The 60,948-nt window shown below is 42.2% G+C and overlaps 3 protein-coding genes across 4 annotated transcripts in view; 2 read left to right on the top strand and 1 right to left on the bottom strand.

Moving 5' to 3' along the window:
* Window positions 1-388: 388 nt before the first annotated feature.
* LOC308489968 (uncharacterized protein C19orf18) lies at window positions 389-16,798 on the top strand (the record flags this gene model as incomplete). Its single annotated transcript, XM_081031576.1, has 6 exons — window positions 389-470; window positions 586-693; window positions 11,906-11,997; window positions 12,166-12,229; window positions 12,427-12,529; window positions 15,320-16,798. 6 exons carry the CDS (start codon window positions 389-391, stop codon window positions 15,582-15,584), a joined length of 714 nt encoding a protein of 237 aa, XP_080887702.1. The 3' UTR covers window positions 15,585-16,798.
* Window positions 16,799-38,384: 21,586 nt separating this feature from the next.
* On the bottom strand, window positions 38,385-39,659 carry LOC308489966 (endogenous retrovirus group K member 7 Gag polyprotein-like; the record flags this gene model as incomplete). The annotated part of the gene is made up of 1 exon (XM_081031574.1): window positions 38,385-39,659. The coding sequence occupies one exon, from the start codon at window positions 39,657-39,659 to the stop codon at window positions 38,385-38,387; it is 1,275 nt and encodes a 424-aa protein (XP_080887700.1).
* A 13,060-nt stretch (window positions 39,660-52,719) lies between these two features.
* Window positions 52,720-60,948, top strand: part of LOC308490602 (zinc finger protein 552-like) — a 13,529-nt gene continuing 5,300 nt past the window's right edge. The window contains exons 1-3 of one of the 2 annotated variants that reach the window (XM_081033097.1): window positions 52,720-52,957; window positions 56,170-56,296; window positions 57,712-60,948. The exon at window positions 57,712-60,948 is cut by the window's right edge and continues 5,300 nt beyond it. In XM_081033097.1, the coding sequence (XP_080889223.1) occupies window positions 52,925-52,957; window positions 56,170-56,296; window positions 57,712-59,015 (1,464 nt within the window). In that variant the 5' untranslated portion in view covers window positions 52,720-52,924 and the 3' untranslated portion in view covers window positions 59,016-60,948. The remainder of the gene's footprint in view (window positions 52,958-56,169; window positions 56,297-57,711) is intronic. The other variant, XM_081033098.1, reaches the window with a different exon arrangement.

Raw genomic sequence — 60,948 nt, 5'->3', positions numbered from 1 at the left:
AGAGGGCCAAGGCCTGGGACCAAAAACAGGCGGAAGAGGAAATACATGGGGCAGGGAGAGGGAGACAAAGGAGCAAGCTCTCCTTTCCCATTGATCTGGATGCTCCCTGAGGACAGGGCCCTCGTCTTTGTACCTATACCCGCCAGCTTCACCTCACTAGGCACGCCCCACATTCTGTTAGTCTCCCCATTGGCTGACTTGTTTCTATGAAGGAACTCCGCGAGGCAGCCTGAGCTGATCTCACATTGGTGACTTCAAGTCAGGACCTAAACATTCTACAGGGAGTGGAGTTTCTTCGTTCCCTCGGATAAATATATAGGGCCAGTGCTGGGTTCTAGCTGAGTATTTTCTTTCATCCATAGGATAAAAGACTAACAATTTTGGAGTGATGGATAAGGTTCAAAGTTCTTTCACCTTTTTGTTTTTGTTTTTTGTGGAATGTCCACTTTGTTTATGCTTGCCTTATGCAGGTGAGTTCAAACCCACTTGGACAAAAAGCAGACTTAATGGGTAGTGTCAACCATTGTTTTTGTTTTAGAAGAAGTAAAGAGGGGTAGTAACATTTTACTGCTATAAGTTTTCAAGGCTATAAGCAGTCACAGGAATCCACAAATGTCACCAAGCAGCTCAAAGTGTCCTCTAAAAAAACTCAATTATCTCAGATTCAAGAAGAGGCTTCCCGGGGCCAGCCTGGTGGCTCAGGCGGTTAGAGCTCCATGCTCCTAACTTCGAAGGCTGCCGGTTCGATTCCCACATGGGCCAGTGGGCTCTCAACCACAAGGTTGCCAGTTCAGTTCCTCGAGTCCCGCAAGGAATGGTGGCAGCACCCCCTGCAACTAAGATTAAACACGGCACCTTGAGCTGAGCTGCCGCTGGGCTCCCGGATGGCTCAGTTGGTTGGAGTGCGTCCTCTCAACCACAAGGTTGCTGGTTCGACTCCCACCAGGGATGGTGGGCTGTGCCCCCTGCAACTAGCAATAGCAACTGGACCTGGAGCTGAGGCGCGCCCTCCACAACTAAGATTGAAAGGACAACAACTTGACTTGGAAAAAAAAAAGTCCTGGAAGTACACACTGTTCCCCAATAAAGTCTTGTTCCCCTTCCCCAATAAAATATTAAAAAAAAAAAAGAAGAAGAAGAGGCTTCCCCAAGACCCAGGTATAAGTCCTCCTGCTGTTCATTCAGTGAAATGTGTCCTCTCATCTGCTATATGAATGTCTTTTCTTGTGTATTTGTTAGTAGCCTGGCCCGTAAAATAATATTAGATAAGCACTGCTTGGAAATTAAATCCTATGTTCTTCACTCTCTGTAAATTGTGCTCTTTTTAGGCATTGCTGCTTCTCGTTTGTCTCACTTGAGTGCACTCAGAAACCTGGCCCACTGGGTCCTATGAGCTTGTCTGTGTGACTTCAATTGTGATTTGATATACTTGTTTTTGTGGTCGAGTGGAGGTGTCTAGACACAGATGCTCTACAACTGTGAAACGTTCTTTACAATCCTTTCTCTTCTACGCTTTGCATTTTGAACTCCATTTATCTCAAAACGGAGGAACTGACCCTTACAATCTATAAAGTCAGGCAGTAACTCTTTGTGCAGATATGCTCTGCTTATAAACAGTCTCGGTTCTGTACAAGGGAAATGCCATCTGCACACGATAATAGCATATGATTTGTGTCGGAGGAAAGACAATTGCTGTTGGGCTCTTGCTGGCATTGGTTCTCTGGCCTTGTGATGAAAGCACAGTCCTCTTGAAGTCTGCACTGCATCATTCCAGAGCCTCAATCAGCTTGTGTGACTGCAAAAGCAGTCAAGAAAACAAATGTGCTATGTTCTTTATGGTCCATGTTCACGAAAGGAAACACTGGATGCAAATAAAACATGCTTTTGGCAAACTAAGCCACATATTTCTACTAAGTATTGGAATAAATTTATTAACCACATTTATCATCTTAATTATTTGGAAACTACATATTAGTCCCCCTCGTCTAATACCAAGTTATTTCCTAGTTTTCCTAAATCTATCTTAAATCTGTTTCTTCTCTTTGATCCCCTTCAAAGGCCTTCTAGCTGTGAGACCTCCACAATTCTCAAGGCATAATGGTAAGTCAAGGGATCTGGGAGGGTGGATGGGACCCCTGTGCATTCCCAAAGCTGCTGTGGTGTGTGGCTCCAGAGGGCGCCCACTGTAGTAACCTCTGCAGTCCCTTTGTGCATGTTAGAAAAAGGGGCCCTCTCTGGATAGTTGTATTAACAGTGATGGTCAGAAAAGACAGAAAACAAAAATACATGATTAATACACGCATCCATCCCAAACATATTAATCTTCCTAAAACTCAATCATGAGTAGTTCATTTGCAGGTTCACCCCCTTACCACAAAAGCCCAGAGACTGAGTTCTGGCCATGGTATCAAAGGGCCTGGATTCTGGTCCTTACTTTGACACCTACTTGTTTTGTGAGCTTGCACTAGAGCTTCATTTAGACCTCCTCCTTGCCCAAGCTTTGGGTCTCAAGTGTAGGTTCTGATATGGAGATAGAGGAAAGAATTGCCTGATCAGATCACTGGAAGACTCCAATTTTCACATGTAACCCTTAGCTCTTGGTTATATGGAAAGATACCTAACTCATAATAAGGGAAATACACATTGAAAATGCACCATATTTCCAGGTTTTAGCTATCATGTTGAAAGTGGGCAAAATGGTTCATAATGAACTATTGGCAAAGGAGTAGGGAAGTACAATCTCTCATCTTGCTTGTAGGTTAGAAATGATTGCAACTTCTATAGTGGGCAGTTGAAAATTCTTATAAAAAGGATGTGTTTATATTTTGACCCAGAGTGTTGAAATATACATGGGATTTGTTTTACTCAGGTATGGTAAGACACGCAGACATGGAAATGATTGTTATGAAGGAAAAGGTTTATATACACAGATTCCTAGAAACAGGCATGCAGGGCCATGTAAGGAAGGACCAGAGTTAGGAGGCAGGAGGAAGATGGGAGAGCATGGCCCAGAGCCTTTATTGGGGTTTACACGGGAAGGAATGGGTGAAGTGAGGTAGGTACATGGAGTAAGCTTAGGGTTGGATAGCTTAAATAATTTCAGCAGGTTCTGGGCTATAAGAATGGTTCCTAGTTGTCCAGTACCTAGCCCTGGGGTGATTGAGGGCAGACAGAATTGGCCTGTAATGGCATAGAATTACCCCTGGTCATTCGCAGAATATGGAAGAACTCTGTCCTGTGGGAGAGCCATTTGTCATGCGGGGCAGCCTGCGGGGTCTCAGCTCCCACTCCCCGCCCAAGAACGCAGGACATGGTAAGGCCAAAAAGGAACACCCACGGAGCCATAGATAGGGGAGTCAAACCAATATATTCTCGCTGGCGGCTGGGCTGGAGACACAGGAAGCAGGATCTACATAATCAGCCTAACAGCAGTCCGCGCTTGCCAGCCACCATCTTCTTGCTAGCCCCCATTCCTTTTCCTGCTAGCGTAGCCACAGCCGTTATATTAGTGGCCAATGGCTTACGGGTTACAGCTGACGGCCAACTAGCCACAGCTGCTGGCATCTGATCACAGTTGATGGCCATTTACTACCCGAGCCAGCACCTTTCTATGTGAGGCCGAGAGCCTGGAAACTGTTTTTTGGGGCTTTGTCCCCACACTCCACCCCTACAGGGTCTCGCCTCACAATCTACGCGACAAGTGTCTTCTGCGAGGGTCCCTGTGCGAGGAGCCTGGAGGTGAATGCAATATCCTGGACACAGCCAGGCTCTCTGAGCACAGCCAGGGTTTCTCAGGGCACCACCACAGCACTTCTGGGCACAGCCAGACTTCCTGGGCTTCTTAGGGTACCACCTGTTTCCCTGGGCACAGCCAGGTTTTCTCAGGGCACCACCACAGTACTTCTGGGCACAGCCAGACTTCCTGGGCTTCTTAGGGTACCACCTGTCTCCCCGGGCACAGCCAGAGTTTCTCAGGGCACTGCCACTCTCTCTGGACACAGCCAGACTTCCTGGACTCAGCCAGGGCCTCTCAGGGCATTGCCACTCTCTCTGGACACAGCCAGACTTCCTGGACTCAGCCAGGGCCTCTCAGGGCATTGCCACTCTCTCTGGACACAGCCAGACTTCCTGGACACAGCCAGGGCTCTCAGGGCACTGCCACTCTCTCTGGGCACAGCCAGACTTCCTGGACACAGCCAGGGCCTCTCAGGGCACTGCCACTCTCTCTCTGGGCCTCTCGGGGTACTGTGCTGGAACAACAGCGGCTCACATCAAGATGCTTACATATTATCAATGGCGGCCAGTCAAGACACAAAACCAAATATCAAACCAGTCCCACTACATGGTGGTATGTTCCCAAACAGTCAAGCGTCCATTAAATCAGGGATAGAAGGCAATTCCTCATAGTCCATAGTCATTCTCCAGGGCTGTCCTGAGGGTGAGGGATGACCTTGACTTCACCCTCATCTCCCACGGAGGACTCAGCAAGCGTTTCCTCCTGGGACTAAAAGTCCTGCATCCGGGCTGCCTCAGCAAGCAGTTCACAGCCCACAGGGCGGCAACAACCTTCGCTTTCTCTGCTTTCTCCGGCCTCTGCTGGTTGGGGAACCATCCGCATCTTTCCACCCCTCCACGGGAATCGAGCTCTCCGGCAGCTGCTCCTCCTGGTCTTCCTCACACTGAGCTTTCTTACGCACAAACTGCTCCACTGCCCTTCGGAAAGCTTTGGCCAGCACCGTATCCTGCCGACTACACCATGTGTCACGCAGGGGACCCTGCTCGCTGCGCCATTTGTCGTGCAGGGTCTCAGCTTCCACTCCCCGCCCAAGAATGCAGGACACGGTAAGGCCAAAAAGGAACACCCACGGAGCCATAGATAGGGGAGTCAAACCAATATATTCTCGCTGGCGTCTGGGCTGGAGACACAGGAAGCAGGATCTACATAATCTGCCTAACAGCAGTCCGCGCTTGCCAGCCACCACCTTCTTGCTAGCCCCCATTCCTTTTCCTGCTAGCGTAGCCACAGCCGTTATATTAGTGGCCAATGGCTTACGGGTTACAGCTGACGGCCAACTAGCCACAGCTGATGGCCATCTGATCACAGTTGATAGCCATTTACTACCTGAGCCAGCACCTTTCTATGTGAGGCCGAGAGCCTGGAAACTGTTTTTTGGGGCTTTGTCCCCACAGTGGTGCAACTGGGCTTTGGAAAATCTGGGCAGTTTCATCTGAGGACTTGACCAAGCTGGAGGCTTCAGGCCGGGAGTTGGAGCTCTGATCTATGGGGCTGAGGGCGGTTTCAGAGTTACTTGTGGGGATGGGCTGGAAGCCCTGCATGAGAACCATCTGTAACTTAAGAGACAAATTTAACCAGAAAGTTAAAGAGGTATGGTCTAAATAGAAGTAAACCAAACATAATAAGGAAGGGAACCAATAAAGGTGAGAGACTAGGATCCCCAAGAGTGGAAAGGGGATCCCAGGTGGAGTGCGAGCAAAGAGGAAAACAAGAAGTCTTAAGAGAAAAGTAATAAAGAGAGCTCCAGGAGTCTGCGGTAAATTATTAGTACTTATCAGTTTTGGGAGATTGACTTGTGTGGGGACAAAGCCCCAAAAAACAGTTTCCAGTCTCTTGGCCTCACATAGAAAGGTGCTGGCTCGGGTAGTAAATGGCCATCAACTGTGATCAGATGGCCAGCAGCTGTGGCTAGTTGGCCGTCAGCTGTAACCCGTAAGCCATTGGCCACTAATATAACGGCTGTCGCTACGCTAGCAGAAAGGAATGGGGGCTAGCAAGAAGGTGGTGGCTGGCAAGCGCGGACTGCTGTTAGGCAGATTATGTAGATCCTGCTTCCTGTGTCTCCAGCCCAGCCGCCAGTGAGAATATATTCGTTTGACTCCCCTACTTATGGCTCCATGGGTGTTCCTTTTTGGCCTTACCGTGTCCTGCGTTCTTATGTGGGGAGCGGGAGCGGAGACCCTGCACGACAAATGGCGCAGCGAGCAGGGTCCCCTGCGTGACAACTTGCTTGTTTAAAGAGGAGCTTAAGATCTTTAATTTGATTGGAGGAAAGAGGACCCAGCTACTGAGTCTCTGCAGCCTGATGGCAGTTGGGATGCTCAGGAGAACTGTAAAAAGATCCCTTCCATTTAGGAGTTAACTTGTTTGTTGGGGATCCCTCTTTTCTAGGCTTGTAATAATTCTTTTTTTTTTTAAGATTTTGTTGGGGGAAGGGGAACAGGACTTTATTGGGGAATACTGTGTACTTTCAGAACTTTTTCCAAGTCAAGTTGTTGTCCTTTCAATCTTTAGTTATGGGGGGTGCAGCTCAGCTCCGTATCCAGTTGCTGTTATTAGTTGCAGGGAGCACAGCCCACCATCCCTTGTGGGAGTCGAGGAGTCAAACCAGCAGCCTTATGGTTGAGAGCCCACTGGCCCATGTGGGAATCGAACCGGCAGCCTTCAGCGTTAGGAGCACGGAGCTCCAACCACCTGAGCCACTGGACCAGCCCTTATAATAATTCTTGGTCTCTTGGCTTTACAGGGCTATAGAGAGAGCAGAAGGGACGGCCAGTGGAAGGTGCAGTCTCTATATTTCTTCAGTGTCTGTTGAACCTCTCCTAAGTTAATAATATAGGAAATAACAGAATTGAGGTTAGAATCTAAAGTAATGGGCAGCAATTAGAGCCAGGACTTAGAGAACTCCTGACAATTTTTGCTAGAGTCCTTTTGAAACACCAAGGTACAGGCCACTGACAAGAAATAGACTGAGTATGAGCCTAAATCTAGGTGCTCTATTTTCAGTACAACCGAGCAGGTTTCAAAGAAAACAGTTCCAGAGTAAGTAAAGACAAAGTAAGTGGCTCCTGTATCAATCAAGAAATTAACAGGCTTACCTTCCATTTCAAGGGTCACCCACAGGTCTACCCCTGTGAAGATGACAGCCTCTTTCTTTCTTTTTTTTTTTTTAAAGATTTTATTGGGGAAAGGGAGCAGTACTTTATTGGGGAACAGTGTGTACTTCCAGGACTTTTTTTTTTCTGCAAGTCAAGTTGTTGTCCTTTCAGTCTTAGTTTTGGAGGGTGCAGCTCAGCTCCAGGTCCAGTTGCTGTTGCTAGTTGCAGGGGGCACAGCCCACCATGCCTTGTGGGAGTCAAAACCAGCAACCTTGTGGTTGAGAGGACGCGCTCCAACCAACTGAGCCATCTGGGAGCCATTCTGAGGTTGTCAGGGTGGCCATGAGGTGGCTTTGGCCTTGGGCTGTCTATAACTGCAGGCAAAAGGCTGGACTGTCTCTGGTCTTGTTGTTTATTCTTTCCTTGTTTACCTGTCTCGGTTGTAAAAGACATTGTAACAAATTCCCTAGCCTTCTTTTAGGATCTGAGCCTCTTTATCAAGGATGCAACAGCGAGTCAGAACTGTTACGACAGCCTACAAGATTAGGAAAAGTATCAAGCTAAGCTTCCTTATATCGGCCCACATCTGATGCCAAGAACGGCACATGAAGCCTACCAGTAGCAAGACTTAGTTCTTACATTTAGTTTTCTTGAGTAACCAAAGACCTAATTGAGATCATACAAAACAAATTATTCTGATAACATATATAATGTTTGCTTTTCAGGAAGAAAACTTTTTCTTAATATCAGTAGCTGACCAATAGTCTAACAAACTTTGTCGTACTTAGCAGAGAGAGAACGTAACTCTAATTTTGTAATAACTTACTTTTGATATTCAAATTTGTTTACTTAATGTATAATCTTTAGAACCTTAATTTTTATGATAGCTGAAAGCAAGTACTTATCATTTTCACTGGCAACATATTCAGCAACATATTTTGCAACCTTCAAAAGCATAAGTTTTTGTAATAAAATACAAGACATATAATTTTGTTTGTTTGTTTTTAAACTTGTATTTATTTTAAGTGTGTGTTTCCAGGACCCATCAGCTCCAAGTCAAGTAGTTGTTTCAATCTAGTCGTGGAGGGCGCAGCTCACTGACCCATGCGGGGATGGAATTGGTAACCCTGGTGTTACAAGCATCACGCTCTAACCAACTGAGCATCGTGCTCTAACTAATTGAGCTAACTGGACGCCCACAAGATATATTTATTAATAGATCTTAATTTATTTTTATAACCTTCCTGTGATAAGAAGCCACAAACAGATGAACCCAGACCTATCTAATAATTAATATTTCAGCATTTTATTATTTTGAAATACCTAGATATCTAATAATTTTTATTATTTAACACAACTTAGCAAAACTAAAATTTTAAGTTACTAGCAGATGTTGAAAAACCATGTCCAAGCATCTATATTGTATAACTATTGCTGAAAAGTTTCATCTAAAACTGTATTTTATATACTTCTTATTAACTTTTAACTTTATGAGATTTTAATTATTACCCAAGCTATTTTCTTGACAAATTTTTAACAGAGATAACACAAATTTATTTTTGCAACTTAGATAAAACAAAAGGTATTATATTTAATGTTAATAACCTTAAAAGACATGTCTATTTAACCAAAAGTTATACCAGCCTTAGTATCAAATATTTTCTTAGATCACATGATCCTGAAAAGTATTTGGGTCAGTTTTTATTATATAAGCACTTAAAATTTCATTTCAAGCCAATTAAACATTATAAACTGGTAATACTATCCAGAGGCAAAAATGCTACATGTAAAATACGACAAGCACAGATTATACACAAAAACAGAACCTCCAACAATTGCAAAGAGGACCTAAGATCTTTAATTGCGCCAATAGAACAGTTTCAAAGAGGCTGTAATAAAAGGGTGGAGGTTTGGCTTGAGAGATTAACCGCTTCTGTTTCTTCTTAAAAGTGCCTCTTTTTTTCTTTTTTTTTTCAGTTACCTCAGCCTCAGGCAGTGGTAGTGGCTATGTTTACACTTCAGGCTATCTACTAGATCTTGAAAGTAACTGAGAGTTGGAAAAAGCTTTCTTTTTGAGAGGAGAGAGATGAAATTTGGTCAAATTTTTGAAAAAAACAGCCAAGAGGGGAGTCGAGAGGGACAGAGGAGGAGCTGTCCATGGTGCTAGGGACAGTGGCCTTGTGATTGCCAGACTAAGAATTCCAGGGGAGTCCTCCAAAGATCCTCTGGAGTCTCTGATTCAGGAGTTACTGAATTAGCACACTTGTTACCGCGTACTCCAGAGAAAGAGAGGAAATAAATGACCATTAGTTGTGAGGGCGTCCCCACCTAAGATCAAGGTGAGCGTTGTGGACCTGGCCTGTGGAATTCCTTTTGCCCCACAGACATCTCCAGGCATATCTCTTACCAACCAAAGACCTGTTGACCCGTGGAGGCAGCGACAGAGGTCCAGAGAAAGCGAAAGAAGAATTTAGATGGGCAGCAAGTCACTGCAAAGAGCTATGGGGAGTGGCCAGTGGGGAGGGAGACTGTGTATCTGACTTGTGTGCCTGTATGATGAGTGGGTCTTTGACTTGCACCCGTTGGGACCTAGTCCTAGAGTCCTGGACTGCTACCAGATTATTCTATCACAGGAGACTTCTTTAAAGTGGCGGATGCTTTGGAGGCTTCTACATGTCCATGCCATGCCCACTAAGAGTGCAGCCAAGATGAGTCACCTGTCCCCTAAGAAAAAGAAAGGAGCCCCACACCACGTCTGGCAATGGGATTCCCCAACCAACAGAGAAGTTGGGCTTTCAATTGCACTGGAGAGTAGCCCCAGTCAGAAAACATCAATTTCCAACACTCAAGAGAAGGGATCCAGGAGAGGCTCTGGCGAGTCACCGGGGTAAATCCCCAGCAGGGGAGAGAAAGAGGTAGAGTCAAACTCTGGAGTTTCAGCACCAAAATGTATTGTCATGCAGGGTGTCATGCGGGGTCTCTGGTACTGCTCCCCATATAAGAACACAGCATATAGTGAGGCCAAAAAGGAACACCCATGGAGCCATAGATAGGAGAGTCATACCACTATATTCTTGCTGGTGTCTGGGTTGGAGACACAGGAAGCAGGAGCCACACGATCTGCAACCTGCCGTCTACTTCTCTCTGCCAACCAACCTCACTTGCTAACTGCAATCCGCCATACTAACTGCAATCTGCTCTTGTTGGCTCAGCCACTACCTTCTTACTAGCCCCCATTTGCTGCTAGCGTAGCCACGGCAGCTATATTAGTGGCCAGTGGCTCACTGATTACAGCTGACGGCCAACTAGCCACAGCTGATGGCCATCCAATCACAGTTGATGGCCTTTTACTACCTGAGCCAGCACCTTTCCATGTGAGGGTGAGAGCCTGGAAACCGCACTCCTTGCTCTGTCCTCACACATATAATTATTCCTGGTCATTTACAGAATGTGAAAGAATTCACAAGACTTAGAAAAGTAGGAAAACAAGGAAAGTTTTATTAAACGTCAGGCAGAGAGAATGACCATGGCAGTGTCTAAAGAAGATGGCTGTCACACATAGTAAGGAGAGAAACACCAGCAGAGGGATTGCCAGGGGCAGGGTCTTAGAGTAGATAGCTGCAGCAGGTTGCTGTTTAGCTGGGGTTTTATATTTTTCTATGCAGGATGCAGGAGGCTAGTCATCTTGTAGTTGTTTACCATTGTGGCTGGCCTCTTCTGAGAACTGTTGTTGCAGGTGGCTTCCTCTAAAAATTGTCCTGGTGTTTGTCAGCCTGCAAGTGTAGTGCTAACCAGGGGACTCAGAGCTAAGTGGTTAATCTTTGAATCTATTCCTCTTAGCTCCCAGACTCATTCTTATTAACTCTTTTTGACTCATCAGTTAATTGTTAGACTTATTCCTGTTAGCTCCCAGACTCCTTCCTATTAACTATTTTTGTTTCATCAGCTTGGATGTGAATGTTTGACAAAGGAAGTGTTATATGACGTCATATACAAATCCATATATGAATCCATATATGGGGGTGTGGGCTCTGAATTGGTTGGTTTGTATATCAAAAGATGCTCACAGGGGAGTCCTTTGCTCTAGGAAATACTAGCCTCAGGGGCTGGGAGCAGGAGTTTCTCCAGGAACAAAGCCTCAAATGCCAGAGCATCAAGAATACAGAAAATAAGAAAATACAGACACTATAAACAGCAATTCCATTTCTAGGAAGTTTTATAAAAAATACGCTACTCCATTTCATTAGTCCACTTGCTCTCCCATTCTGCTTGGTGACTTCCTGTTGTATCACAACTTAAAATATCAGTCCCATTCTCATACAAACATGCTGTCAATTTCCCCATCTTAAACAAAATACGTCTCTTGATTGCTCAGCCCCTTTCAGGAGCTGCCTCCATTTCTCTCCCCACCTTTACAGCAGAGCTCTTCAAGAGTTTCCAAAATTCACAGTCTTTAATTCCTTTCCTCCCATTCTCTCTTGAACCTGTTTCAGTCAACATTGCATCCCCACTATGTTGCTAACACCACCTTTCTCTAGGTCCCGGATGCCCTTCGCATTGGCAGACTAAACAGCCAATTTTCAGTACTCATTGTATTGAAACCATCTGTAACCCATATTCTCATTTTCTCCCCCAGTATTTCATTATTAAAATCTGAAAACTTACAGAAAAGTTGAAAGAACTGTAGAGTGCCATTCATAAACCCTACACCTACAGCTACAATTAAGCATTTTGCACTGCTAACATTTTCATAGTCCAGCTTCTTTTCATCATGCCAGGCTGACTTTTCACTGAGATATGAACATCAAGGCATTTTTCAGCCCAGTCACTGAACTCCTCAGCCTGTACCAGTGAAGAGACAGAAAGTGAGGGAAGGCCAAATGAGGGATATGGAGTAGTCACTTCAATTTGTTAGAATTTACAAGTGGCTGAGTAATGTACTTACTTTCCAATTGTACTTTTGTTCAATTTGTACAAACAGTAAATCTCTAGTTTTCCTTTTTTATTTCAGATGATGGGAAGGCTGATACACCTGAGCCCATAAAAAATGACCAGAGTTCTATACTACATTCGATAGCTCCAAACACAATTCCTGGGATTCTGGTTTGTGGAGTTGTACCGAGTTGCTCTGTAATATTCTTTCATTATAGCACTGCACACCCTGAGACCATCAAAGCAACACTCGAGTTGTAACACTAAGGCTACTCTCCTGCCAGCTGCATACATGGCAGATGCTGCTGTACTGAGTCAAGGACCCCCATGTCTCTATAGAGCAAAAGAGAGGGCTTCAACCAAGAACAGGAGGCAGATGAAAAAGGGGAGTCAGTGATTACATGTGAATTCAAATTATATTTGATTACAGAAGCAATCTCATCTCTGCATTTTTAAAAATTAAAAATGCTCTTTTTAAATGGTATTTCTCATTTTCTGTCACATTTCCCTTTGGAATAACAATATGATTAACAAATATATTAACTGCCAGGCATAGCTGAGATGAAATTCTGTGCGAACTCCTTTTCTTTCCATTTTTAGCACTGATTTTGCATGGACCTGCTCTTCTTCAAGTCGTTACAATTGCATGTATAGCCTTAAGCATTGCCCTGATTTGTGGGATCACTTTTTCCTATATGCTATAGTAAGTATATGCTAAGTAACATTACCATTCTTAAGCAAGATATAAAGTAACTAAATTATTATTTACTGATGATAATAATGATGATAATTTTTATAATCACTAAATTTTTATAATCACTATAAATTTCCAGACCAGTGTTTTTCAGAATATGAACTGTACTCATATTGGGTCATAATGTAAATTTAAAAGAAGAAAATAAAAAGAAACAGAACAGAATACAATTTAGAAGAATAGAACATATTAGAAAGTATTACACGTATTAAAGTAACTTGTCAGACAGACAGATACATGGTTGTGAAGTAAAACTTTTCTTACTGTGGTTCATGGTCAAAAATGTTTGAAAGCCACTGTCTGAGATGCCAGTTATCCTCCCAAAATGTGGTATTCTCAAGTGAACTTGCTATCTGGAAGGAATCTTAATACAAAGCAAAAAAGAGTGACCACTCTCTTTTTCACTAGAAACTTGTTATTGTCAAAGTAGTCTGGGATAATGGTAGCATTTTGGGAAGATACTTCATCTTGTTAGCACAGATAAAGCTTGTGATCAAGCTCTTTCAAGTGATGTGATCATTTTGAATTAGGATCGGACAGAAGTGAACTGCACTAGGACATCATACCACTCTGACCAGAACATACCGATTCCTGCTCTAGGATTCAGTTCTAGGGTCCCATTATATCCCATCAGAAACAGCTTGAAGGTGTACTGAATTATTTGCTTGATTAGAATTCAGTATGAACATAAGGACTATAGCACCATGTATGGGATATTTTTTATTCCCCTTCTTCCACCTCCCCCCCCTCACACTCAGGTTCAAGCCATTGTTTCTTAGTCTAGTTGTGTAGGACACAGTTCCCTGGCCCATGCTGGTATTATGAGCCTTGCACTCCGGCCTCCCCCCCCCCCGCCCCTTGAGGCAGTTGGTCGCTGGTCATTGGTTGGCTGCTCATAGCAGCTCACAGCAGCTCTTGCCAACCTCCAGCTAGAGCAGCCCAGAGCCAAGGAAAGCTGTTGTTCACAATCTTAGCTATAGAGGGTGCAGCTCACTGGCCCGTGTGGGAATTGATCCAGGGACCTTGGCATTAGGACCACGGCGCTCCAACCACCTGAGCCACTGGGCCAGGCCCAGATGTTTTTTAAGGGAGCCATTTTAGGACCACCTTGAAGTATATCAAATGAAGGCAAAATGAGATTGAAGGTAAAATTGAAGATATTTTGCTAACAAGAGTGTGTAACCAGCATTTTTGGTTCTGTGTTATCTAATGTGGTGATCTCCTTTGATCAATTTCTGCAACAGCTATTTTGGTTTATTTCATTAGTATAGACAAAGATGTTAACAGATATAAAGTTTTCTAAAATAACTCACTAAAATGTACCCTCTTGGACTTTTCAATGTCCAATTAAATTGCTGAGTTAATGTCTACTCTTACAGCTTTTACATTTGTGTCACACCCAGGGTCACACCAAGCTATTATAGAGCCTGAGGCAAAAGGAAAACACATGCCTCAAAGTATATGTTTTCATGTAATTTTTAGTGGTTAATTTTTCCCAGATGTAGATTTTTAAAATACTATTGATAAGTTTGTTTTCATTTAAACCAAGGAAGTAAAATTACAATAAATTGTTTCTTGTGTAGATAAAATATTTAAACTTAAATAATGTTGTGAGTTTTGATGACCACTTTACAATTTTTTAATATATTGTCAACTTTAATGTTTTGGAAAAGAATAACCATTTAAAAATACACAAAAACATGCATACATGTAGGGACTCACCTTTTTCCTTTTGACTCAGGCTCCCATATGGTTTGTCACAGCACTATTGGATGTGTCTTTATTTAAAATTTCGATATTTGGTTTATTATGGATTTTCTCCATTCACTTCATTTTAAAAGAAATACTGAATTAAAATATTTATCATCGTTACTGAGGTTTTTGGCACCTCCTTCAATTTTGCACCTGAAGGGAGCACCTCACTCTCCTTACCTAAATCCTGGCCCTTTTCCAACTTCTTGATTATCTTTAACGATGTTTATGATCAGGCCTGTTCTTCCTGCTGCACAGCTTGTCTCTGGATGCTCCTCCTATACCCTCTCCTACATCACAGCCCCATAGAACACAAATAAGCCAATCGTAAAATTATTTTTTATTACATCAGTCAAATAGAATTAAGAAGGCAAGTATGTTAGGAAAAACTAACACACTCTATTACCCATTTCCATGTTAAACATTTAAGGTTGGACCTATGGTGAAGTGAACAAGGCACTCACCTTAGGTGCAAAATTTAAAGGGGTGCCGAAAAACTCCTTAATCAATATAAATAATATTTTAATGCAACATTTTTTAAAAATCTAAATGCCCCACAAAATCCACAAGGAACAAAATATCTACATTTTAAAATACAGGATCAGTAATGGTGTTGGGACAAGCTGTATTGGAGACTGAGCAAAAGGGAAAATCTGTAATAGCTATACTGTCTTTATTGAAATGTTGATATTTTGTTCATCATGGAGTTCTTGGCGTTAATTTTTCTTTTGTAAATTATTGCATTAAGATATTATTTATCTTACGAAGTTTTGTACCTAATGTGAGTGCCTCATTCACCTCACCCTACTTCTTCTCTGATCCACATTGGCATTATCTGTTACTCCTCTTATACCTGTTAGCACAAATTTACGATCTTTGATTACTTTGGTTTAACAGTCTATTTCTGCTTCCGTCACCTACCTACCACCATGTATTGGTGACTCTTTTTCAGTCAAAAAGTCACGTGGTTAAGACATGATGATGTGTTGTGAAAATTGTGCTCCTAAATTCATCTGTATTATTCTCCAGTCGATTGGTACAGGCTGAGGAAAGACAACAACTTGCATTGCTTTATAAAAATGTTAGGATACCATTATTAGGAGATGAAGAGGAGGGCTCCGAGGATGAGCGCCAAGACAAGTCCTTTTACCTACTTCCAGAAAATGAGAAGGAACTGGAAAAGTTTATTCACTCAGGTAGAGAATCAACCAGTTTATCTGTCTCGTCATATCCAAAGTCACATGAAAGCTGAGCTGGCAATGATGGTTTGGTTTTGAAATGCAAAGCTAAGTGGGAGTTAATGGAATTTGAGGTAAGAAAGATTAATATTTACAGCCACACCTACATAAATGAACTGTTCTCATCAAATTATACAGTGGCTAACAACTGTGTGGTTGCTTGGTTCCTTTTGCAGGGAAATTCCAAGGATTGAAAAAAGAGTTCAGGAAACAAACCTTTTCCCAGGCAAGACATTTCCCTTAAGCATAGTTATTAATGTGGCATTATTCTCAAGTTTAGAACACAAACAAGTGGATGTCCTGTCTGCACCGTGTGCCTCAATGTGATGTGGAAATGGGATCCAGGCCCACAAAACAGAGGTTACTATCCCCAGGTCAAAGACACCTGTCTGAGAGATGTTCACCATACCTGCAAATCCTTCTGAGGAGAGAGCAACATATATGCTCATATAAACCTGATTTTGTAGAAGTTCTGATGTTGGAATTTTAAAAATTCTACAGCAGAAATATGGAGAGAGTGCAGTGTCTGATTTAATCCTATTAATCCTCCCCTGCATGGATATCCTCTCTAATAACACCAGACATAGACGGTAGGAAAGAGGCTGGAAGGCTATGAGGAGAAGAGATGAGTGATGCTTACTAAGGCAGACAGCTCTTCCTTACCCTTAGAAAAGATTTTTTTCAATGTCTTTTCATGACATTGGATTATAACTTTTCTACATTTACTTTTTTACTGTGCATTTATAAAGCTTGAATACAGAAAGTGGGAAAATAATTTTAAAATTTAATTTTCACCATCCTTATCAGACAAATAACAGTTATTATGTACTGAAAATCCACTGTTTGCACCCTTATTTTTCGCTCCATTTTTCCTCACCTCTTTTGTCTCCATTTCTATTCCTCATTTATTTGTCTTTCAATAACATTATGTCTATATTTTAGTTATTAGATCAAAAAGAAGAAAACATATTGAAAAGATGAAATTGAAGGATAAGCAAAAGTTTGTAAAGAAAACGAAAACACAGAATGCTGTGCACATTGCAAAAATGGGAACTCTGTGAAAGCAAATAAAAGAGCTGCAGCACATGCCACCCAGTGTAAACAATGGCAGGGATGACAGACTGAGGACATGAGCAGAACTCACTCCCTGAGAACCCTGTACAACAGCTTTTTAAGGAAAGAAAACTAGAAGTGTGTAACATAAAATAAATACGTGCAGTTCTTCTTCACTCTCATAGTTCGTGAATAATTATAACTTAATTGGAAAGGAAAAAAAAAATCCAGCTTCGCAAGTGTGAAAGAGAAATTGTCAGGATTTTCTTTTCTTGATCCTAACCAGAAATACAAGTCATTTCTTTGAGCAGTCTCCCAGACCATGCTAAGGAGCCACTTTCATTAAATGGAACTTTCCCGGTGATATTACCTATCAATACCAGTAGCTTGTCTCCATTTACACACAAGGAGACTGAGAACATCAACTTGGTACTAGAGGAAGGAGGGGGAAAATCTATTCCATTGCCAATAATTCTCAGAGTGATTATATCCCAGGGTTCCAAATCAGGTAAGAGCCCAGAAAGTAGGGAAGCCACGCTCCAGTACACCTTGTGCCTCTGGAATCCATCAAGGTCTGTGTCTAGGCCATCTGGTCATTGGAGGGCAGCATGGTACATACTATAGTGTTGGTTCTGCTGGACTACATACCATATATATGGATGCCAGCATGAAGAGGCTAGACTGATTTTTAATCAAGTCAACAAGGAAGGGAAGAGCATGAATCTTCATGGGCACATGTTTCTTAGCAAAACTACTGTGGTAAGCAAAATTCCAAAATGGTCCCCAAGATTCCCTTCTCCTGGTATACACAGCTGTATAATTCCCTCCCCTTGAGTGTGGGCCTGCAGCTATGATGGATATCACTCCCTTGATTAGTCAAAGGTGATAGTATAGTTGCTCTCTTGTTACTAAAATTATGTCTTAGCAAACCAGAGAGCTATCTTTCCTAGTGTTTAGAGCCTGGCTCCATGCAGGGAAAAGCCATCATTAAGCAACCCAGCATGAAGCCTTCAGGCCTTCTCAGATATTTTCTGAGACTGCATTGTGTGTGTGTTTCTCAATTCTGCATTTTACACAAAATGACTAATACATTGTGCTAAGTAGCTTGATTTTACTGAGGGGGTACAAAATAGTAGTTATAAGTATAAAATGGCAAAAAAAAACCACTTTAAAAACTTGCCAATCAAGAATCTCCAAATTGGGAACGGCCCGGTGGCTCAGGCGGTTGGAGCTCCGTGCTCCTAATGCTGAAGGCTGCCAGTTGAATTCCCACATGGGCCAGTGGGCTCTCAACCACTAGGTTGCCAGTTGGACTCCTTGACTCCGACGGGATGGTGGGCAGCGCCCCCTGCAACTAACAATGGCGACTGGACCTGGAGCTGAGCTGCATCCTCCACAACTAAGACTGAAAGGACAACAACTTGAAGCTGAATGGCACCCTCCACAACTAAGATTGAAACGACAACAACTTGACTTGGAAAAAGTCCTGGAAGTACATACTCTTCCCCAGTAAAATCTTAAAAAAGAAAAAAAAAGAATCTCCAAATCATCCTTGGTACACCAAGGATTTTTCTTTTCAAAATGTACATGTTGAGACTTCATAGGAATGGCGGCAGCGGGGCGCACTTTCTGAGTTCTCCTCCGGATCTTATTACAAATGGGACATATAACCCATCAAAGAGCTCTTTGCTCATCACGCAGAACAGCTAAGAGACTCATGGAAGGATTAGTTGAAGGTGTGCAAATTGGGCAAGCAGGGGAAGAAGGAAGGGAGCGGAGTGGAAACGCGCGGTCCCGCGGTGGAATTGCGGTCGGTGGCGGCGGTGGCAGCGGCTGCGGCGGTGCGGTAACGCGGCCAGCACCTGCAGCTCCAGAGAAGCACGAGACCCCAGGTCGGAACAGAGAACACAAAAGTCAGGAGGTGGGCTCTTTCCCTGTGTCCCACAGCTGATCGCTCCTGCCAGGGGGAGGCAGCTTGGTGGGCCCTAGGGCAGACAAAGAACACAGACTCCATACCTGGGCCCTCCCCCCGCTCTTCCAATCCTACCCCTGCCCTTCCAGAGACTTAAACTGGCCCCTGAACTGAGGAGTAGTGTCAGATTACAGAGGGGCCATAGTGCTCAGGCACTGGGAAGACTGATAGGCAGCTCTGACCCAGGGAAGAGGCTGGGAAGAGTGTGATTTTGGCTGGGCTAGGAGAGAAGGGACTCCTCCACCCCCAGTCACCACCCTTTCTGGCCTGCAGGAAGAGTGTGAAGCAGCTGGGCTGGGAGAGAGAAGACCCCTCCATCCCCAGCCCCCACCCTTTCTGGCCTGCCTAGGGGCAAGTGCAACTGTGGAGGCAGTAAGTGGCAGACGCAGCTCCCAGCTTTCAGCAGTTTAGAAATCTCCCGCCCGCCCTCCCCCCACACAAACGGAAGAAGTGCCCTAAGACTCAGGTGTACTGGACACAGTGCTGGTATTGCTATTCTCAGTGTGCATATGTGTAGGCAAGGGCAGAAACTGCACTGACTTTGTAAAAACTATCATCCAGACCCCCAAGCCCCACGCATTTAAATCTACAGTCCCAAAGTCACTCTGGGCACCAGGTGACCGGTTCTGCCTGCGTAATAGGCAGGGGACTCTGTGATACAGCAGAGGACAACCTGGAGATTACTTGGAGAGCTTAAGCCAAGACTGGCGCTGCTTTTTGTTTTGCTTTGTTTTATTTTATTTTGTTTTGTCTTTATATCTTTGATATCTTTGCCTGTGTTGAGTGGAGGTTATCGGGTGTTTATACATGTGAATGTATTTGATTTTTTTTCTTTGTTGTTGTTGTTTTTGTTGTGCTTGGTGATTTGCTTTGTTCTGAAATTGTTCTACCAGGGCTCAGCTTAAGAGGCACAAGATTCAACATATCCAGAGGCCAACTCCAGACCAAACCAGAGGACTACCGTGTTTGACCTACAAGTCACACACCCAGAGGGAATTCTCTGAAGGCACAAGAGCCCATAGAGGCCAAACCTCATGTGGCCAATCCTCACGCAGCAGAACACCCTGCGGTGGGCAGAGCCAAGTCTCACAACTAGTCAGCATAGGAGTTAACCCCACCTACTCAGAAGCAAAAAGCAATTAAAGATCTTCTTTAACAGGACAATTTACACAACACAAGAGTCACCTTTGGACCACACGCAGAGGAGAAGAACGAAGTAGTGCAAGTCAAATATAAAGGACACATACTACATAAGATAACCCAGCAAGAACTAAGAACTCTAGGGGATCTACCTAATACATCAAAGCAAACACAGAGAGTCAGCCAGAATGGGGAAACAAAGAAAAATGTCCCAAATAAAAGAACAGAAGAAACCTCCACAACTGGAACCAAATGACGCAGAGGCAACCAACCTATCAGAGACAGAGTTCAGAACACTGGTGATAAGAATGTTTAAGGAGCTTAGAGAAGACATAAAGAAGGATGTAGAAATCATAACGAACAACCAGTTAGAACTAAAGAACACAATTACTGAAATTAAGAACTCACTTGAAGGAATTACCAGCAGGTTATATGAAGCAGAGGATCGAATCAGTGACTTAGAAGACAAGTTAGCAGAGATCACCCAAACAGAATAACAGAAAGAAAAAACAATAAAAAACAATGAAGATGGTTTAAGAGACCTCTGGGATAACATCAAGTGCAACAACATGCGCATCATCGGAATATCAGAAGGTGAAGAGAATAAGCAAGGGATTGAGAACATATTTGAAGTAATAATGTCTGAAAACTTCCCTAACCTGATGAAGGAAACCAATATACAAGCCCAGGAAGTGCAGAGAGTTCCAACCAGGATAAACCCAAACAGGCCCACACCAAGACACATTATAGTTAAAATGGCAAAGCTTAAAGACAAAGAGAGAATCCTAAAAGCAGCAAGAGAAAGACAGAGGATTACATACAAGGGAACTCCCATAAGACTATCAAATGACTTTTCTACAGAAACATTGAAGGCCAGGAGGGAGTGGCAGGAGATACTCAAAGTGATGGAAAACAAAGGCCCACAACCCAGATTGCTTTATCCAACAAGGCTATCATTTAAAGTTGATGGAGAGATAAAGAGCTTCCCAGAAAAGAATAAGCTAAAGGAATTTATTATCACCATGCCAGCATTGCAAGAAATACTAAAAGGACTTCTGTAAATAGAAGAAAGATGAAAACAATCTAACTACAAATTTAAAAATGGCAAAAACTATGTACCTATCAATAATCATTTTAAATGTAAATGAATTAAATGCTCCAATCAAGAGACATAGGGTGGCTGAGTGGATAAGAAAGAAAGACCCTTGTATATGCTATATACAAGAGAATCACTTCAGATCAAAAGACACACACAGGCTGAAACTGAAGGGTTGGAATAAGATATTTCATGCAAATGGAAATGAGAAAAAAGCTGGAGTTGCAATACTTATATATGACAAAACAGACTTTAAAATGAAGAACATATTAAAAGATAAAGATGGGCATTATATAATAATAAAGGGATCAATCTGACAAGAGGACGTAACCTTAGTAAACATCTGTGCATTCAACATAGGAGCACCTAAATATATAAAACAGGTACTGACTGACAAAAAACAGAGATCAACAGTAACACTATCATAGTAGGGGACTTCAACACACCTCTGATAACAAGGGACAGGTCTTCCAGACAGAAAATCAATATGGAAACAACAGCCTTAAATGATACATTGGGCCACTTGGATTTAATCGATATTTTCAGAGCATTTTACCCCAATGCTGCAAAATACACGTTTTTCTCAAGCGCATATGGAACATTTTCCAAGATAGACTATATGTTAGGCCACAAAACAAGTCTTGATAAATTTAAGAAAATTGAAATCATACCAATTTTCTCCTCTGATCACAGTGCTATGAAATTAGAAATGAACTACAGGAAAAGACTGGAAGACACACCAATTCATGGAGGCTGAATAACTTATTACTAAATAATGAATGGGTCAAGCAGATGAAGGAAGAAATCAAAAGATATCTCAAGATAAATGAAAATGAAAACACGATGACCCAAAATCTATGGGATGCCGCAAAAGCAGTCCTAAGAGGGAAATTCATAGCATTGCAGGCCTACCTAAAGAAACAAGAAACATCACTAATCAACAATTTATCTTCACACTTAAGGGATCTGGAAAAAGAACAGCAAAATAAGCCCAAAGGGAGCACAAGGAAGGAGATAATAATGACCAGAGCAGAAATAAATTAAATAGAAACCAGAAAAACAATACAAAAGATTAATGAATACAAGAGTTGGTTCTTAGAGAAGAGAAACAAAATTGACAAACCTTTAGCCAGACTCATTAAAAAAAAGAGAGGACCCAAATTAATAAAATCAGAAATTAAAGAGGAGAAGTGACAACAGACACCGGAGAAATACAAAAAATTTAAAGAAATTACTATGAGCAACTATATGCCAACAAATTTGACAATCTGGAAGAAATGGACAATTTTCTAGAGGTGTACAACCTTCCAAGGCTATCTCAAGAAGAAACAGAAAACCTTAATAGACTGATTACCATCAGGGAAATTGAATCAGTAATCAACAATCTCCCAACAAACAAAAGCCCTGGACCAGATGGCTTTAAAGGTGAATTTTACAAAACGTTCAAAAAAGAATTATCACCTATTCTCCTCAAGCTCTTTCAAAAAATCCAGAAGGAGGGAAGACTCCCAAACACCTTTTACGAAGCCACTATCACCCTGATCCCAAAATCAGACAAAGGCACCACAAAAAAAGAAAACTACAGGCAGATATCGCTAATGAACATAGATGCAAAAATCCTCAACAAAATATTAGCGAACAGAATTCAGCAATACATTAAAAAGATCATACACCATGATCAAGTGGGATTCTTCCCTGGTATGCAAGAGTGGTACAACATCCGCAAATCAATTAATGTGATACACCACATTAACAAAATGAAAAATAAAAATCACATGATCATATCAATAGATGCAGAAAAAGCATTTGATAAAATACAGCAACCTTTTATGATAAAAACCCTTAAGAAAGTGGGAATAGAGGGATCATATCTTAACATAATAAAGGCCATATATGATAAACCCACATCTAACATCATACTCAATGGGGAAAAGCTAAAACCATTTCCCCTAAGATCAGGAACAAAGCAAGGTTGCCCACTATCTCCACTTCTATTCAACATAGTGCTGGAAGTTCTAGCCACAGCAATCAGACAAAAAAAAGAAATAAAAGGCATCCAAATTGGTAAGGAGGAATGTCGCGTCCCGCGCAACAAGGGCAGTGAGAGTGCGAGAAGGGGCGGTTTGCGTTAAGTTTTAAAGAAACAAACAAACAGAGACTTAATGTAGTTAAATCTCTCAGAAGGCCAGGGGTCTCTCAATCTCAGAGGACTGGAGCCCAGAATAAGGCTGACTGAAGGTTTTTATTGATAGGTATACAAATACAAGAAAGTAACATTGTTTCCTACAAGGTCTGTGAGACTCATACATCATAGCAGAAAAATGTTTATTCCAATCACTCTTTGTCTGTAAAAAGCCGAAGCACAAGGTCCCATGATGTTTTACCTAAGGTATGTACCTTCCAAGGGTCAAGTCTCTCATATTGTAACAGCTCCGTTGAGATAAGTGGAGAGAACTGATCTTTGTTGTCCTCATGACTTCTCTCACAAACAGGTGCAAGGGAAAAGCCAGAGCCTGCAACAGATTTTCCCAGGCAGGCGCAAGGGGAGTCAAAGCCCTTTCCCACATTATTCTAAGGCAGCTCATTGGGGGTCCCCACTCAGTTCCACCTGGCTTAGGTTGTATCTCCCGTGAGATATCTTACCCATCTTTGGCTGCAAACCATCCTTTGGGGACCAGACAGAGAGACATAAGGTGTAAACACAAGGATGGAACAGAGTCCAAAAAAGGCACAGTCTCACAGACTCTTCTTTCCTTAAGGAAAGACATGGAGGGACAGTTGGCTATGCTGTTGTGCGACTACAGAGGAAGTAAAATTATCATTATATACAGATGGTATGATACTATATATAGAGAACCCTAAAGACTCCACCAAGAAACTATTAGAGCTAATAGATGAATTTAGTAAAGTAGCAGGATACAAAATTAATATTCAGAAATCAGTTGCATTTGTATATACCAATAATAAAACATCAGAAGGAGAAATTAAAAAAACAATCCCATTTACAATTGCTCCAAAGACTATAAAATACCTGGGAATAAATTTAACCAAAGAAGTAAAAGATCTGTACTCAGAAAATTATAAGACACTGAAGAAAGAAATGAAAGAAGATATAAATGGATGGAAACACATATCATGTTCATGGATAGGAAGAATTAATATAGTTAAAATGTCCATACTGCCTAAGGCAATATACATATTCAACGCAATTCCTGTCAAACTACCAACCACGTTTTTCACAGAAATAGAACATATAATCCTAAAATTTATATGGGACCATAAAAGACCCCAGATAGCCACAGTAATCTTGAGAAATAAGAACAAAGTGGGAGGTATAACAATACCTGACTTCAAATTATACTACAAGTCTACAGTAATCAAAACAGCATGGTACTGGCATAAAAACAGACACATAGATCAATGGAACAGAATAGAGAGTCCAGAAATAAATCCATGCCTATATGGCCATTTAATCTATGACAATGAAAGCAAGAATGTATGATGGGGTAAAGACAGTCTATTCAATAAATGGTGCTGGGAAACCTGGACAGACACATGCAAAAAGATGAAGCTGGACCACCTCCTTACACCATATACAAAAATAAATTCAAAATGGCTTAGAGAGTTAAATGTAAGATCTGAAACCATAAAATACCTGGAAGAAAATATAGGAAGCAACTTCACAGGCATTACCCAGAGTAGGATTTTTACTGATATATCCCCTTGCGCGAGGGAAGTAACAGAAAAAATAAACATGTGGGGTTACATCAAACTAAAAAGTTTTTTCACAGCAAAGGAAACTATCAATAAAACAAAAAGGGATCCTACTGAATGGGAAAAGATATTTGCCAATGATATATCTGATAAGGGGTTAATATCATGAATCTATAAAAAAACTCACTCAACTCAACTCCAAAAAAACAAGCAACCCAATTAAAAAATGGGCAGAGGACTTGAAGAGACATTTTTCTAAAAAAAAGACATACAGATGGCAAACAGACATATGAAGAAATGGTCAACCTCACTAACCATCAGAGAAATGCAAATAAAAACCACAATGAGATACCACCTCACCTCAGTCAAAATGGCTATCATCAATAAATCAACAAACAAGTGCTGGCGCGGATGTGGAGAAAAGGGAACGCTTGTGAACTGTTGCTGGGATTGCAGATTGGTGCAGCCACTATGGAAAACAATATGGAGGTATCTCAAAAATCTGAAAATGGAACTACCCTATGATCCAGTAATTCCACTCCTAGGTATCTATCTGGAGAAACCCAAAACTCCAATTCAAAAATCTGTATCACTCCTATGTTTATTGCAGCACTATACACAATAGCCAAGATATGGAAACAATAGAAATGCCCATCAGTTGATGACTGGATTGAGAAACTGTGGTACATTTATACAATGGAGTAGTATGCGGCCATAAAGAAGAAAGAAATCTTACCATTTGCAACAACATGGATGGACCTAGAGAACATTATGTTAAGTAAAATAAGTCAGACAGAGAAAGACAAGTACCATATGATTTCACTTATATGCAGAATCTAAAGAAGAGAATAACTGAATGAACTAATCAGAAACAGTTCTGGAGATAAAGAGGAAAAACTGAGGGTTGTTAGATGGGCCGGGGGTGGGGATAAGGGGGAAGGTGAGGGGATTAGAAAACAGTTGGTAACCACAAGATGGCCAGAAGGTTTTGAAAATTAATTTGGGGAACGTAATCAATAATGTTGTAAAGATTTTGTAGGGTATCCGATGGGCACCTGTCCCATTTGGGAGACCACCTCAGGGATGATGTGGATGCCTGATCACTGCACTGTACACCTGAAGCTGAACAATAATGAATGCCAACTATAATTATATATATATGTCGCGTCCAGCGCACCACGGGCAGTGAGGGTGCGAGAAGGGGCTGTTTGGGTTAAGTTTTTAAGAAAGAAACAGAGACTTAATGTAGTTAAATCTCTCAGAAGGCCAGGGGTCTCTCAGTCTCAGAGGACTGGAGTCCCAAACAAAGCTGACTGGAGGCTTTTATTGACCAGTATGTAAGGGAGTCACAGTGTTTTATGGCATGGTCTATGAGACTCATTTATCATATAAACATCCCAAGCCAATTTATCTTAGTCTTTAAACAGCCGAAGTACAAGGTCCCACTATATCTTATTTAAGGTAAATATCTTCTCAGTGTTAAGTCTCTCAGATATGAGAGATAACTGGTCTTCATTCTCCTCATTACTTTTCTAACTGACAGCTGTGAGGGAAAAGCCAGAGCCAGCAACAGACTTTCCCAAGAAGAGGGAAGGGAAGGCAAGGCCCTTTCCCATATTTGTTAAAGGTAGCTCATTGGGGGTCCCCACTCAGTTCCGCCTGGCTTAGGTTGTATCTCCTGTGAGATATCTTACCTGTCTTTGGCTGCAAACCATCTTTTGGGGATCAGACAGAGAGACATAAGGTGTAAACACAAGGATGGAACAGAGTCCCAGAAAGGCACAATCTCATAGACTCTTCTTTCCTTAAGGAAAGACATGGAGGGACAGTTGGCTAGGCTGTTGTGTGACTACATCTCCCCATTTTTTGTTTCTGAAGTATGAGAAACACAGACCGTGCAGTTTCTTCATTTATAGCCCATCTGAGGGCTATTTGTCTACATCTGAGGACTAAACAAAATGAATAAAGAATAATAAACAGAACAGCAATAACCCCAGCAAACCCTCCACCCAGAATTTTTATCCAATTAACAGGGTTTAAATTGGAAAGTCCTTCTGCAGCTGCAGAAAGTGTCTCTTCTCCAGGGATGAGCTGAAGCTTGGCGCTGGACATCTGATCAACTTCTTGTTGTAATTGTAAAATGTCCACAGTGAGATTAGGCATATGTCCCAGGAGATGGGCTCGCACCTTAGACCAAGGGGTACGAGTTTGATTATAAGAAAATGGGGTTACACAATAAGTGGATCCATTCCAATCACATTTTAAGGTAATCATAGCGTGAAGATTTTTTACTTGATCACTAAGAAATACAACAGTGGTTTCTAAATCTGCTAATCTAACATTAATTTCTTGATCTATCTCGATTTGTTGATTACAAGATTTACTAGCATTTTCATGCCATTTTTGTACAAATTCTGTAGTTTGAACAGTTTGATGTAGAGCAACACCAGGAACAGCAGCGACAGTGGTTATAGCAATAATACCCACAACAGCAGTAATCAGCAATCCTACAAATCTTTTAGTTCTATGTAAAATCTTATGAAGCAATTGAAGAACAATATGAACAGTGGGAGAGCCCTCCCACACTCGAGGGGCTTGGACAGGAATCCATAGACCCCGTCTTTTCCTCAAGATCATTATCTGATCTTGGGAGGAATTATAAATTGAAGAATCCATGCAAGTGAACAGACGACACTGATGGCATTCAGCTGTTTTTAAAGTTGAATCAATTGTGAACTTTCTCACCAGAAAAACAGAAGGAATTTAAGACATACTTGTAAATTAAACATCTGTGTTTTTTCAAACTTAAAGGTATATTGATTACCACTATCTTTAGTATAATTTCCATTCCAAATTTGATTTTCACCTAACCTAAAGCCGCTTTCCGCAGGGTCTTTTGCACAGGACCCCGAATAGGAGTAATCATTTTTAACTGAGGTGGTGCTAAAACCTTTTCTTTCCAAAAAATAGAAATATTATCCGATGATCTAATGATCTTTGGGAAATTAAGTTTTGACAGTTGATTTCTTAGGGATTGAGGTTCTTAGCATTGTATTCTGGAACATACATGCACAGCAATCCCATAAGGTCTCCAATAGGTAAAATTATCAGCATAAACACTCATTGGAAGCCAACTCACAATGAGAAGAATAGCCACCCTGGAAATCAACATGTTGGTATCTGTTTTGGGGAATACTTTTTTAAATTAAATTTTTATTAGTCTCTCGGGACAACTTTCCACGTTGTCTCCAAGTAAGGAGTGTGGTAGCACTCAGGTCAGGAGCCGTAGTTGAGGATGAAGCAGCAGGCACCAGAGCTGGATGGCTACAGGCATCGCGCTGTTTCATATCAGGTGATGGAAGTGGAGTCACCACAGGCGGCTGCTGACGGGGCTGGCGCGGCATCTCGGGAGCCGGTGGCTGATAACGAGGTCCCATGAAGTGATGAGGCCAGCAGTACAAGTTCCTCTGTAGACTCACACTGGTGGTCAGTGATGATTTTGTTTGGCGAGTGATTATCACTCTGAACTGGAGTGTGAGGTCCATAGTATGGCTTGATGCACCGACTAGGCACCCACAAAGGACATTGTTTTGGTCCTGGAGAGATACAGGCAAAACCTCGTCCCCATGTTAATAAAGTCCCTAACTGCCATTGATTAGTCTGAATGTCCTTCCACCAAATGATCACATCCTCCAAAGCCTTAGGACTATGGAGATTGTTAAAATGTCTTTCTGCAGCTGTGCGCCCAAGGTGTGGCTCTGTATTATTGCTAAAGCCAGAAGAATTCAAAAAATTTAAAGTAAACATGGCTTTGGCCAGTTGTACTTGTGAAGGATTGTCTCCCCCCTTTTGTTTTTGAAGTTGTTTTTTGAGAGTACAATTAGCACGTTCTACAATAGCTTGTCCTTGGGGATTATAAGGAATCCCAGTGGTATGATTAATTTTCCACTGTTCACAAAATTTTTTTAACTTGTTACTAGTGTAAGCTGGGCCATTGTCTGTTTTAATGGCTTGAGGGAGGCTCATGATGGAGAAGCAGATAAGTAAATGTCTGAAACAGTGGCTAGCATTTTCGCGCTTTGAGCGGTGGCCAAGATGAAACCAGAGGATGTATCCACCATGACATGAACAAAAGATAAACGTCCAAACGAAGGGACATGAGTTACATCCATTTGCCAGATAGCATTAGGAACTAGTCCTCGGGGATTAACCCCTTCAGGGCACTCTTGAGAAGCATTAACAATTTGGCAGGTTGGGCAAGTTTGAACTATATGTCTGACCTGTTTGTAAATAATAGGAAAACGAGCTCAAAGGCCAGCAGCATTTGTATGGGTTAAAGAATGAAACTCAGTTGCCTCAGTAATTAGAACATTAGCAATCAATGAATCAGCAACAGCATTACCACGTGTCAGTGGTCCCGGTAGGGAGGTGTGGGCGCGTATATGAATAATGAAAAATGGATGTTGTCGGTTTCTGACAACCTGTTGAAGCTGATTAAAAAGAAACTGGAGAGACGGGTTTGAGTTATTAGACAGTAACGCCGTCTCAATGTTTTTTTACTGTGTGAACTACATAAGCTGAATCAGAGACAATATTTAAAGGTTCAGTATAATCCTGTAAGGCAGTTAGCACAGCAACTAACTCTGCTCTCTGTGCAGAGGTACAATTAGTTTCTATGACTTGTTGATTTATTTCACTCACTTTCGCTGCCCTGCCATTACTAGACCCATCAGTAACAACTGTTACAGCTTTTGAAATTGGAGCTGGACTTAATCTCTTAGGAAGAATCCAACTGGTCTTTAGAAGGAATTGAAACAATTTATTTTTTGGATAGTGATTATCAATATTTCCAAAATATCCACAAATAGCAACTTACCAGATTTCAGAATGGGTATTTAAGTGTGTAATTTGTTGTTTTTTAAATGGGGCTACTATCTTATCAGCTTTGATTCTGTTTAAATGAAGAACTCTAGTACAAGCTCGTAAAACAAGCTCTGAAATTAATTCCAAATAAGTTGGGAGTGATTTGACAAAATTATTAGGTAGAAACAGCCACTCCACCAAGTCATTTTGTTGAATTATCACTGCTGTAGGTGAATGGGAAGTGGAGAAAATTAAAATTTGTAAAGGTTGAGATGGACTTATGCGCTGAATCTGAGCTTCTTGAATTTTTTGTTCAACTAATTGCAGCTCTTTATTGACCTAAGGAGTCAGGGTACAGGGACTATCTAATTGAGAAGGACCCCGTAAAAGGCCAAATAAATTACTGAGTGCATAGTGGGGATTCGCAGAGTGGGACGAAGCCAATTAATATCTCCTAACAATTTTTGTAAATCATTCAATGTAGAGATTTGGTCTCTTCTGATTTGTACCCTTTGAGGCCTAATTGTTTGTCTGTCAACAATAACTCCAAGATATTTTACAGGAGTCGTGATTTGAATCTTATCAGCAGCCATATGGAGACTTGCCAACTCAAGTTGTTCTTGAAGCAACTTAAAACAATCTGTTAAAGTCTCTGTAGTAGGAGACAGAAAAATAATGGTGGCATGAGGTGAGCCTCTGTAGCACTCCCCTGGAATTTACAACGAATCGGACAACAATAACTCCACAAAGGACTCCCTGCACAGCAGACAGGCAAGACGAAGTGGCCCACTACTGAATTCACCTCCAGGTGGGTGAATCGCGCGAGTAGGGGAGGAGGGAGAGTAGAAGTGCGGAGACGGAGACGCGTGGGCGCAGGACGCAGACCTAGCTCAGTGCTCAGAGCTCGCTGCTCCCGGAACTTCCGCAGCTGCGGGAGAGGGAAGGACTCGGACTGCTAGGGCTCCGCTTACGGCCCACAGGGCTGAGAGGGCAGCACATAACACGGCTGAACCCAACGCTCATGGCAGAGACCTCACGGAGCAAAGACTGAGGAAAGAGGGTTGAAATCGGTGGTTTAAGCCCTCACTGCCAAGCGGAGAATGGAAGCCTTAGGCACGGAGACTAGCCGCAGCCTCCCTACTCTCCCAGAGCTCGCCCCGTCCCCACCAGCCCGGTGTTAGAAGTGATAAAGTAGCAGTGTCAGATCAAAGGACAAAATATTTGCTGCTCTGAGAACTGTGGACCGCAGACACAGATTCGCAGCTCAACTAGTTCCGGCAAAGGGGAGGGAGCTGTGGAAGTAGGACTGGCTGTGGTGGTGGTCGCCACCATTGCTCTGGGCCACCTCTCACAACTCACCCCGCCCCTGGCGCCACCTATCTGGTCGGATCCCTGCAGGAGTAAACAGAACTGTTGAAACATACGGCTCTGAATCTGGTGCAGAAAGAGCTTTGGAACTTCAAAAGCTCTTCGCATACCTATCAACCTGTTGCAGAAGCCACTCCTGTAGATGTCTAGGAAGAGAAATAGTAATCAGTGATTGCCATGAATAACGAAGGCAACAAGATAGCGCAGAACGAAAGTGAAAAGTCTCCAGAAAAGGAACTTAGAGATATGGAAATATGTCATTTAAATGACAGAGAATTCAAGATTGTAATTCTGAAAAAACTGAACGAGATGCAGGAAAACACAGAAAGGCAGTTTAATGAACTCAGAAACACAATCAAAGAACACCACGAGCATTTTACAAAAGAGATTGAAATTTTGAAAAAGAACCAAATAGAATTTCTGGAGATTAAGAACTCAATAGAAGAAATTAACAATAAAATATCCAGCTTAGGTAGTAGAGTTGACCAGATGGAGGAAAGAATCAGTGACATCGAAGATAGGAACCTGGAATTTACACAGATGGAAGAAGAAAGAGACTTGAGACTTAAAAGAAATGAAAGAACTCTACAAGAACTCTCTGATTCCATCAGAAAGAGCAATATAAGAATAATGGGCGTACCAGAAGGAGAAGAAAGAGAAAAGGGAACAGAGAATATATTCAAACAAATCGTCGATGAGAACTTCCCAAACATGTGGAAAGAACTGGCTCCTCGAATCCAAGAAGCAAATAGAACACCTTATTATCTCAATCCCAACAGGCCATCACCAAGGCACATTGTATTGAAGCTGTCTAAAATCAATGACAAAGAAAGAATCCTCCAGGCAGCCAGGGAAAAGAAGACGGTAACTTACAAAGGAAAGCCCATTAGATTATCATCAGATTTTTCAGCAGAAACTCTACAAGCTAGGAGGGAATGGAACCAAATATTCAAACTATTGAAAGAAAGAAATTATGAGCCAAGAATAATATACCCAGCAAAGATCTCCTTTAGATATGAAGGAGGAATAAAGACCTTTCCAGACATCCAGAAGCTGAGGGAATTTTCTAATACACAACCTGCACTACAAGAAATACTAAAGGAGGCTATTTGACCACCATGAACAGGGACAACTTGTGGCAACCAAAACATAAAAAGGGGCAGAGTAAAGGCCTGAACTGGAATACGGGAACAGAGAAAGTAAGCGTGCTGAAGAAACTGGAAGACTCTAAATATCAAACTTTCTTTTACATAAACTTAAGGGTAACCACTCAAAAAACACCCAGATCTGAAATATATACTGTAATAAAAGAAGAAACAGAGAGAAACATTATAGAATACCACCACACAGAAATAATAGACAACAACAAAAAGGCAAAGAAACAATGGAGACACAGCCTTACCAGAAAACTAAAGATAGAATGACAGGAAATCCTCACATATCAATAATCACCCTAAATGTAAATGGACTGAACTCACCAATAAAGAGACACAGGGTAGCAGATTGGATCAAAAAACTAAACCCAACCATATGCTGTCTACAAGAGACACATCTCAGCTACAAGGACAAGCATAGACTCAAAGTGAAAGGGTGGAAATTGACACTCCAAGCAAATGGTACCCAGAGAAAATCAGGTATAGCCATAATGCTATCAGATGAAAGAGACTTCAGGGTGAAAAAGATAACAAGAGACAAAGATGGACATTTTATCATGGTAAAGGGGACTGTACAACAAGAAGACATAACAGTCATCAATATTTATGCCCCCAATCAAGGAGCACCAAAATATACCAAGCAACTATTAACAGAACTAAAGGGAGAAATTGACCAAAACACAATTATACTAGGGGACCTAAATACATCATTGACAACTATGGATAGGTCATCCAAACAGAAAATAAATAACGAAATAGCAGCCCTAAATGACACATTAGATGAAATGGACATAATTGACATATATAGAGCACTTCATCCTAAAACATCAGACTATGCATTCTTTTCTAGTGTACAAAGAACATTATCAAGGATAGACCATATATTGGGACACAAAATCAGCCTCAGCAAATTTAAGAAGATTGAAATCATACCAAGCATATTCTCTGATCACAAAGCTTTGAAATTGGATATCAACTGCAAAAAGAAAGCAGAAAAAACATAAATTCATGGAAATTAAACAACATACTTTTAAAGAACGACTGGGTCAAAGAAGAAATTAGAGGAGAGATCAAAAGATACATAGAAACAAATGACAATAAAAATACATCCTACCAAAATTTTTGGGATGCAGCGAAAGCAGTTTTAAGAGGGAAATTTATATCATTACAGGCCTATCTCAAGAAACAAGAAAAATCCCAAATAAATAACCTCATGTTACACCTTAAAGAACTAGAAAAAGAAGAACAAGCGAAACCCAAGGTCAGCAGAAGAAAGGAAATAACAAAAATCAGAGCAGAACTAAACGAAATAGAGAACAAAAAGACAATAGAAAAAATTAATGTGACAAAGAGCTGGTTCTTTGAAAAGATTAACAAAATTGACAAACCCTTGGCTAGACTCACTAAGATAAAAAGACAGAAGACACAATTAACAAAATCAGAAATGAAAAAGGGGAAGTTATCACAGAAATACAAAGGATCATCCAAGAATACTATGAAGGACTATATGCTACCAAATTTAATAACTTAGAAGAAATGGACAAGTTCTTAGAAACATAGCCTTCCAAGGCTGAATCACGAAGAACTGGAAAATCTAAACAGGCCGATCACCAGTAACGAAATTGAATCAGTCATCCAAAACCTTCCCAAAATCAAAAGTCCTGGACCAGATGGCTTCACCAGTGAATTCTACCAAACCTTCAAAGAGGATTCAATACCAATCCTGCTCAAACTCTTCCAAAAAATTGAAGAAGAGTCAGTACTCCATAACTCATTTTATGAGGCCAACATTACCCTGATACCAAAACCTGGTAAGGACAACACAAAAAAAGAAAACTACAGACCAATATCTCTGATGAATACAGATGCAAAAATCCTAAACAAAATTCTAGCAAATTGAATGCAACAATGCCTTAAAAAGATTATTCATCCCGACTAAGTAGGGTTCATCCCAGGGGCACAAGGATGGTTCAACATACACAAATCCATCAATGTGATACATCACATAAACAAAATAAAGGACAAAAATCATATGATTCTATCAATTGATGCAGAAAAAGCATTTGATAAGATACAACATCCATTTATGATTAAAACACTTAATAAAATTGGTATAGAAGGAAAATACCTCAACATAATAAAGGCCATATACGACAAGCCCTCTGCTAATCTCATAATTAATGGTGAAAAGCTGAAGCCCTTTGCTCTATGTTCAGGAACACTACAAGGTTGTCCCTTATCACCTCTGCTTTTCAACATAGTGTTGGAAGTCCTTGCCAGAGCAATCAGGCAAGAGAAAAAAATAAAAGGCATCCAAATTGAGAATGAAGAAGTTAAATTGTCACTCTTTGCAGATGACATGATGCTATATATAGAAAACCCTAAAGACTCCACCAAAAAGCTATTAGAAACAATCAATGAATACAGTAAAGTTGCTGGATACAAAATCAACGTACAAAAGTCCATTGCTTTCCTATATACCAACAATGAAATCTCAGAAAAAGAAATAGAAAAAACAATTCCTTTTGCAATTGCAGCAAAAAGAATAAAATACCTAGGAATAAACTTAACCAAGGATGTGAAGGATTTATATGCTGAAAACTATAAGACATTTTTGAAAGAAATTGAAGAAGACACAAAGAAATGGAAAGACATTCCGTGCTCATGGATTGGAAGAATCAACATAGTTAAAATGGCCATATTACCCAAAGCCATATACAGATTTAATGCAATCCCCATCAAAATCCCAATGGCATTTTTTTGAAGAAATAGAACAAAAAAATCATCAGATTTGTTTGGAACCACAAAAGACCCCGAATAGCCAAAGCAATATTAGAAAAAAAAAGAACAATACTGGAGGTATCACACTCCCTGATTTTTGCTTGTACTACAGGGCTACAATAATCAAAACAGCTTGGTATTGGCGGAAAAACAGACACATAGACCAATGCAATAGAATTGAGAACCCAGAAATAAAACCACATAAATATGGACAGATAATTTTTTTTTTTTTGGCAGGGGAAGTACTTTTATTTTTTTTATTTTTTTATTTTTTTATTTATTAGTTTCAGGTGTACAAGACAAGGTAATACTTAGACGTTCATCATTTATATCCCTCACACTGTGAACCCCCCTCCCCCCCATCCACTATCCCTCCGACCTCACACTGAACCATCACATTATATATATAAAATTATAGTTGGCATTCATTAATGTGGACAGATAATTTTTGACAAAGAAGCTAAAAACATACAATGGAGGAAAGACAGCCTCTCCAATAAATGGTGCTGGCAGAATTGGATAGCTACGTGCAAAAGAATGAAACTGGACTGCGATCTGTCACCATGTACCAAAATTAATTCAAAATGGATCTAAGACTTAAGCATAAGACCTGACACAATAAACTGCATTGAAGAAAACATAGGTACTAAACTTATGGAGCTTGGGTTCAAAGAGCATTTTATGAATTTGACTCCAAAGGCAATGGAAGTAAACACTAAAATAAACGAATGGGATTATATGAAACTGAAAAGCTTCTGCACAGCAAAAGAAACTATTGACAAAATAATGAGGCAACCAACTGAATGGGAGAAGATTTTTGCAAACAGTGCCTCTGATAAGGGGCTAATATCCAAAATATACAAGGAACTCATGAAACTCAACAACAAAAAAACAAACAACCCAATTAAAAAATGGACAGAGGATCTGAAGAGACATTTCTCCAAAAGGACATACAAATGGCAAATAGACATATGAAAAAATGCTCAACATCGCTAGTCATCAGATAAATGCAAATGAAAACCACAATGAGATATCGCCTCACCCCAGTCAGAATGGCTTTCATCAACAAGACAAATAGTAACAAGTGTTGGAGAGGCTGTGGAGAAAAAGGAACCCTCATACACTGTTGGTGGGAATGCAGACTGGTGCAGCCGCTATGGAAGGCAGTGTGGAGGTTCCTCAAGAAATTACGAATAGAATTACCATATGACCCAGCAATCGCTCTCCTGGGTATCTACCCAAAAAATCTGAAAACATTTCTCTATAGAGACACGTGTACTCCAGTGTCATTGCAGCTTTGTTTACAGTAGCCAAGACATGGAAACAACCAAAATGTTCTTCGATAGATGAATGGATAAAGAAGTTGTGGTATATATACACAATGGAATACTATTCGGCATTAAGGATAGATGATATAGGAGCATTTGTGACAACATGGATGGATCTTGAGAGTATAATGGTAAGTGAAATAATTCAGACAGAAAAAACAGAGAACCCTATGATTTCACTGATATGTGGTATATAAACCAAAAACAACAAAAGAACAAGACAAACAAATGAGAAAGGAAAACTCATAGACACAGACAATAATTTATTGATTACCAGAGGGTAAGGGGGTGGGGGGTGGGTGATGAGGGTAAGGGGGATCAAATATATGGTGATGGAAGGAGAACTGACTCTGGGTGGTGAACACACAATGGGATTTATAGACGATGTAATACAGATTGTACACCTGAAATCTATGTAAATTTACTAACAATTGTCACCCCAATAAATTTAATTAAAAAAAATCTATGAATTAAAAAAAAAGTCTCTGCAGTAGAAGCAGCACAGAGAATGTCATGCATATAATGAATGATGTAACAACCTGGAAATTTTTCTCTGACTGGTGAAATAGTTCTGGCTACAAAAAACTGACAAATTGTGGGATTATTAAGCATTCCCTGAGGAAGCACTTTCCATTGACATCTTTTATTAGGTTGTCTATTATTTAGAGAGGGCACTAAAATGCAAATCTAGGGCAGTCTTGAGGATGTAAAGGGATAGTATAAAAACAATCTTGCAAATCTATTGCTACCAAAGACCAATTTTGGGGAATCATGGATGGTTGGGGGAACCCAAGCTGTAGCGGACCCATAGGTTCAATCAAAGCATTAACTGTTCGTAAGTCAGTGAGCATTCTCCATTTTCCTGATCTCTTTTTTATGACAAAAACAGGAGAATTCCAAGGGCTAGTTGAAGGTTCTATATGATCTTGTTTTAATTGAATTTGTACTAACTCAGTGAAAGCCTCTAGTTTTTCTTTTGTAAGGGGCCACTGTTCAATCCAGTGAGGCTTATCACTATTCTACTTAAGAGCCAAGGGAGTTTTTAGCTCCGTGAAAGTGGCTCCTAACAAAAAGACTTATGATTTTGTGAATTAAATCCCAATCCTTTACGTCCAGTCTGAAATGTAGGCTGAATAGGCTGAGTGTTTCCCTGATTAAACTTTCCTAAGTTTTGTCCTGGTTGGAAACCCATCTGATTCATCATTTTTTTGGCTCTGAGAGCTATATTGTCCTGGGGGTATCCATATTTCTTCTCCCCATTGAAAAAGCAGATCTCTACCCCACAAACTGATTGGAATATCAGCAATATAAGGCTATAAAAATCCTTTCTGTCCTTCTGGCCCGAGGAAAGGAAGAATGCAGGTGCTTTGAAGCAGTCCTGAAGCCTCGCCTATCCCTACAACATTAATGTTAGATGGTTGTAGTTGCCAATTAGCCGGCCAATCTTGAGAATTTATTATAGAGATGTCCGCACCAGTGTCCATTAATCCTAAGAATTTTTTGTTATGAATCTTAATTTGACAGACTGGGCCGATGTCAGAAATGTTTTCTGCCAGAAAAGTACCTGCTGATCCGGTACTTCCAAATCCTCCAGTTTTTTTGGGGGTTCCCCTCCTTTTAGGGGGTCTATAAGGGATCAAAAGAAGCTGCGCAACTCGCTCTCCCTTTTTGGCAGACCAAGGGACTGAGGAAGACATAACTATTTGAATTTCTCCCTTGAAATCTGGATCTATTATTCCAGTGTGGACTCTAACTCCTTTTGATGCTAAGTTTGAGCGACCAAGGAGAAGTCCAGCTGTAGTTTGAGGGATTGGTCCAATTATTCCTGTGGGCACACGAAGGGGGGTTTCCCCTGGAAGTAGCAGTATATCTTGAGCTGTACAAACAGCTACTGCAGCACTTTCTTCAGTGGCAGGAGTTAATTGTTGAACAGATAATTTTGAGGAAGAGGCACCGTCTGGTAATTTTGAGGTGCCGCCTGACTCACAGATGCCCCGGTTATTGTCTGGGCCTGGGGCTGGCCCCGCTTCCCATTTCCCTGAAGGAGGGTCCCATCTTTATGATGTTTAGATTGGCATTCAGAGGCCCAATGGTTTCCTTTTTTACACCAAGGACAAATCCTGGGTTGTTTAAGACCTTGGGGAGGAGAAGGACTTTGCAGCCATGAGCCGCTTTTTTTCTTAATTCTGCAATTCTTTTTAGTATGTTCTGGCTTGCGCCAATTATGGCAAGTGCCATAAAACTTATCTTTTCTCTGAATTGCCCCTGTAATGGCATTAGCTTACATAGCAGCTTTATGGTCTTCTGTCCCCACTTCTTGACACAGCCTAAGATATCCCATAGCATCAGTTTTTCCCTTTTGTGCCAATGGCACGTTTACAATCTTTGTTTGCATTCTCAAAAGCCATAATTTGTAAGATGATATCTGCGGCAGCAGAGTTAGTGATTTGTTTATTAATGGCTTCTTGCAAATGTGCAAGGAAATCTGAATAAGGTTCCTGTGGACCTTGTAAAATCTTTTGAAAAGAGGAGGGAGTTTTGCCCTCTATCTCAATCTTTTCCCAAGCCATTAGACAAATTTGTTTTAATTGTCCGACAGTCAATTCTTCCATATCTAGCTGATCATGGGCCTCAGTCCAACGTCTCTTCCCTAACAGCTGGTCAGCGTGAATATTTATATTATAAACCCGATTTTGCCTCTCCTGTGTTTCTGCACCATCAATCCACCAAGTTTTAAATTGGAGGTATTGAGAAGGAGTTAGACAAGTTTTTGCTAAAACATGCCAATCAGAGGGAATCATTCGATTGCCATCAGCAATAATTTTAACAAGGCCGACGGTATAAGGAGAAGTGACTCCAAATTGCAAAACTGCTTGTTTTAATTCTTTCAGCAACTTAAAGGGGAAAGGCTCATAAATCGCCTCATGGATCCCTTCAGGATGGTCTGCATCAGGGGCTTCAGCCTGTCTAAAGATTACTGGAAAATTAAGGGCATCTATGTCTCCTTCAAGTGTAGCTTGATGTATGCCACGCTGTATAACTGATAATGAAGAGTGTATGCCCTCCTTAGTTGTCTGAGGGATACTTTTACTGAGAAAGGGATTATTGTTTTGTTTAGCTGCTTTGGAAAGCCTCCGCATTTGTCTTAAACAAGAAGGTGGCGGAGGTAGCCAATGAGATGGAGGAGGGGGACAATCGTCCTCAAAACCTTCCTCTGGATCTGGATACAGTTTTTTAGGAATGAGAGTGGATGCCCTCTCAGACCCCTCGTCATCATCTCGTCCTTCTTTTGTCTTTTTAAACTGGTCTATGCCATCTTTTTCTCTTTCTTCCTCTGAGTCTGTTTGGAGCGGTTCCAAAACTGAGTGGATTAGTTGGAACCTTTCCCAGATTGAACTGGGCAAGGAGACTCCGTTAGAATGTACTTCATGGAGATTTTGACCCACTTCTTCCCACTTATCTACATCAAGTGTCCCAAGGTGTGGAAACCCGGAACAGTGAATCTCAATTACTTTGAGGAGTTCCTCCAATCTTTTTTCTGGGATTTTATGCTTTCCCTTCTTAAGAAGCTGCTGAAGCAGGCAGATATAAGGTCTGTACTTGCTTTCTGCATTACCCATGTTAGTAATTAAACAGGAAAGGAAAGAGAAAGACTTTCACTCCAATTCCACTCTGATGCTTGGCCGGCCTTTCCCCTCGCAGGAACTTAGCACATGTCGTGGCAAAGGTGCAACTGTATAAACCCCAGTCCTGGTTCAGGGAAACCCCCAAGTCGCTGTTATGCCTTATGACGTGGTGACGGAACCGCAGTCATAGCAAACTCCGCCCAAGCAAACTCCGTAGTCCTAAAGGACGGTGGAGCTATAAGCCTTCACTTACACAATCACACTCTTTCACACGAAAGGAAAGTGTTAGTTGTTTCTTTTTAACTTCTTCGATACCCTGGTTAAATTCTCCAAGTCCATAGACTACCTCCTTACCCAGGTAGCTGCCGCGGCGGATTCTTGGAGTCCCTTCACCGTGTCTGCAGGTCCTTAAGACTCTTAGTCGTCCTTCCCTTCTCGTGCAGCCCCACGTTGGGCACCAGATGTCCCGTCCCGCACAACACGGGCAGTGAGGGTGCGAGAAGGGGCAGTTTGGGTTAAATTTTTAAGAAAGAAACAAACAGAGACTTAATGCTGTTAAATTTCTCAGAAGGCCAGGGGTCTCTCAGTCTCAGAAGACTGGAGCCACGAACAAAGCCAACTGGAGGCTTTTATTGACCAGTATGTAAGGGAGTCACAGTGTTTTATGGCACGGTCTGTGAGACTCATTTATCATATAAACATCCCAAGCCAATTTATCTTAGTCTTTAAACAGCCAAAGTACAAGGCCCCACTATATCTTATTTAAGGTAAATATCTTCTCAGTGTTAAGTCTCTCAGATATAAGAGATAACTGGTCTTCATTTTCCTCATTACTTTTCTAACTGACAGCTGTGAGGGAAAAGCCAGAGCCCGGCAACAGACTTTCCCAAGCAGGGGGAAGGGGAGGCAAGGCCCTTTCCCATATTTGTTAAAGGCAGCTCTTTGGGGGTCCCCACTCGGTTCCGCCTGGCTTAGGTTGTATCTCCCGTGAGATATCTTACCTGTCTTTTGCTGCAAACCATCTTTTGGGGATCAGACAGAGAGACATAAGGTGTAAACACAAGGATGGAACAGAGTCCCAGAAAGGCACAATCTCATAGACTCTTCTTTCCTTAAAGAAAGACATGGAGGGACAGTTGGCTAGGCTGTTGTGCGACTACATCTATATATGTATATGTGTATGTATATCTTTACAAGAGGTGGAGTACAGCATTGGGAGTAGAGACAGTAGAAATGTGATGGCTCAGTGCGATGTCAGAGAGATAGTGGATGGGGGGCAGGGGGTCCGCAGTGTGAGGGATATAAATGCTAAACGTCTAAATATTACTTTATCTTGTGCACCTGAAACTAATAAAACAAAACAAAACAAAAAAATCCTCATAGACACAGATAAATAGTTTAGTGGTTACCAGAGCGTAGGGGGGAGGGAGGTGGTAGATGAGGGTAAAGGGGATCAAATATATGGTGATGGAAAGAGAACTGACTCTGGGTGGTGAACACACAATGGGATTTATAGATGATGTAATTCAGAATTGTACATCTGAAATCCATGTAACTTTCTAATAATTGTCACCCCAATAAACTTTAATTTTAAAAAAATGTACATGTTATGTGATTGTGTATGTCTTCTCATGGATGTCACTACTAAAACTTCTAAAAGTGAGATCTTCACTTCTTTTCACCATCCAGTGATACTTCCACAGGACAATTCTTCCACCATCTTTGAATCACTACAGAGCCATTATTAATAGCTTCCTATTTTTTCAATTGAGGTATAATTGACATATAATATTATATTAGTTTCAGGTGTACAACATAATGACTTGATATTTGTATACATTGTGAAATGACCACCCCAGTAAGTCTAGTTAACATCTATCACCTTACATAGTCATAAAAATTAATAGCTTTCTATAATTTCCATTTTACAAGTGTGTTTCTGAGATGATATCAATTCCTCATGCAATACCTGCTCATGTCTCTAATAGATTCCCAGAAATGAAATGAGACGACAGATTTAAGATACCCTTATATTCCTCTACCAGTGGACACATTTTCTGAATATGGAATATGTGCATTTGGATCAGTAAACCTTTGGGAGCATCTAAAAGAATGTTTAGCCTCATGGACTCTGAAATGATATGTCTCCAAACACTAGGGTGATCAGTTGCACATGGTATTCCCCAGAAATCTGAGTATGGCGCCTTTAAAAAGAAGCTAAGCCGGTCCTCTGTCTTGTGACCTAGACTGCCAGTTTCCCAGCACCCCTCACGATGGAGCTTGGCCTTTTCCACAGGGGATCTGGTGGGAACATCTTTGGTGGAAGAGGTCTGTAGAATCATGGATGTCCCCAGGGATTTGGGGTTAGCAGCTGCAGTGATGGAAGCTGCACCAACTGAGATGAGGAAGTTGGTGATACGTGTAATATTTACTGAGGATATCAGTATCTTTGTTTTGACCATGTTAAGAATCTGAGATGTTTCTGAGACTACTGCGTAGAAGCCTCAAATGGGCATATAGAGACACAAAGTGAGAAATCTGGGGAAGGATTCAGATTGGATGCATCCAAAGTGTAGTAGTTACTGTGAAGACCAAGTGAGCTGTGGTCATACTTAGGAGATACACAAACTTCAGGTTATGGTGGTAAAGCTATTAGCGGATATTGACCTTAAGCAAATAGCCATATATTTCTCCTGAAAAATGAGTTTATTTGGGAACAACAAAGAATTGCAATTCAGGACATGCAAGCTATGGTAGAACCATAGGCAAGTCTAGAGAAGAAAGGAGAGGAATTTTTTTTATAGAAGAAGGAGAGAGTTCAGAGGAGCTGTTGTAAACACAGTCCAGTGCAGAGAACTGGGAGTTTGATGTTTAGTGGCTTTTCATTGGCTGAGTGGTTGTGAAGCAAGGAAAAGATACTCCCACTTCCTGCTGGAGTACTGGAGTAGAAAACATCTTCCAGTTGCAAATGGAAAATACGACTCTTTCTGTTTGGTGTACTTAACGATGACTGGTAGAGTGTAAGAACTCACCCTACAGGCCCACCAAACTTCATTTTAAATGAGGTTTCTGTTTAATAATTTTCACAGTGGACAGGAAGGAGAGTGTGGGGGTCCAAGGACTGGGTCTTTTGCTTGCGTACCTAGATGATGTTATTGAGCTTCATAACCACAGATAAGGGAGATAAGTGACCCTGCAGGTAGTCTGGCAGGTCGCTGAGGCTTACAAGGGAAGAGTGGACGTAAGATGGATGCAGAGGTCTAATTAAGGCATGATGCTCTCAGGCTGAAACTGGTGCTTATTCACCACTTTATGGACTTACCAGGATTTTGTGAGGACTTTAGTGAAGCCTGAAATGTTTTCATTCAGCCAGATAGGATTGGGGGTAATTTCAGTCACCTGAGACTCAGTAGACCTGGGGAGGGTGATCATGGGGCTGGGCTATGAATGAGGGGTGGATGGAAGGAGGAAGGTTGTAATTGCTGAAGGCACAGCAAATGCTGCAAAATTTAGTATGGGACCTTGAGTATCAGATCGTTCTACTTTCTCTCCTCTGGTTCTTTTGGTTGGCCAAATATTGAAATCAACAAGAGACATATTGACAGGAGAAAATCAAATTTAATTTCATGCACACACTGGAACTCCACATACTTGAGAGTTTCGGAGACAGAAAGGGACCATGGGTATATAGAACATTCTGAGCCAACAATGAGGTTAGGAACCTTGGGGCGCAGATCACTGCAGGGAGAGCACACATTCAGTAATTAGTAGTTTACCCTGCCATATAAGAAGGTCAGAAAAGGTTATCTCTGCTAATCTCTTATGGCAAAACTTCTCATTAAAATTTCTCTAAGATAGTTAAGGGGAAGGATACAGAAATCTCTTTTTAGCCTTCATGGTCTCAGTTGCCTTTAGCTCAAAATAATTTGCATACCACCAAAGTGTATCTTGGGGTGGCTCATTCTGAACGACCCCCCCACACACACACACATTGCTCTCTGTGGCAAAGTCTGATGTAAGGAATGTAGTGAGACCATCATCTTAATAGACTGACGGGGCTGCCCTGGCTACTGGGGACCATGGGCTGTCTGTGGTAATATTGGATCCTGTTGGAGTTTGTCAAGTATGCTCTGGATGCTTTCTGCCAACTTGTGTTAAGTCCTAAAATTAAGGCCAATTGATGTCCTGCCTCGACATCAGGTGAAACCAGGATGCCCTCAAATGGCCCTTGTGCAAGTTTTTCTCCACATTGTGCTCTCACAGATAGTCTTCTAGCTTCACAACCCTTTTTATCAAGGGGACCAGACACAGTTCCTGCTTATCCCTTTGTAGTGGGTTTTGGTTCCCTCCCAAACTGCAGAGTTATTTAAACAAGTCAGTCACATCTTGCAGAACTGGGACATCCTATCCTCTCAGTCCTACAAAGACTGCCCCTGGTTGTTCACTTTTTCCTAGCATGCAACCTTCCTGTAGTCATGTGTTCTCCTCTCCCAGCCTGTGAGTATATGAAGTTAATAAACATCTGTTAATTGCATCTGTCCAGCATCAGATGTTATAAGTTTGGCTCAACACCTAGGGTGGCAATCATACACTCACCATTGCGGTTATGAAGAGGTAATTAAATACAAGTGTGTGGGGCATTGATTTTAGTGGCCATGACCTGTGGCTATGGGATCTGGAGATGTGTGTGGGGGGATGCGTTATAAAGAGTGATGTGTAGTTGGATAGGGAGCATGTCTGATGGTCTAGGGTACTGCATTGAGAATTACATTAAATGGCCATGCCAGGGAATTTCCTGTGGAGGGGGTAGATCCTTCTATGCTAGTCCCACAGCTTAGATATCTATTTGTCCATCTGCCTCTTGCTGCTGATGGCTTTACCCAGTTATCAGTGGGCCCATGAAGAGACAGCTGCACCAGTAATTCCATGGCCTGTTTTCTCTTCTGAGTTGGGGATCTTAGGAGAAGGATGGGCATACAGTAAATGTTTGTGGCTCCTCAGGAGAGAGGCCATTTGTGGTTTCATCTGTCACCATCATAGCAGGGCAGTGTGACCTTTGAAGATGTGGTCGTGTACTTCTCTTGGGAGGAATGGGATCTACTTGATGAGGCTTAGAGACATCTATAACATGATGAGATGCTCAAGAACTTGGCACTTACAATCTCCCTGGTAAGATTCTCAAAATTTTCCCCATGATCTAAGCTAGTCTTTGCCCTTCCCTTTACCCCAGAGACAAGTCTGTCCTCACAGGACCGTGGGTACTGCTTGCCCCTCGTTCCCTGGGTAGGTGCTGTGTTTGGTTGGCTAAGGTGTGTGCACTGCCCTCTCCTACTTGAGCAGCCCTAACACCTTTTCTATAGTTTCACAGGGAAAGTATCACAGGCAGAGGTTTTGCAGTCACATTAATGGATCCCACTTTGCTGCTCTCACCCAGGCCAAATAACTTTGTCCAGATCTAAGTCACCTGTGTAGCTTTGGTTCTGCTTCCTTCTTCTAGCTGACATTTCCTTATGTCTGCCTGTGACAGGAATTGCCATCACTGACATGGTCACCACTCATGTGGACCACGGTCTGTTCTTGCAAGACTCTCCTCTGAAATTATCTGAAATATTTCGTTTTCTTTCCTGTGGGTTGTCATGTGTTGAGTAGCAGTTCTTAATTAGTGTTGTCTGTCTTTCCCTAATTAGTTGCACCATCCAGGTCCCATGTACTTCACCATCTTGGGGTTGTGGTGGAGAGCACTCAATGGTTCAGTGTTTGGATGTGAATCCAGCCCCAGCAAGATGGGCTCAGAGGGAGCTTGGCCCAGAGTCTGGTACCCTGGAGGAGGGCATGATGTCAGGATATGTTCAAATCATACCAGACACCTATTCTGTTTGACTAGTATTTGCGTCCCAATGCCTGTGATCACACACATTATCTCTGCATTTTCTTTCCAATTCTCGACATTTGCTGACCTGTCAATTTTATACTTTGTCACTTCTACACCTACATCCAGCCCATGGTTAATCTTTACCTCTCCAGACTCTGTCTCACCCATTTTTCTCACTTCTCTATCTGTAGCCATCTTCAATATTGGCTTATATGATTTGTATTATGAAGTGTAGACCCATTCTTAAACAGTTCCTGACCAACAGCTGCCCTGTTACAGTTTCATTGTGTATGGGGGTCTTGGACACAATCTTTTACATGGCACTCAGGTCACCAGAAAACAAGGTCACGTTGAAAGTTATTTGATGAGGAGCAAGTTGTGTCCTTCACCTCATGAGGACTCCCCCATCCTGTGATCTGTATAGCCCAGTATTGCTAACAGCCACATCTTCAACTTAAGCCAACTCCAGTTCCTGCAAATAATCCCATGGACTCGTTCCTGGGTTTGTCACACATACACTTGTCTGTAGGCTGCCCCGTTCACCAAAATCAGCATGCACTTCACCAGCATTTCTTGCTTTCAGGTAGTTGCCACGAAGTGGAGTATCAGGAGGCTCTTTCTGATCAGAGCATTTCTGTACAAAGAATGTCACAAGTTAGGACTCTCAGTATCAATCTGTCTCCCAAGAATGCCCATCCTTGTGAAATGTGTGGTTCAATCTTCAGTGACATTTTGCATTTGGCTGAGCACCAGGGAACACATTGCAAGCAGAAACTTTGCAAGTGTGAGGCATGTGGGAAAAAACTATGTCAGTGCAAATGTTCATCAGAAGCAGCACATGGGAGAGAAATCCATCAGCAGCCTTGTGACAGAGCCTTATTTTTGAAGAGCTGCAAATTGAATGTGTCAGGGAAGACATTTATCTCCAGGGAGGTTGGGAAGCACCTCTTGGCCAGCTCTGGATTTCTCCAGCAACAGACCACTTATACCAGGGAGAAGTCAAATAGCAAAACCAATTGTGTGACAGCCTTTCAGAAGGGAAAAGCTCAATTTTTCTCAACAACTCACAGCTGGGGAGAACACATGAAATCCTTCAGCCACAAACACATACTTGTTCAACACCAGAGAGTACTCAGTAGAGACAGATGTTTTTTGTCCAGTGGATATGGGAAATCCTTTAGCAAAAGCTGCAGCCTCATTAGACATCAGAGTGTTCACACTGGAGAAAGAGCTTTTGAGTACGAGGAATGTGGGATATTTAACATATTTAAGGTGGAAAAGAAACACCTTATGAACATACAGAGTGTCGGAAATCATTTACCTGAAATTCCCACCTCATTACACGTAGGAGAGTTCACACTGGAGAAAGACCTTATGAGTGTGGCGAACATGGAAAATCACTTAGGTACAAATCCAACCTCACTGTACACCAGAGAATTCACACTAGAGAAAGGCCTTATGAGTGTGGCAAATGTGGGAAATCCTTTAGCCAAAATTTCATCCTCGTTTTCCACCAGAGAGTTCACACTGGAGAAAGGCCTTACGAATATGGGGAATGTAAAAATCCTTCAGCCAAAGCTCAAGTCTCACTCAACATTAGAGAGTTCACACTGGAAAGATGCCTCATGAGTGCACTGAATGTGGAAAACACTTTGCTGCAAACTCCAACTTTATTAAACACAGGAGAGTTCACACTGGACGCAGACCTTATATATGTGGTGAATGTGGGAAACCATTTTGCCAAATCTCTGCTTTCCATTATAATCAGAGAGTTCTCACTGGAGAAAGACCTTATGAATGCAGCGAATGTGGGAAATTCCTTTGCTGCAAACCTCAGCCTCATTAACTATAGGAAAATTCACGCTAGAGAAAGGCCTTATAATTGAAGCAAATGTGGGAGATTCTTTAGCCAAAGCTCTGTATTCCTTCAACATTAGTAGTTCGCACTGCATCAAGAACTAATAAGTGCTAAAACAACATGATGTTCACACTGGATAGTGACCTTATTAGTGTGGGGAATGTGGGAAGTTCTTTAGCCAAAACTCCAGTCTCAGTACACATTAGAGTTCACACTGGGAAAAGCCTTATTAGTACAGTGAATGTGAAAAAACCTGCAGCATTATCTCATTGGAAAACCACACAGTTCACATGAGAACAACAGCTTAGATGTGCAGGGAATGTGTTATTTCTTCAGTATAACACTAAGGGTGATCTCTTGGGAGAGTGTCATCTGCCTGAGTTAAACCTCACACATCTGAACATCCACATAAATTCCAGGTATGTGGGAACTGTACTGCATTTCTTAAATGCCCAGGGCCATTGCCAGATTTATGTCACTGCCAGTCCTGTAGAAAAAGCCTTTCATCTCTACTAATTGGCTGGTGACCACTGTGCAACACTCACCCACCTCAGTGCACCCACGGATGGAAACCTTGGTGATCTCCTATTCACAAAAAGGATTTTTGATAAGCCTGAGTACTCAGTTCTTCCTTTCTGATAAGTTATTCTTCCTTTCTGATAAGTTAGAACATGGACCTGGCCCATTTTTTTGCTCAGAGGACTCTGCCATGACTTAAAACGATGAATGAACTTTTTCAGGAAAACCATTGGTCTCACATGGCTATTGTGGAATTTTTCATCCTCTAGTCATGAATCTGAGAACAGTCTACCCCATATTGCACTGGTTTGTGTGACAGTGAAGGAAGGCCTTATTGTTCAAGCTCATTTAATCTTGAAACTCTATTTACTGTATGTGGTGGTTTGAAAACAAGTGGGTTCTGGGTTCTGCTAACATGAAGACATGACCAGTTTATGCTGGGATCCCAAACTTTGCCTCAAGAGGGACAGTGACAGCTCAGAGGATATAGCTGTCTTTCCAGTTTGGGCCTAGTTTTTATTGCTGCCTGGGGTCTAATTTGTAGCCTGTATGCCATGATATTTTGTGGGTTCAGCGGTCAACCTATAGTGGGAACAGTTGTTGTGACAGCCTCTGGTGCTCCTAGAGCACTATAAAATTGTTCTCTTGTTCACAGTGGTTATTGCATCATGCTCAGTACTAACAAGGGAAATCTGTCCCCCAGGTCCTGCAGAGGAGCCATGTGCCCTGATATCCAGAGTTCCTTAGGGTGAAAGTTGTTACAGAAACACTGGGTTTATAGGAAGTGGAGGAACAAGATTGCAACAAACTGGTTGGCATGCACCTCTTTTAAAAGGGCATCCACAGTGTTTTGGTCATGATGGCTGTGAAGGATGAGCAGGTACCGAAAGTCTCAGGCCCTCTGGAACTATGTATCTTATGTAGCTGAGAGCACTGTTACAGAAAACAAAGATTTTGTGGATTCCTATAGATCTGGGCTTTTCATGTCAAGACCAGTGCTGCACAGGCAGATGAAGAACACAAGGAGGAGGGAGCTCTTAGTCCAGCTCTGTGGCCTTTGTGACCAGCTGGGATTTCTGTTGAATCAGATGGAAACTGCCTTCATTGCTCACCAGTATTTGCCACCTCTGAGGCAACGTGCCCAGGCCAGGGTATGAGGAAATGTACGGTGGTGTCAATATTGTGTTGCCAAACTTGATTTTCTAAAAACAGGGAATTCTAGGTTTCTGTTTTGAACCCCATTTTATGATAGCTTTAAGAAAGTATAAATGATGTGCAATAAACTGAACATATTTAAATATCGTTCAGCTTGGTAACTAGATATTCTTATAAACTCACGGACGCGTTAGCATCCTCATGATCATGAGTCTATGCATCGCCCATATTTACTTCACGCCCTTTAGAATCTCTTTTGCCCTCCAGTCAGCCATTGATTTAGTTTCCTTTATGGTAGAGAGGTTTACATTTTCTTTTTCTTTTCAGTCTAGTTGTGGGGGGCACAGCTCACTGGCTCATGTGAGAATCAAACTGGCGACCTTCCTGTTATGAGCGCTGTGCTCAACCACAGAGCCAACAAGCTGGCCATGCACTGGAGGCTCACCTCCAAGCTCAAGCCATTATTTCTCACTGGTCCACGTGGGAATCGAACAGGCGACCTTGGTGTTATGAGTATTGCACTCTAACCACTGAGCCAACTGGCTGCCTGAGTTACATTTTCTAGAATTTTATAAGATTGAAGTCATAAAACATTTTCCTCTTTTTTGCCCCTGGGTACCCTCATGAGCTTCATTACTGATGCTTTTATGAGTAATTTATTCTTTTCATATTGCTGAAAAGTATGATGTTCTGTGGATGGACCAGTTTGTTCATCTTCCTATAGACATTTGAATGGTTTCCACTTTGTGGCTATTGCAAATATAACTGCGGCATAGATTTTAATGTAGTTCTTCATAAGCATGTTTCATTGATTTTATGCTAATATACTGGGTTTCAATGCCTGAATCACAGGTAGAGTCAAGTAGATGAATACACAACTTTTCAGTAAATGTCATATTATGTAAAATGGTTGTTCCCTTTTGTATGCCTACCAGCAGTGGATGAGGGTTTCAGTTCTTCCATATCCTTGCTGATGGTAGGTATGGCTAACCTGTTATAATTCTGACCTTTTAAAACAAATGTGTAACACTGTCTCACTGTGGTGTTAGTTGCATTTCTCTGATGTTTCACGACGTTGAGAATTTTTTTTCATTTGTTTATCTGCCACCTATATGTCTTCTTTGATAAAATGTCTACTCGTATCTTTTGCTTGTTTCTTTTTAAAAAAATAAATTATGGCTTGTTTTCTTTTTCATTAACAAATAACATAGTGAAACAACAAACACTTTAAAATTTCATTCATTCTTCAGTGATGTTGACTTCTTTGCTCTAAGGAATTATTGCTTTTGAATACCAGAAGGATATTTCCTGATTGGTTTTTGTGCTGTACACAATGCAGTGGCCACATACAGCATATATTTTTAAGTTTAATCTGCATTAATATATTTTCCACATTCTTCACCCTAGATATTCAACAGTACAATATATCAAGCCATGATTTGTAGTGTTTGTCAATTTCCCTGCTGTACACATTTCCACTGTGGCCAGTTTAAAACTGTCACTAGGATTTCACTGAAAGTAGAGGTGGGAAGAGTTGCCAGTAATGAATGCACTGTTATATTCTGTTTCCACATACTGATAGAGTAGCTGCAATTAACCTCAAGGATATAGCAAATAAAATGTATAATAATTAGAAAGTCAGAAATTTTCATATTTGATTTTAAAACAGTTTAATGGAAGTATAGTTGACTTAAACTGCATGCTTAAAATATGCATTTTGATGTTTTGATGTGTGCTTGCACCCTGAAACCAAAAATTTCCTCCCGACTTTTGAAATTCGTCTTTCTCATCATGTAAGATTACTGATAAAATGACATTCTGTCTTTTGTTATGACTATTTTCAAATATATACAGAACAGGAAAAGACTTATGAAGAACAAAAGAACAGGGGTTATACAGCCACATGAACCCCTCCCCAATCTTCCATTGTTATTATTTCAGGTCTTTCCTGTGTCATCCATCTCTCAGCACACTGATGCGTTAGTTTACTCATAATTCCAGACGTCATATCATTTCATGCATAGTCTCCTGATGGATGCCTTGCTTGGATTTACGAAACTACCTCTCGTAAAGATGAGAAGAAATTTGTTTTTCCTCTGGATAAAGGCAATTAGCTAACACAATGACTAGGTAAATTTAAGAACTATGTGTGACAAACAGTGCTTCCAAATTATTTTACTTGACTAGTTTTTGGGTTTTTTTTCCAGGGCCAATTTCCTTACTTTTAGACTAAATCAACTTTTGATGCTCTTAAGGAATGAGATGGAAGTTTCAGAAACTGAACTTTATCTCTTAAGAGTTAAACCTGTCTTTGGCCAAACCACATTTAAGATTATTTGATTATTACCCATATAGTTTCAGTCCTGGGCAGATATGAGGGTGTGCTTCTGGGTCCTGTCTTATGATGGATCTTGCTGTGAGAAATGTAGTTGGACGACAGCCTCCAGCTCTGCTCTGGGGGATCCACTGCAGCCTTCCAGAGATCACACTCTCAGAAGCCTGCTCAGTCAGTGGCTGAGCATGGTGTGGTTACAGAGTTGGGCGACTAGTTACTATTTATCTCTAAAACATATATATACTGAGTTGTATCTGCTTAGCTATATAAGGGAGATTTTTCCCCCCTGCCTTTGCAGTTAACACATTTCCTGTCCTGTGCATCAAATTCTGGTTTAATGCAAGTGTTTTCTGTCATCATTACTTTTGAGGAGAGCGTTTCTGGGTTCCTAGATTTTATTTACCCAAGAGTCATCACACATCCTCAATCACCCATCCTGTCAATATCTAGCTTACAGGATTATAGGGAAGTGTGATAAGTTAAACAGTATCAGATTCAGCCACATCCAAAAAGTATCTGACTCAGTCACATCCAAAATGTGCCAAATTCTGATGGAAAAAAATGACTCAGCAAATTCAACAAATAATAAAAATTATAATAACAACTTTATTAACATGTGTCTCCTATACACAGGAGACTCAGGATCGAGTCAAAGAGGTGGCTTAGAATTCAGTCACATGGAACATCTTTAATAAAGAATAATACATTTTTAGGGAAGTAACAACACAAAGGAAAAGTATCTTGAGTTTTTAGGGGCGAAATATTGTGGTAAAGCAAGAATATGAGAAACGGGGCCGGCCAGGTGGCTCAGGCGGTTAGAGCTCCATGCTCCTAACTCTGAAAGCTACCGGTTCAATTCCCACATGGGTCAGTGGGCTCTCAACCACAAGGTTGCCGGTTTCGACTCTCGCAAGGGGTGGTGGGCTGCACCCCCTGCAACTAGCAATGGCAACTGGACCTGGAGCTGAGCTGCGCCCTCCACAACTAAGACTGAAAGGACAACAACTTGAAGCTGAACAGCACCCTCCACAACTAAGATTGAAAGGACAACAACTTGACTTGAAAAAAGTCCTGGAAGTACACACACTGTTCCCCAATAAAGTCCTGTTCCCCTTCCCCAATAAAATCTTTAAAAAAAAAAAGAATACGAGAAACTACTGTCAAATAACGGCTAGTCAAGTTCAGTCATGATCGCCAACACCACAACCCTGCCACCTCTAGAGCGCTGGGACCTACATTACCCGGAAGAGCCTGCACAGAGAGGACCGTGCAGTCAATGACGGGCCAGGATGAGACATTTCCGCGCCTGCGCATCGCGCAAAGGCGGAACTTCCGGCGTCCTTATCATGTCGGCTCTTCTTACTACTCTGTTTTGGTTCTAAAGCGTCTGGTCGGGACGAGAAAGGGCAGAGGAATCGTGGTCTCCGCCGCACTGACACGGGTCTGAAGCGCCGCCAGGGTGACCCGCTCTTGGGCCTTCCTCTCCTGCCGCTCCCGCCCCGCTCCGCCCGTAGAGTTCGATGGCGGCAGTCGCGCTGAGCGGTCCGGCTCAGGTGAGTGCGTGTCTCTCGAATTATAAAGCCCCGGGTGCGGGGCGCCCGCTCACATCCTGCAGCTCAGGCCCCGGCTTCCAGGACGGTGAGGCGCTCGTGGGTGACATCCGGGGTGACTGCGGGTGGGAAAGGGTTTCAAGCGGAGGGGCTGGCGGTGTAAAGACGTGTAGGGGCGACTGAGCCAGGAGTATCTGGGAATCTGGGGTCCGCCTTCTGCCTGCAGGGAACAGAATGAGGAGTGACACCTGGAATAGCAGGCTGGTGTCTCTTATTGTGAGGACTCTGGAAGCCATGGAGCGTTTTAAACAAAGAAGGGACACGGCGTGCGTTTGTGTCTTAAAGTTTCTCAAAGGCTACTCAAAGGAAGAACAGATTGGATGGGGTGATGAGTTCATTGAGGTACCGGGAGGTTGAATCCTTGTTTAAGATCACGTAGCTGGTAACAAACGGACACTGAGCACTGAGGCACAGAGGTTAGGCATCCAGGGCTTAACTGGCTGCAGGGCTAGGGAAATGTACAGCGAGGCATGAGCCCTTTAAACTGCATCATGGACCGATTTCTCTAAGGCCTACCTCTTCATACAGGTTCCCAAGGCTGCAGAAGTGCTTATAAAACCTACACAGGGAAGTGGACGGTGTCCCAGAACCTCAGTGGCCCTGACCTCCACTCACATTTTCTCTGTTTCTTTTTTTCCTTTTAAATTTTTTAAAAATTCACTTTAAATTGTAGTTGACGTACAATATTATATTAGTTTCAGGTGTGTACAACATAGTGAGTCAACATTTATATACCTAGCTGGGAGTCTTTAAGTGCCATTCCCCCTGACCTTCGGTCTGGACACCTTGGAGAAACCCCAAGTCCAGAGTTGTAAGTCCATCTCAGGCTTTATATAGAGGTGTTACTGTTTGTGGCAACCAGTGTAAAATGTGTGGAGGATTATATCAAGAACTGGTACCAAGATGTGCAGATGCTCAGAGATAACTGAGCTAGGAATGTTCAAGAAACCTCAGGTCTCCTTTTTTTCATGTGGGAACAAACAGCAGGAATGAGGACTGGAATGGCTGCCTGAGAAGTTGGGTCTATTCTGGAGGTATTTGGAAGTTTGGATCAGAGGAGGGAAGTGATCTTAAAAGTTCTTACCAGCCTCTATATAGCTGTAGAGTGGCTGCAGACTGTAGGGGTGAGGCAGGAGAAAGGAAGATCAGGTTGCAGGCTACTGCTAACTCCAGATGAGGTTAAGTGGACCAGACTGGTGGCTTAGGAAAAGTGATTGGATTCTCGATGAATGTTTTAAAAAGGCGCAACTACATTTTCTAATGAGAGAGAGAGGGAAACACAGGGTTCAGGGATAACCCCTGTGCTTAGCACCTGTAGGAATAGATGCTCCATCACCCCAGTTGGGGAAGGTTATAGTACAAGAAGTATTCACTAGGGATATCAAGAGCTTTATTTTGGCCATGTTAAGAGGCTGAGGTGTTTCTGAGATCACTAAGTAGAGACATCAGTTGGGCAGCTGGACACACATGTCTGCAAATCAAGAGAGGGTTCTTGATGGAAATATCCAGTGTTCTGGTGTGGGTCCAGGTGAGTGAGCTGTGGTTACACTTAGGAGGGGTTATCTTCAGGTTATGGTAGTAAAGCTATTATTAGGCAGCCAGGTTGGGGAGGATGGGGTCTGAACTAGGTCTCCTGCTTGAGTAGCTGGGTGATGGTTTTGGGTTTCACAAACACAGGTAAGGCAATTAAGTGGCCATGAAGGAAAGACATGTTGAGGACAGGATAGTATGGCAGGTGACCAGGGCTTCCAAGGGAAGAATGGACATGAGATCGATGCAAAGGCCTAGGAGTAATGCAAGCAGGATGACACTTAGGCCACAGCTAGTGCTTATTCTCCATGCTATGCACCCACCTGAATTTTGTGGCAATTCTGATGGGGCCTGGGATGTTTTGTTCATCCTGGAGGATCAGGTCAGGGGCACTTGTTATCATTGGTGAGTGTCACTAGGCATGAAGTGGGTGAGCAATAGGGCTGAGCTTTGGATGAGATTAAGTAAACAGAGACAGCAAGTGCAGCACAGAAATGGAAGAGGTCAAGGGTGTCTGAGATCCACAGGTGATTCTGTGTGGCTAAGTCTGAGGCAAGGAACTGAGTCAGGCAGGGAGGCCTTTAGAAGTATTTGGAGCTGCCACCACTAGTGGGAAGTCTGGTAGTATTGGATCCTGTTTGAATTTGCCAAGCATACTCTAGTTGCTGTCTGCCAACTGGTAGTGTAAGTCCCAGTGTTATGTGCTGCCTTGACATCTGGTGAAAACCGAAGGGCCTGAAATGGCCCAAATGCAAGTTCCCTTCCCCACTCTGCTCCTGTGGATAAATTCTACTAGCCAAACAATTCTTTTTATCAAGTATACCGCACCCATTTCTTCCTTGTACCTTTTAAAATTAGGTTTCAGTTCTCTACCAGCCCATATAGTTATTCAGGTCAACCAGGTGCATCCTCAGGCTGGAACCCAGGGGCACCTCAGCGTAGTGGTACTACAAAGCTTGCATCCCACAGCCCCTAGGTGTTCACTCTTTCCTATAGCGTAAGTCCCGTGGACCTCTGGGTGGTGTCCTCCTCTCCTGGGCTGTGAATATCTGTGATTGATTAAACTGCTGTCAGTCTCATCTGTCCAGTGTCAGGTGTCGTATGTTTGGCTTTAACCATAATCTAGAGCAGGATCCCACCCTCAGCAGTGGGTGGAGAGGAGGAGGTCACTAAGTTACAGTAATGTGGGGAAGCCAGGGAAAGAACTGTGGCATGGGGCAGTGAGATGGTAGTGGCTGTACTCTTCAGAGATGTGATGGAAGTACAGTCTAAGGAATTGTGTGCACTTGGAGAGGGAGTATGTCTGATGGTCCCAGGGCCCTCATTGACACTTATATGACCTTGGCCATACTAGAGGAGCTGCCTGCTGGGAGTTGGTGGAATCTTCTGTGCCAGGCCTGCAACCTAGATATCTATTTGTTCACCTGCCTCTTGTTACTGATGGCTGGACCTCATGACCAGTGAGCCCATGAGGAGACAACAGTGTCATTGGCACTAGGGCCTGGTGCTTCCTCTGAGAAGGGGAACTTGGGAGGGGAATGGGCATGGGCCGAATATATGGGGGATGGGATTGTAGGTTCTTAGGAAGGGGCTGCTTTTGGTTTCATCTGTCCTCATTATGATAGGACAGTGTGACCTTTGAAGATGTGGCCGTGTTCTTCTCCTGGGAGGAGTGGGAGCTCCTTGATGAGGCTCAAAGACGCCTGTACCATGATGTGATGCTGGAGAACTTGAGACTTATAACCTCCCCGGGTAAGATCTTCACCCCCACCTCTGTTTCCTGAGCTCCTCTCTGTCCTTTTCTTTTCCCCAGAGACAAGTCTGTCCTTCTCACATAGGACCACGGGCCCTGTTTCCTTCCCCCATGTCCTGGGTAGGTGCTGTGGTTGATTGGGCTGAAGTGTGTGCACTGCCCTCTTCTTGAATAGGCACAACACCTGCTACCCCTAAGTCTCTCGTGGAAGATTCTGGGGTCGTGTCTTGCAATTACCATTATGGATTTCACCTTGCTTGCCGTCTCCTTAGCCAGGCAAAATTTGTCCAGATCCCAAGCAGCTCTCTGCCCAAGGTTTTACTACTTATGCCTGCCTGTGCCAGGAATTGTCACCAGTTACATTGTCATTGCTTTGTGGACCATGGGATGTTTTTGTAAGACCCTCCCCTCATAAGTTCTCTTTGTAGCATTTAGTTTTCTTTTTTGGGCTGTCATGTGCTGAGTTGTTCTTGGTCACTGCTGGCTGCTTGTCTCTCCTGTTTTTCCCTTAGTACTTGCATCATGTGGGTGCCATGTAGTTACTCATCTTGGAGGTGAGGTGGAAAGTCCTTGGTGGTTCACAGGATGGTTATGAGTCCAGCTACAGCAAGATGGGCTCAGAGGGAGCCTGGCCCTCAGGAGTGGCACCCTGGGGGAAGGCATGATGTCAGGGTTGTATTGAAACCACACCAGAAATCTATTCTATTTGACTGGTATTTTGGTCCCATAGCCAATGGCTACATTCCATTTCTGCCTGCCTGCTACATGTCATTTCTCCTCTTACATCCAGTCTGTGGGCTGGTCCTCACATCTCTGGACTCCACATATCACCATTTATTTTTACTTCTCTGTTGGCAGTGCTGTCCTCTACATATTATGTCATAATGTGCACACGTATTCTTAAACAGTCATAGAACACCAGCTGCTCTTGTGCAGTTGGATATTTTTGAGCCTGGACACACCCTTTTGCGTAGCACTCCTGGGTCAGCTGCAGACAAGATCCTGCAGAATATTTTCACATAAACGAGTAGCAGCTCTGCCTTCACTTTATGCTACCTCCCCCGTCTTGTGCTCTTTATAGCCTCGTCCTTTTCTACCCAGCATTTGGGTGATGGCCACCATCAGACAGGTCTTCCTAAATTTGTGTACAGAGAGATGAGTTGTAGACCCTGTCTCTCCTCCCTGTGTTGCACCACAGGGTCGTGTCCTTCACATCATGAGGTTTCCCACATTCTTCCCACACTCAGCCCAGTGCTGCCCAGTACTGCTAAGGGATCCTCAACCTGAACCCAACTCCAGGTTTCCGCAAACAGTTCATGGACTCATTCCTGCTTGTTTCACACATACACCTGTAACAGGCTGCCCCCTCCCACCACAGTCAGCACACACTTTATCAGTATTTCTTTTCTTTTAGGTTGTTGGTGTGGGGCAGAGGATGAGGCACCTGAGCAGAGCATTTCTGTAGAGAGAGTGTCACAGGTCAGGAGTTCCAAGGCAGGTCTGTCTTTCCAGAGGGCCCATCCATGTGAGAGTTGTACCCCAGTGCTGAAAGATATTTTGCACTTGGCTGATCACCAGGGAACACATCATGGACAGAAGCTGTGCAGGCTTGTCTCATGTGGGAAACAGTTATATTTCAGTGCAAACCTCCCTCAGCACCAGACACAGAACATCGGTGAGAAACCCTTCAGAATCAATGTGAGCAGAGCCTCCTTTGGGAATGACTGCATATTTCATGTGTCTGGGAAGCGCTTTACCTGCTGGGTGGTTGGGAAGGACTTCCTGGCCACTTCAGGATTTCTCCAGGTGCAAACCACTAACACTGAAGAAACTTCAAACACTGGAACCAAGTATGTGGCAGCCTTTCCCAGGCAAAAAACTCATTACAACCCTCAAGAATCCACAAAAGATTTGAGGTACAAACACACCCTTGTTCATCACCAGAGAGTCCTCAATAGAGGAAGATGTTACATATGCAGTGAATGTGGGAAATCCTTTGGCCAGAGCTACAGCCTTATTAGACACTGGAGAGTTCACTCAGAAGAAAGGCCTTATGAGTGCGGGCAATGTGGGAAATCCTTTAGCAAAAGCTGTACCCTCAGTAACCATCAGAGGGTTCACACTGGAGAAAGACCTTACGAATGTAGGGAATGTGGGAAGACCTTTACCCATAGCTCTAACCTCATGAAACACCAAAGAGTTCACACTGCAGAAAGGCCTTATGAGTGCAAAGAATGTGGGAAATTCTTTACCTACAGGTCCATTCTCTTAGAACACCAAAGAGTTCACACTGGAGAAAGGCCTTATGAATGCAGTGAATGTGGGAAATCATTTAGCCAAAGATCCCACCTCAATAACCATGGGAGAATTCACACTGGAGAAAGGCCATATGAATGCTGTCAATGTGGAAAATCATTTAGTCATAGCTCCAGCCTCATTAAACACCAGATAGTTCACAGTGGAGAAAGACCTTATGAGTGTGGGGAATGTGGGAAATCCTTTTATCAAAATTCTGGCCTCATTCAACACCAGAGAGTTCATACTGGAATAAGGCCTTATGAGTGTGGTGAATGTGGAAAATTATTTAGTAACAAGTCCAACCTCAATAAACATTGGAGAGTTCACACTGGAGAAAGGCCTTATGAGTGCTGTGAATGTGGGAAGTCTTTTAGTCAAAGCTCCAGTCTCATTAAACACCAGAAGGTGCACACCAGATAATGGCCTTATGAGTGATGTTATGTCCCCCCCACATTCATATGTTGAAACCCTATTCCCTAGTGTGATAGTATTAGGAGGTAAGGTCTTTGGGAGATAATTAGGATAAAAGTGAGTCATGAGAGTAGAGCCATCATGAATGGGATTAGTGTCCTTATAAGAATCGAGAGAGTTTGCTTTCTCCATCTACTGTTTTAGGACCCTTTGAGAAGATGGTCCTCTATGAAGCAGGAAGCAAGTTTTCACTAGACACTGGACTGACCATATGTGGACCATGATGTGAGATGTCCAGCCTTCAGAAGTGTGAGAAATAAATTTCTGTTGTTTGTAAGCACCCCAGTTTATGCTATTTTATAGCAGCCCAAGCTAAGACAAATGTGTAGAATATGGGTAATCCTTTAACCAAAGATACAGTCTCATAAAAATCAGAGAATTCACACTGGAATAAAGCCTTTATGAGTGCAGTGAATGTCACAATTTCTTTAGCCAGACATCTGTCTTCATTTCACACTTTAGAGTTTACACTGCAGAAAGTCTTTAAAATGGCACAGAAAGTAATGTTTTTGTGTGTGTGTGTGTAGTGTCATTACACTGGAGGAGAGCCTTTGCAAGGATGTCCACAGTGGGGTGATTGCCTGTATGTTCCAGATTCTTGGAAAACAATCAGAAGTGACATTGTACTTTCTAACCTTCCCAGAGTCCTTGCTAGATTAAAGTCATTGCCAATTTTTGTGGCAGAAGTAATTTCACTTCTGCCACCTGGCAGTTCCCCACAGTGTACATCAGTCACCACCCCACATGCTTAGGGAAGCTAACCTCTGCTCTCTCATTGCTGATGGAAATTATAGGAAATGGAACCCACAGGGGATCCTCATTCCCTTCCCTCTGACTAAACGTATGGATGGGACTCAATGTTGGCTCAGAGTACCTGATTGGAGTTCTGAAAGGTGTCTTGCAAAGAAAGACAACATTTCTTAGGAACATTGTTGATCTCACATGAGGTTTGTGATAAAATCTTTGAGGCTTTGAAGTTACCAGCCCAGGAATTGCGTGCCACACATTTCTCTGGTTTATGCAATAATTAAGACCTTTTTGTTTAATTACCTTTAATATTGGGTATTCTGTTCACTTTGAGGGGTGGTTTGAAAGCAGAATTGAGCTCTGCCAGCATGAAGGGGTGAACAGATTTCACTGGATCCCAAACTTCATGTTTTAGAGAGGACAATGTAATTGCAAATGAATGAATGAATAAAAGCTCTCTGCTTTTCAATCTTAACTTGCATTGTGACCCAAAGCCTTTGTTAGGGGCTGAGTTCTGTACCCCAAAATTCATGTCAAAGTTATAACCACCAGTACCTCAAAATGTGACTATCATCGGACATAACACCGTGAAAGAGATATTAAGTGAAAGTGAAGCTATTGTGGTAGACTCTTATGCAATATGAAAGGTGCCCTTAAAAGAAGAGGTGAGGACACAGATACACACAAAAGGAAGACCAGCATCTGCAAGTTAAGGAGAGAGGCCTCAGAGGAAACCAACCCTGCTGACAACTGTTTCTCTGATTTCTAGATTCCATATTTGTGGGAAAATAAATTTCTGTTGTCTAAGCCACCAGTTAGTGGTACTTTGTTGTGGCAGTTCTAGCCAACTAATACAACCTCCTGGGCTCTATGGCCCGGATGCCAGGATTTTTTGTGGGCTCAGACAGAACAGTTGTGACAACCTCCAGTGCTTCTGGAAACACCATGGATATTTTGCTTGCTCACAGTTTATATGAAACCAGGTACAGTTGAGTGGAATCTCTCCCCCAGAACCTGCAAAGGAGCCATGTACCTTGATGTACAGAATTCACTTGTAACACAAGAGGGCAGGGGAACCATAACTGGTAATCCAGAAGACTGGGTTCATAGGGAGTGGAGGAGACCACCTCAGCCA

This window comes from Rhinolophus hipposideros (assembly GCF_964194185.1).
Source record: "Rhinolophus hipposideros genome assembly, chromosome: 21".
Taxonomy (NCBI): Eukaryota; Metazoa; Chordata; class Mammalia; order Chiroptera; family Rhinolophidae; genus Rhinolophus; species Rhinolophus hipposideros.
This window is presented reverse-complemented; position numbering and strand designations above follow the sequence as displayed.